Source organism: Tamandua tetradactyla, chromosome 16 (assembly GCF_023851605.1).
Source record: "Tamandua tetradactyla isolate mTamTet1 chromosome 16, mTamTet1.pri, whole genome shotgun sequence".
Taxonomy (NCBI): Eukaryota; Metazoa; Chordata; class Mammalia; order Pilosa; family Myrmecophagidae; genus Tamandua; species Tamandua tetradactyla.
The window spans coordinates 450,999-523,087 of NC_135342.1; the positions used below are offsets into that span (position 1 = coordinate 450,999).

The 72,089-nt window shown below is 44.8% G+C and overlaps 1 protein-coding gene across 10 annotated transcripts; it reads right to left on the reverse strand.

Moving 5' to 3' along the window:
* Positions 1-3,319: 3,319 nt before the first annotated feature.
* ZNF274 (zinc finger protein 274) lies at positions 3,320-26,779 on the reverse strand. 10 transcript variants are annotated; one of them, XM_077130516.1, is made up of 9 exons: positions 26,656-26,779; positions 25,905-25,983; positions 25,061-25,187; positions 24,829-24,903; positions 24,225-24,320; positions 10,251-10,745; positions 6,997-7,097; positions 5,726-5,852; positions 3,321-4,679 (listed from the first exon to the last, which is right to left on the reverse strand). In XM_077130516.1, the coding sequence occupies exons 2-9, from the start codon at positions 25,935-25,937 to the stop codon at positions 3,763-3,765; spliced, it is 1,971 nt and encodes a 656-aa protein (XP_076986631.1). In that variant the 5' UTR covers positions 25,938-25,983; positions 26,656-26,779; the 3' UTR covers positions 3,321-3,762. The 10 variants fall into 10 exon arrangements, with proteins under 10 accessions (XP_076986636.1, XP_076986637.1, XP_076986631.1 ...); XM_077130517.1 differs by lacking the exon at positions 26,656-26,779 and adding an exon at positions 26,381-26,430; XM_077130518.1 differs by lacking the exon at positions 26,656-26,779 and adding an exon at positions 26,342-26,419 and having other exon boundaries at positions 3,321-4,652.
* Between the last annotated feature and the right edge of the window lie 45,310 nt (positions 26,780-72,089).

Consider the following 72,089-nt stretch of genomic DNA (forward strand, 5'->3'; position numbering starts at 1 on the left):
CCGTGGAGACTCGCCTCTCAGGGGAACTTCGGAGGGCCGCAAGCACTCACTTGTAGCTGGAGGGTCGGCCAGGCCTGCGCCTCCTCCGGGCTGCACTCCTGGGCAGCCCCGTAACGCCCAACTCGGCCCCAGAGCCCTCCCACGCCCGGAGCAGCAGCGCCCTGGGCGGGACCTCCAGGCGGCCCCTGAGGATGCTCCCCAGCTCGGAACGGGACCCCCCGGCAAATCCGAGGACGCCCCCCAGCCCAGGGCCGGACCCCCAAGCTGCTCCGGTCTGTCCGGACTCGCCCTCCTCGTGAAGACCGCAGCCCAGACCACTTCCCTCCCCGGGAGGCCCTCAGCCCTCCGCACATGTCTCCCGCACGCGCCTCGCCAACGCCTTCACCACGCGCAGCCGACCACGCAGAAGCACGCGGCGCCTCAGGCAGCCCGGAAGCCCGTCGGGAGGAGCCAAAGCTGATTGGGTAGCGAGGCGACGGCGGGAGACAGCGCCGATTGGGCGACGCGAGGCGCTGATTGGGCGGAGCGGGCCTTTGATTGGGTAACAGAAGAAGCCGTTCGAGCAGAGGGCGCGCTGATTGGGCAGCTCCAGGCGCGCTTCTTTTCCGGCCGCGGGGCCTCCTGGGGGTTGGAGGCCGCCGCTTCCTGCCGGGCCCGGGTCTGGCGTTCTCCCGGCAGCCTTCCCTGGCGCCCGGATCCCTGAGCCCGGGTAGGGCTGACTCCCTGGCTTCTCCCCTGACGGATGCCCGCCCGCCGTCCTCACCGGGCGGTCCTACCCGCTCGGACCCTCCTGGGCCACCGCTACTGGGCCGCAGCGCGCAGGGGGAAGCACCCGTGGCCGCTGGAGAACCCGGGTCGGAGCCCTGCAAAGCAGCTCCTCCACACGGCGGTTAACAGACCCCGGACCCTCCCGGCGGGAAGCGCGAGGCCGGGGCGCATTAACGGCCAGGTGAGGCCCACAGCTCGGAGGGACAGCTGAGTCCTCAAGGGGAGGCCCTGAGACCAGTTCACCTCCCAGTAGCGAAAATGTGTGTGGTTCTTGCTCTCAGGGAAGATTTTGAAGCCAAATGTAGAAGGATAACAGTCTCTTTGCCTGGAGGGAGTCCGTGTAATTTTTTTTTTCTTCAATCAAATCTATTACTTTGTTTTTATATATTCAAGAAGAAAAGTATATAAAGATTAGAAACGTTATAAAATTAACTGGCAATCCGAAAAAGCTTAGCAAAATCTACTAGAACTCATCACACAATTTAATCAATTGGTTGGGCCCAATAAATAAAAGATAATCTCAGTAGCAAAAATCAGCCATGTTTGGACAAAGAAATGACTTTTGAATCCTTGGCAAATTATAAGATATGCTCGTTAAATACGTGAATGCAGCAGAATCCACCCACCGCTTGACTGGTGTGCTGGACCTGGGGAAACTGGCCCTTGGGGGTATTCCAGGATCACTTTCTTAACATCACTGGGCTCAGTGAGGGGCAGAGCCAGGTTGGAGGCCTGCGTCTGACCCTCTTGCCCGGTGTTTGAGCTTCCTGCCCGCAGCCTCTCCCTGCATGGAGTGCACAGGTGGGTCTAACAGCAGACTTTCCTCACTAGAGACAGTCCCCACTCTACTTCTTGCCTTCCCTGACTTTGCCACCTCCCACTTCAAGAGGTGGAGACCAGCTCCTCCCTCAATCTGGGCTGCCATAGTGAGTGGCTGGTAACAGGTGCACGGTGTGTGGAACTTAGTAACACCTTGGAACTTATGACCAGATCAAAAAAAGACCATGCTGCCTCCACCCACTTCTCTTGTCACGCTGACTCTAGACAGTCCTTCTTGAAACCCAGCCACCATGCTGTGAGAAAGCCCAAGGTTCATAGAGGGGGCTGTTGGATAGTCCCAACTAAGCCCAGCCTTGGAACCACTTCGATCCAGGTGCCAGCCATGAGATGAAGAGACCATTTTGGAATGGATCCTTTGACTCCAGCCATTCAAGTCTTCCTAGCTGAACTGGACATCATGGAGCAGAGACAGATCATCTCTCTGCATGTTCTGTCTGAATTTCTTACCTACAGAATACAACAGCCTATTAAGATAGCTGTTGTTCTCTGCCACTAACTTTTGGGGCTCTTGTTACACAGCAGGGATATTAGGCACATCCAGCCAAACTACATTCCTAAGCTGGCCTTGTACTTGCCCATATTCTAGAATGTTCTTTCCCTCTCTGCCTGCTCCCATACACATTTTCCCAGAGCTAGTTCAAATCACCACCTCTGTTACTGCAACCATCATGACATTTTTGGACTGGCCTCTTGGTCTAGAATCTGAGATCTGGGAATGAGAGGTTACTGACCTCCAAACCCAATTCTTGGTTCATCTCTGAGAGGCGATGCTGGAGACCTCTGAATAACTAGGGGGGCTGTTATTTACTTGCCACTGGCCCCTGGGCAAGTTCTTTAACCCCACATACTCACATCTCTAACGTGCTGCATGAGGTTGAAATGATAAAATATGATGTGGTGGCCACAAACCCTGTGCCTGACACATGAAAAGCAATCAGGGCTGCTGATGCCCCATCCTCATACTCCAGACACCTGCCCTCACTGCTTCTCCAATGATCTTGTCTCCAAGAGAAAAGACTCGAACACTTTTACCCCAGAAGGTACAACTTGCCTCACTGCAAGGGCTCTGTGGAGGCCATACAAAGCAGCACACAACAAATACTGATGAACCTAAATGTTGCTGATCCAAGGTTTGAAAACATATTTGGAGATTTTAGGCAGGACTCGAGACATTTCCCATCTTGAACTTTCTACCGAGGACAAGAGTGAGGGATGGAATGGATCTGGGGCTGGATCCATGGCTTACAGGCTGTGACCTGAACAAATAATTTTAATCTGTCATCTTGTAAAATTTGGGCATCAGAGACATACATGGCGTAGTACTGCAAGTGCATTGCCTAAGTCAGTCGCGGGCACCTGGCTGGGGCAGCTCCCTTCCTCTCAGGAGTCCTTAAAGTGAAAAGGTTAACCAAATGGATATTCCCAAGCCCTCGCACTTGCCAGAGGTTTCCATTTATCTGGATCTCCAGTGATTCCTCAAGGTCCCTATTCCTCACACCAAATATATCACAGTAATGCTGTAAGGAACAGAATGACCCACTCATCTCCACTCACATGAAATTCCCACGCCCAGTCACTGCAGTTTTGCGTAGAAGCTGCTAGGACTGGTAAAGAATTCAATCTGACAATTTCATTTCTTTTGTTTTAGTATGCCCTATTTTAAATATCAAATCATTATTGTAAAGATATTCAATAGGACGGAAAAAGGAAAAAACACAGATGCTACCATAGAAATATATAAATAGGTCATTTATCTATGTTCTTTTAGTTCTTCCATATGTGTAACATTTACTATAGATATAATTATCTGTACAAATTATTTGGTATATGGCTTTTTAAACTCAATATTATAAGGATTTTCAGGCTTCATTAAAATTTATAATAACCAAATGAATGAATGAACAAATTATAATAGAAAATCAACTGGAAAATTAATCTTTTTTTCCCAACCACTACATTCATTAGCAATGAGTCCCCACCAGTTTTGCTTGCCTGTTGGTTCATGAAGTGCAGCCACCTCCCTGGCTGTCCTTTGGTCTTGGGAACTTCCTCATTCAAAACTTCCTTTTCACATTCAGTTCCAAAACCCAGGCAGGCCTGTGAGAGTACCCTAAAGAATCACATAAAAAGCAGAGGGTACAGCCGGCTCAGCAGCTACAAGGGAAGGTACTTTTTCTTGCATATGCCCCCGTTGTGCGTTTTCTGGTGCCCGATAAGGTGTGAGCTCTGGCTGAAAGCCTTTCCACATTTCTTGCACACGTAGGGCCGCTCCCCGGTATGAGTCCTCTGGTGCCTGATGAGGTGGGAGCTCTGGCGGAAGGCCTTCCCGCAGTCCTGACACTGGTAGGGCTTGGCTCCAGTGTGCGTCCTCAGGTGCTGGGAGATGGCCGAGCGGTCATTGAAGGCCCTCCCACACTCGTGACATTCAAACGGCTTCTCTCCAGTGTGAATCCTCTGATGCTGTGTGAGGGAGGAACTCTGAATAAATGCTTTCCCACAGACCAGGCACACATAGGGCCTCTCTCCCGTGTGGATTTTTTTATGTACAGAAAAGTATCTTGGATTCCGGAAAGTTTTACCACATTCACTGCATCGGCAAACTTGGCTGCCCTTGTGAATCCTCGTAAATGTAATCTGATGAGTGGTCTGGTTGAAGGCTTTCTTTTTCCCACAAGCACTGTTTTCCCTGTTTTTTTCCCCCTCACAGCTCTTCTGATAAATTTTTATGTGTGAGCTATGCTTCATACGTTTAATCCGTGTGCTACGTTTGCGCAAACATTTCCGAGTAGGAGTTTTTCGGGGTGAAAGGAGGCTGGGGTGGAGACCAGGATTTGCCCCAGATTCACAACTTTCACAGTCCTTCTCTGGAGGGTTTGTTTTATCCTGAGAAAACTCTACTTGTGTCAATCCTGTGTCCAGGGCTTCTGGGACCTCACCTTGTACGTCTCCCAAGCTGAAATCACCCCTTGAGAATTCTTCTACTTTCAGGCCATGAGCTAATTCTTCCTCAGTTAACTGTTTGCTCTCCAGGGTAGTTTCCCAACCTGAAAGAAACCCCAAAGGTGTGGATACTGTAGAGAGAAAAATGCCAGAATGGGCTTGATGATATGACACACACAATTAAGTATGTAAAAGCTGGGTGATAATGGGTATGGGGTATCCTTTTAGGGAGATGAAAAATTCTAGAAATAGACAGTAGTGATGGCTGCCCCACAATGTGGACGTACTTAATGCCACCAAACCACCCGCTATAAAATGTCAAGTTTTATGTGTACTTTACCACAATAAAAACCGTCACAAACACCCAGTTGCCAAAAAAAAAAGTTGACTGATTTTCTTTAGTACTCTGAGCAAGACTGTAAAAAGCAGTAAAGGGGAACAGTGAGCTTGCTCAATGGACAGGGGAGGGCACTCAGCAGGAGTATCACAGAGAGGACTGGGTCAGTGTTCACGCACCAAACTCAGACTTTGATCCCCTCAAGCCTAGACACCCTGAGGAATATTCTAATGTGGCTGCATCCCTGCTTTTTCATCTTACACCCCTAAGGGTGGATGGCACATTAAGTCCTTCGGTGGACCTGAGGCTGCCTCTATCCCTCTAGCAATCCTAACCCTCCGCTGGCTCTGCTAATAACAGCTCCCCAGCCCTGGACATGCCACACAACCTCTCTGAGCTGACTCTTCCTGTGTATAAACTGAGAATGAGACGCTGAGCTGGCAGGGCTGTTTGGAGAAATGAAGGCTAATGAGGTTTGCAGGTTATACTGGGCGTGGATTGGAATACTGTACAATAAAAAAAGTCATGAGCCTAAGAAACACTTGGACGTGGCCCTGGTTCAGATGCCATCATCTCCTTCCTATCTGCATACAGGCCAGGGCACATGGCCTCCCTGCTGCCTGGCTCCATGAATGTGACTACCTTAACCGGAGAATGGAGCAGACAAGGTGGGAGAGGATGACCTTGCTGACAGCCTTCGAGCCTAGGAGCAGACGCACACACGTGGGCAGCGCCAGCCCTCAATTGTCCAGCCTCAGGATCAGGAAGAGATTCTTGAGGGCAGCCTGCAATGGCTCTGGGCCTGGGGAGACCAGAGTGGCCCACACGACAAGGACTCACCCACGGATAGCAGGTGCCCAAAGGTCTCCAGCATCACATCGTGGTACTCGGTCCTCTGCATCGGGCCCAGCAGCCCCCACTCCTCCCGGCTGAAGTCCACTGCCACGTCCTGGAAGGTCACTGGCTCCTGCAACAGCACCCATGTATCCCCAACTATTTCATATGCTCGGCTGGACACGGCAGGAGAGCAGGGCTACAACGTGAACCTTTGGAGTGTGGCGATGGTGATGGGGTAAATGCACCCCTCCAAATCTCAAGGCAGTTCATTCTCTAAGCGTCCAGTAGAGTGGACTTCAGCATCGGAGCAGGAAATGCCCACCCCTTCACCCCTCCACCGCTCCATCCCTCTACCCCTCTACCCCTCCACTGCTCCTTCCACCTCTTCACCAGTCACTGCTCACACCCTCTACAGCACGAGCCACCCTCAGGGTGGCTCCCCACTAATACCCTCCACACCCTTGTCAGACCCTCAGACAAGCCCTACACCGCCCTAAGCACTCCCCTTCCCTTCTGGGACATGTCCCCCAAGCCTTAGCAGACGCTAGGGCTGACCTGGGATGAGAGGTCAGCCAGGACAGGCCATGATCCATCCTTGTCGGGGAGCTGATAGGACATGGAGAAGACCCCCCCCACCTCACATGGGGAACTGGGGGGCCCACCCAGGCAAAGGCTGCCTGAGAGTAACTGATACATGGGAAAGCAGAGTCAGGAGATGGGACGTGGGACAGGCTCCCCCGTTACCCAGAAGCACTTGGATGACTCGGTCACAAGGCTGATAAATTCGCTTGTGTGCTAGAGCCAGCACAGGCCACTCACAACAGAAGCCACTGCCGAGTCCACCCCACCACCGTCGCCAGTGTCAGGCCCACACTCTTCCTCATATTGTGTTATGGAAATTTTCAAGTGAATAGAAAAGGAGCTTGTAGAGGACAATGACCCCAAGTTGGTCAAAACTCTCCCCCGCCATCACTTCCCGCCTCACTGGTCAGCAACACCATGCTCTGTCCCAGTCTCTGTGAAGCTAATCCCATGTCCCTCAAAAACACTCATGTGTGCAGCTGGACCGGGGCCTACACGTGGCCTGCGTGGCCCAGCCGCTGGCCATTCCACCGCTCAGTGCCCCTCCCTCCTTGCCTTGGTGCTTCTCAACCGCAGGACTGCCAGGCCCTTCTTCCAGAGAGTCCAGAGGCCAGGTGGGGGCACAGGAAGAGGGGAAGCCTCGAGAGGGGGGGTGCCCACCTCAGAGGAATTCTGAAATGCCCGCTACTCACCTTAGGCAAAGCTGCCACTGACCAGATGGCGGCCTCCACCTCCTCCTCCTGCTGCTGAGCAGTGATCTCTAGAGACGAGGCAGGGCCCTGGGCAGGCTGAGCTGAGGAGCAAGAAGGGATCCAATGGGGTGTGGTGCTGGCCACCCACTCTGGGAAACGCCACCTCTCAGCCCCTCCCATAGGCCCCACGCTGCCCCGGCAGGAGCCAAGGCTAAGACTCCTCTGTCAGGGTGAGGGACACGTCCTACACTGGCCCTGTGACTGTCTCCCCTGCTGCCCTCACCAGCTCCCCTCCCAGCCTCTGCCTAAATCCCCAGAGCTGGATGCTTCAGGGCAGCTTAGATGCTTCAGGGCACCGGCCTCCCCACTGTCAAGAGCCCTGGCCCCTTCTCTCCATCTCCTGGGAGCCACTTCAGACCCCGGTCTGCCTCTACAGCCCAATGCCTCATATCCCTGCTGCCCTGGTGGCTTGCCTTGGGCCCTTGTAGGGGCAGAGCCCTGTGTTTCCTGCCTCCAAGGCCTCTGTGCTGCCTGTGTGGGCACCCCCTTCCTCCCGTCACCCCAAGGAGGTGGGATATGGGGCCCCCTGGCCCATCCTGCATACTCCTGCCCCTGCAGCTGTTTCCATCTCTATGTGCACTGCACCAAGCTGCTACCACCCAGAAAACAAAAGCCCTGCCCCAGCCCCAAGTCCTTTTCCAACCACAGTTCCCTCAACCCCAGCCTTCCTCATGACCTCACAGGGTCCACCGGCTTCTCGTAAGGCTGACCCCACCCTGCCATGTGGTACCAGTCAGGCTATCCAGCCTCCCGCCAAAGCCACTTGATTCAGAACGAAAAGGGGCTGCAGCCAACCAACAAGAGCCAAAGGTGGGAGAAACACCAAGAGGGAGGCCACACATGCAGACTGTGATCATGGAGACCCCCACGGACAGGAGCTGAGGACAGATGGGGTGCCGGGATCTGGCCCTGTCCGGAGCTAAATCACCTGGACCTGAGCCCCACTACTGTCTCATGTTCGTTTCCCACTTGCTGCTGGCTTAAAACAGCACACGTGCATTCTCTTTCAGAGCTAGCAATCAGAAGTCTAAATGAACCTCACAGAGCTCAGGCCCAGGTGCTTGCAGGTCTAGCTCCTCCAGAAGGCTGCGGCAGAATCTGTTCCTGGCCCTTTCTAGCTTCTCAGGACTGCCTGCATTTCTTGGCTAATTGCCTCACGCAACTCCGAACTCCGACCTCTGCTGCCCTCCTGACCTGAGCCCAACGACCCTTCTGCCTCCCACTTAGGAGGACCCTGTGATCACATTGGACCCATCCGATAACCTGGGATGGTCTCCCTGTCTCAACACCCTTAACTTAATCACCCACACAGCACCTTCTGCCACGTAAGTGAACGTATTCAAAGGCCCTGGAAATGAGGATGTGAGCATCACCGGGACCCATTATTTTGCTGACCACGGTGCCCCAAACTCGGTGCCTCTGACCCAGGGGATGCATGGCTGCTGTCTGCCTCGCTCTCTGCGAATCCCACCAGCCACCCACTGGACTTCTCCCTCACCCTCCTCAGTCACATCCTCAGTCAAGTGCCTGGGCACCCCCCACTGCCGGGCAGTTATGAACGTGGAAAGGTGCAGCGGCTGTTACAGAAGTGTCCCTGCCCCATGGAACGCAGCCTGACAAGAGACCACGCCCCACAGAGAATCACTCCCAAATATGTTTCTGATCAGTACTCTGTCCTCAGCCCTGCAGCCAAGGGAGCTGTGGCTCTACCATCTCACTAGTCATGACAAGACTTCTAGTCTTGCCCAAATTCACTGTCCAGCACACGCTCAGTCAGATGAGACTCTAAAGCTCAGACGAGATCATGCCATGTTTGCCTAAGACCACAGGGAAGGACTGCTCCCACTGCTTTACAGGCAGCATGAAAACCCCGCCAAGGTGCCCATGGGCTTCCCACCCTGTTCCTCATTCCCTCCCACCACAGACCTGTCCAGTTTCTCTCCATTTTTTGACTGGCTGCTCCCACGTTGGGGCTGGAACAAGCACTGCTCCTCTGGATGGCACCTCCTTCCCTGCCCCCTTCCTCACCTGATGAATTTCCACTTTTACCCTCCGCCACCGTCACCCTCACGGCTCCCCTCAAGCCCAGCACTTGTCCCATGTGTCCTTATCTCTCAAATGCTGGCTTGCCTGGGTCACGAGTCCCAATCATTGCACCTGCTGCAGTCACCACTTTATCATACCCCCGACAGAGTGCCTGCTGCTAGCAGGAAGACTCCTGTGGAACTGAAACCAGGTTTTCTGTTTGGTCGTGGTGAGGCAGGGTTCCCAAAGGGCTGAACACAAAGCACTTTACACATGAGCTTCCCCCCGCTGCCTGAGGGCTTGCTAAAGAACACAACCCCAGGCTTTCTGTGTCAGTAAGTGCGCTGCTTTGAAGCTATTATGTACCCCCCAAAAGCCATGTATTAATCCTGATTCGATACTGTAGGTTGGAATCTTTTGATTAGATGATCTCCATGGGGATGTGACACCTGATTGTAGGTGTGGCCTTTTGATTAGATGAAGATGTGACCCCATCCATTCCAGGTCAATCTTGATTAGTTTACTGGAGTCCTTTAACAGGGGAAGCATTTTGGAGAGCTCAGAGCAGAGCCAATGAAGACGCTTGGAGAACAAAAGTGACACAGCCCACACAGCCAGAAACTTCTGGAGCTGAAGAAAGAAAATGCCCCCGGGGGAGGTGTTTGAAACCAGAAACCAAAAACCCCAGCAGATGCCGCCATGTACCTTCCTAGCTGACAGAGGTGTTCCAGACCCACCAGCCTTCCTTGAATCAAGGTATCTTTCCCTGGATGCCTTAATTTGGACATTTTTATAGGCTTGGAACTGTAACTTGTAACTTATTATATCCCCTTTGTAAAAGCCATTCTGGTATATTGCATTCTGGCAGCTTTTGCAAACTGGACAGTAGGTGTGGGGCAGGGCCGAGAATTTGCATTTCCAACAAACTGTTACAGACATGAGGCCATTCTCAGAGTCCTAGAGAGAGGGCAATGGTAGGCACCATAGCAGGGATGCGTCCAGAGCTCGGATGGGGAAACGTCTAGGGGGTACAGACACTGTAGTTGCACGGAGTAGGTGTGACCCTCCCGCCACCCCTCCAGAGAAGACTGCAGCTCTTCCTCACCAGGCATCCCACAGCAAGTCCCCATGGGAGTGCACCCTTCTCTTGGCCCTTGCACCACGCTCACCTTCCTCTCCAGATACCCAGGTCATGTCCTCCACCAGGGCTACCACCTCCTGGCAGTCCTCTGGGTGCTGTGACTCCACCCATGCCCGGAACTTGCCAGGCAACACACTCAGGAACTGCTCAAGCACCAGCAGCTCCAGCATCTGCTCCTTGGAGCGAACCTCGGGCCGCAGCCACTGGTGGCACAGCTCACGCAGCCGGGCCAGGGCCTCACGGGGACCTGCTGCCTCCTGGTAGCGGAACTGCCGGAACCTCTGGTGAGCAGCCTCAGGGTCAGCTGGATGCTTGCCCAGCTGTCCAGTTTGCATTCTGGGGGTTTCTGGGCTTAGGCCTCCCTCTTCAGCATAGAGGGCGCGGATCTGGGCATTCCGGGGTCGGGCCACCTCCTGATTCAGTGTGAGGATCTCCACGAGCTCAATCTTCGTCAAGGGGCTAGAGTCACTCTCCTCAGCAGAGAGAGGATCCACTTCACAGTCCAGTAAAGCCCCAGGATACCCTAAGCCAAAGCAGAGCAAAATGTGAAATAACTTTAAAATAAAAAGTTAATGCCTGAAAATGTAGAGCTGTGTTCCAATAGCCATTATAATGATATAGCTTTCGTAAATGTGACTGTGTGATTGTGAAAACCTCGTGTCTGATGCTCCTTTTATCTACTTTATTGACAGATGAGTAAAACATATGGATTAAAAATAAATAATAGGGGGAACAAATGTTAAAATAAATTTAGTAGATTGAAATGCTGGTGATTGGTAAGGGAGAAGGGGACGGGGTACTGTATGTACGAAATTTTTTTCTTTTTTCTCTTTATTTCTTTTTCTGGGTTGTTGCAAATGTTCTGAGAGGTGATCGTGATGATGAATATATAACTATGTGATGATACTGTGAGTTATTGATTTATACCAAGAATGGCATGATCATATAGTAAGAATGTCCATGTGTGCATGTTGTTATGTTTAGAAAAAAATAAAAAATAAAAAGTTAAAAGTTTTAAAAAAGTGATACAAAAAAACTAATGGTAAGTAAATATTTGATATTGAGTTTAAAAAATTGAAAAGCATTATATGTAGATTCCCAAAAAAAAAAGTATGAGTCTCTGTTCACAGAATGAGCTCTGCAATAGAGCACCCCTAAAAGGTGGTTATTTTAGCATCATAAAATCAGACCTTAGAAATTTTTTTCTACTTTGTGCCCCTTTACATTCTCTAAATTCTCTACGCTAGACATATTTTGCTTTTAAAGCAGGTAAGTTATTAGATATGTCAATATGTTAACAAAAAAGGGCAGAACAAGACAATGGCCAATAGGCACATGAGAACAGGCACAACATCATTAGCTACAAAAAAAAAAATGCAAATGCAAAGAGATACCACTTCACACCCATTAGGATGTGATAGCATGTGTTGATGAGGATGTGGAAAAACTGGAAACCTCTTATGCTGTTAAGAATGTAAAATGCAGCTACTTTTAGATAACACTAGGGCAGTTCCTCAACAGGTGAAACACAGAGTCAATATATGATCTAGCAAATCTCACTCCTACAAATATACCCAATAAAAATGAAAGCATGTTTAAACAAATATTTGCACACAAGCATGCACAGAACTATTATCCATTAATAGTGAAGAAGTATACCCAAACAAATGCACATCAACTGAAGAGTGGATAAATAAAACGTGGTTTATTTGTACACTGGAATGTTATCTGACCACTGAAAACGAAAGAAATTCTGCTACAAACTACAACACAGATGAACCTTAAAAACGTAGGCTAAGTGAAAGAAGCCAGTCACAAAACACCACGTACTGTATGATCCAATTTATATGAAATGTACAAAAAGAATAAAGAAATCCATTGAGACAAAGTACACTAGTGGTTGTCTGTGGCTGGCTGGTGAGGATGACTGCTAAGGAGTACTGAGTTTCTTTTGTTAGGAATGAGATGCCCTAAAATTGACTGTGGTGACGGATGCCCAACTCTTTGAATGTACCAAAAGCCATGAACTGTTTATTTAAAACAGGTGAATTGTGTGGTAGGTGAATTATATCCCAATACAACTGTGGGGGAAAAAAACAAAACACAACAGAGGCATCGGGATGAGAAGACACGGTGGCGGGTGCCCCTGCCACTCGGGGACATAAGAACGCGGAGGCCTAGGGAATGGAGTGGCCTCAGGGCTGGCAGGCAGAGCCCACATCCGTACAACTGCTGAACCAAAAGGACCGTCCAGAAATGCTAATGGGGAGCACAAAACAGAAAGGAAACCTTAAAAGCTTTCTAAAATCCCAAGCAATTCTAAAAAGCTTAACAAAGGCTTTAAAAAATAAATTTTAAAAATGTGAATAACCACAGATTGACATATTTCTGATAAGATTCACAACGTTTAATAAAAACAGGAACTGCGTGGCTGACCTCAAGAGCAAGCCTCCACTTCCACCCGTGCAGGTCTGAGTACCAACAGGCACAACAGGCCTGGACAGAAGCTGCACAGCCTGAACTCGGGGCTAGCCACAGCCCAGCAGGGGTGCGAGCAGTGAGATGCGGGCGGGGAGGTCCTCACCGCACCCCGGTGGGGACCCTGTCGGCACCCGCCAGCCACCCTGCTCTCGCCGACCCGTCTTTCCAGCCCAACACCAACTAGAGACAGACGAACACGCCGCCTAGGCTCACGGCCCTCGGCCCTCGGCCCGAGCAGCCGCCCCCGCCTCGGGGAGCTTCCCAGTCCCTGCGGCCTCCGCGCGCCGGTCAGCGTGCCCTTTAACCCCGCAGCTCGTGCCGGACGCGGCCAAACTGCAGTGTCAGGACACGTTCCAAAAAACCGAGACTCCGCATGAACGTTAGAAAACGACACTGACGCTGCCGTCACAAAAAGTGGAGATAAGAGAGCGTGAGATAACGAGTAAAACCACCGGAGCTGTGCCCGAAGGGGAGGAAACCGGCGCGGCGGAAGAAAAGGCGGGAGAGGAGGGCCGACCCGAGCCCAAGGCGCACCTGCTCCGAGACCGGAAGTACGGACCTCCGCTTCCTGCCGCGCCGGAAACGCGCCGCACTACAACTCCCAGGAGCTCCCCGCGGCCCCACTTCCGGGCCGCCATCTTGAGATGGCGGCTCGGCGCGCAGGATGACCCTCCGGTACGTTGCAGCCCCGCGGATTTCCACTGCGTCCCGTCTCTCCGCTAGAAAGCTCTGGAGCGGGGCTTTGCTTACCGGGGACGTCCCGCAGCTTCCTCGGCGCCCCGCCCTAGGGCGCCCGAGGCCCGGCATCCTTCGCACAGCTGGAGGTTGTCCTCACCTTCCCCAAGTACCTTTTCCCCTCGGGTAACGCGGGCCGGGGGAGAGCGCGACCGCTTTCCCCTGCGGTGACAAGCAACCATGTTCCTAGTCCATTTTCCTTCCCTTGCTCAGAGTTCCTCCACCGTCCCCACAGATCTCCCTCCCCGGTTCCAGACAACCCGGGCTCTTCGTGGCCTCCACACTTACTCATTTCTAACAGGCCTGCCAGAAACCGGAATTTGCTGGCTGGCAATCCGACTGAGACAGCTCGGTCAGGAGTCGCCCAGGACGTGTGGGGTCGCGTTCCTGCGAGCTTTTAGGGTTGCGAAATAGACAAGCGCTGTGGCAAGCTTTTCTTAGTCATGGCTCGCAACTTTTTCCCTACTTAAAAGTGATTTTTCTATTTCGATAAGCGCACTTGGGGGCGTTTGATTTATTTTTACCCACCTTCCCCAAGTGAGCTTTTGAATTATTTTCATTCTTCTGGGCTTGCCTTTAATTCCCTTCTTGTTCTTTACGATTTTGGAGTACAGTTACCCCCGCCCCCCGAAGTTCCTGATTTCCCGAGGGTAACTCGTAAAGCCAGGGAAAGGAATTCACCAGAGGCTCCAGCAGCCAGCAGTGCTGGCTGGACACGTTTCAGGCACCAATTGAACCTATATTTCTTGAGGGGGGGGGCGCTCCCTGTCAGATGCATAACTTTGAGCAATAATTATGCATGACACTTAAACAGAATCCTATTTCTCAGTCTTACCTGATAACTTTGTAATATTTAACACTTCTCTCTTTGGTTAATCATAGCGATTTTAGTTGTGTCCCTCACCCCGGAAAGTAGCTGTTGGATTCTTTTTATTCTATTTCCCTCCCACTTCCTTTCTTTTGTCTTTTATTCTTCCTCTTCATAGGGCTCTGGGAATGCTTTTCAGAATCTTGTTTTGATACTCATAAAATGTTGACTCAGCCTTTGAAGGTGTCTGACTTTGGATGTCAGGGACTCTGCAGCTTATTCATGAATGGTTCTGGGGCCCAGTGGATCTGCAGCCCAGCTGTGCCTGCTGCAGAAGAGCTCTGACCCACATGCTTTCCTGACATGGCTTTCATAAAGCACTTACTGGGTACCAGAAAGGGAGGATGCCACAGTGAATCAGAACAGCCACAAACGTGGAAGTTAGAGAGGATATGACAACACACATTCTGCTGCTTCCATTCCAGAATAATAAATAGGCCTGAGTCCATTATCTGAGTACTCAGAGAATGCTGAAAAAAGCAGGTGTCCTAAGCGATAACACTATATTCCACAATTATATTGATAACTATTAATACTGACCTTCCAACAGCTTGTTTGGGTGCAGGGTCAGGAATGCTTAATTCAGCTCTCCTTGGTTCTCTGTACACTCCCATCTTTTCCTTTTGCTTCCTCCCTTCCAGTGCTGGATGCCCCAAACTCACTTCTTCCCACCTTTTCTGCCACTATTCCCTTCTTGACTCTGCCTAGCACACTGGTGCATCACCTCTTAAGTCTGCCTCACACACTGGGCTGCTGAGGAAGCCACCTGGGACTTGTACATGCTGAAAAGCATCGGAACACTGGGCCCAAGTAGGATCTGCCAAAGGCTGTTCATGATCATCTTTAAATTAGTCTGCAAATCAATGAGTAGCTATAGTTTAATGAAGGTCTATACACCAGGTGCTAATATTATTTTACTGTGATCCCAGGGGTCAGTGGTGTCCACTTCTTACATGCTGGAGAGGCGAGAAACATGCCCAAGGCCACAACACTGGGGAACAAATGCGCTGGAATCCAAACACTGTTCTTTCACGCTCTTTACACCAAAGGGTGCTGCCTCCCATAACTGCCATCTTCCTTTTCCTCAAATGTGCCCAAATGTGTTTCACCAAGGTCTTTTATTTGCTGTACCCCTCCCTGACAGTCTCCCCAACTTCACCTGGTTCACCTTCTTCATCTGTCAGCTCAAATGTCATCTCCTCTCAGCTGCCTTCCTGACCAATTCTAAACTCATGCTGCTCAAAAATGCCTCCCCATTCGCCCTAGCATATCTCATTGTTTTACTTTCTTGGCAGTAGTGATTGCCAAGTATCTGGTTCATTAATTTACTATACCTCTCTGGCTTGCACTAGAGCAGTACTGGACAATGGAACTTTCTATTTTGAAGGAAATGTTATAGATCTGCACCATCCGCATAGCAGCCACTCCCTAAAGATGGCCAATGTAACTAAGGAGTTGCATTGGTGAGCTCAGTTCAGGCAACTTAGATTTAACAAGCCACACGGGCTGACCTGGAATGATTATAAGCCCCACGAGCTAGGTACCTTGGCAGCCCTGTTCATTGCTGTGATCTAGCCTGTAGCCCATCAAAGCAGGTGCTAAAGCAATATTTCCTCACTCAGTGCAATTCCTAAGTGTTCTGGTGGAGGAAAATTCCATTGAGAAAAATATATTTGGGCCTTTCTAGCCTTTTGTCTGGATTTTGCCATATTTCTTCAAATTCCAGGAAAACTCACTGGCGTTATAATTTGACTCATATCAAGTGTTGGAGGCTACTGGGTGAGATGGTTAGATGACTACTTAAAAAAAACAGGGCACCACACTTCTGGTCTTGGTTAGTAAGCCCCCAAGAGGTCAAACCTTCTACTTATTCCATGCCCCCATGGCTTTTAACTTTTTTCAAAATAGAGCTCATTCCTTAGTAGTTTTTTTTAGCCACCAATTAAAATATATATGTAGTTAAAAAAAATGTTAATAAGAAGCCTTCTAGCCTCATATTCTGGAGCAGCTAGAAGGAAAATCTGAGAGGAGCATGTGGTGGCCCATAAACTCTGGGATCTGTACTGTAACTTTTCGTTGAGGAGTGCTTTGAAAACTTTTTTTTTTCATTTCTTTGCTTTGTTTATATGTTATACAATAAAAAAGTTAAAAAAAAACATTACTAAGATCTTTTCCTCATGATGGATCTAAACTGGTATTACTAGTATAAGGTAATGCTACTACTTCTGCAAATTTATTGTGCAATATATCACCTGGCTGAACTCTTATTTTTGTAGCAGTATTTCAGAGAATGTTTCTTTAAAGGTGATTAATTGTTGAAAGCTGCAAATTATTTTTCAATATTTTACTCATTTTGTCCTTTGGTGGGAACAGTGTTACATATACTTTGAAGAAAGAACTTGTTAATGCTCCATCTAATGTCATATCATTGAGTCATTCATATATCATGGGAATTATCTTTTAATACAAATTCAGAAAAACTCTGCCTACATCAGTACTGAGATGCAATTGGTTAAATTGTTTTACTATGAGGTTTTTTTTTTTTTTTTCATGGGCAGGAGTAGGGAATCGAACCTGGGTCTCTGGCATGGCAGGTGAGAACTCTGAACCACCATGGTGGGTTAATTTGTTTTAGACAAAATTGGTTAATTTTAACATTTCTCTGGAACCAATTTTGGCTACTTTACACTTACCCAAAAGTCTTTCCATTTTATTGTTCCTTCATTGCTATACCCAATAAGTAATTACTGAGCAGCTACACTGCATCAGGAACTGGACCAGGAACCAGAGATAATAGCATGAAGATGGCCATTTCCATTTCAGAAGCAGTTATGGGTAGCACCTTTAAAAATTAATGTAGATTTCCAAAGGTACAGAAAGGAGATGCTCTGAAAAGTCACCCTTCCAACTAGTTTCCCTCTCAGGAGGCAACTATGACTATATATCCTTCCAGAGATATATCTTGCAAGTTTCTCTAGAAGATGATGATCTGCAATCACCCAAACATGGTCATGCATCTTCACATGTGAATGTACTTTTTTGGGTGGTGGTGGTGTGTACATGGTCTGGGAATCGAACCCAGATCTCCCACATGGAAGTCAAGCATTCTACCACTGAACTACATGTGAATGTGCTTTAAAAAAATTATAAATATCAGACAGTGCTTCATATTAGTATGTGAAGAGCTGAAGCATTCATTTAAATGGCCATGCAAAGTACTATAATTAAAACAATTGTATGCATTGCTGGATATCTGTACAGGCTTTTAGATGATCTTTTATTTGTTCTTGATTAATCAAAGTTGGCTTGGTGTTGTTTGCCTCAAAAAATTAACCCTTGAATTTTTATCTCCTCCATCTCTGCAGCACTTACGCTTGCTTTTATCTTTATTCTCCTTCCTTCAGTGGGATTCAGAAGATATTTCTTTCCCAAGATTTTTGAGTCAAAGCTTAGTTCATTTGTTTTCATTCTTAACAGTGAAGGTGTTTCAGGTTTAGAAATCACCCCTGGGTAATTACACCACAGAGAGCAGCACCCAACTGCTGGTGTCCCGAATAACGAAATCAAGGAAGGCTACACAGGTGTGCTAGAGAGCAAACGTGGAAGGTGAGACAAAGAATGTAAAGTGTTCGTAAATAAAAGTTCATATAGCATGTGACCATACTTCACTAAACTGGATTCTAGCCACACCTTTGAGAAAATCACTCAGGATTCGGGATCCTTGACCCAATCTCCAGTGTGTGCCCCTGAGTTGTTCCCAGTGCTATGCCTCTCCAGAATTCTCTTTACCATCCATTATGAACTCTTCCTGTCTCAAAGACATGCCTTGTCTTCAAAGTCTCCAGTGCTGATTCTTATTTCCTCTCGCCTCTTCAAATTTCTTCAGCCATTTATACACTCAATGATAATTGAGTTCCTAATAATTTATTGTGCTAGGAACTAGGGGTATACAGGGGTAACAGAGTAATGATGCTTGTTCTCACCTATATTATTTTTCTCTAGATGTTAAGTCAGATAATGGAGCCGGACCTGTATTATGTTTGACTACATTTATATCTTACAGGATCAAAAGTTTTATGTATGGTTTGCCTTATGATTATCTGTAATAAAAATAGGCAAGATGTTTTACCTTTATTATTTACTGGGGTTCTCTCCAGTTTGTTTCATTCTGTCACGTGAGGCAAGAGCTAACTGTAATGTGTGGCCTGCATAGATTTCATTTAGAAGTATTTACAACTCCCATAGGAGTTCTCTGATGCTAAACATAATGAGGACTCCTACTGAAGTGTTTCCCATTATTTCTGTGTTTATGGTGCTAGTTGCCAGTGTGTTCTGTGACACCCAAAGCCTTTACCACACCGACTGCAGTCACAGGTTCTCTAGTATAACCCATGATGCAGAATAAGGGAGCTTAGCATGAAACCCTTTCAGAGCAACCACATTCTCAGTCTCAGAGCGCTCAGATAAAATTACTTGGTCTAAGAACTTTACCAAATATCCTACAACTGAAGTTTTTTCTCCAGTATGAATTCTCTTAAGACTGAGTTGGGCCCAAAGCCTTTCCTGTTGTGACTGAATTCCTGGGATATTCCCTCTGTGAGTTCTCAGATGTTGAAAGAATCATGAAAAAGATTTCTTACATTCAAGATCTTTGTAGGTTTGTCTCCATATGGGATCCTTCTCTTGGTAAAAACTGAAGCTGAAAGCAGGCTTCCTTACACTAAACACATTTATTTTATCTTGTTCCTATAGAATTATCTTTTGCATAAGATGAATGCAGTCTACTGATTTCCTACATTTCCTATACATGTGCATTTTATAACCTATTTGAGTCCTGTCAGGTCACACAAAGGAAGAAATCTAGAATTTCCCTCTATTCCTTGTAAAAATATGCTCTATTTCTTATATTAAATATTTTCTACTACTGTTTGATTTACATTTGAAAGCATTTTACATTCATATTTGCAAGGTTCATCTCCTGCTTCACTTCTTGACAATCTAGAGGTTCTGCAGGCTTTCCTACAATCATGACCTTCATAAAAGTCTCTCCCTGAGTCACTTTCCTAATGACTAAATCTACTTTATGTTTCAAGCTCTCAACCTGACACACATGTGTGGCAATGTTCTCTTGAAAGGACAACAAATGATGGCTTAGTTTGAGCTCCATCTAATACTTGCACCCATTCCATATTTCACAGCATCATTCCCGAATCAGTGCTCTTGAGGATGAATGACATCTGCCTTGAGCAGTTACGCTAGTTAACATTCTACTTCAACAACTATCCCTACACTGCAGTCCTGTTTGCTGACGGGAGGGGGTACAGTCTTTCCATATGTGAGGTATACTACCTTGGTTGTTTCAGAAACACAGAGCTTTGCATTCAATCCCGGTTCTCCGCATTAAAGAAAGGAACAGTCATGCCAAGCTGGAGGAAAGAGACTGCTGCAAGGAATGACTGACTTACCTAACAGTAAAACATGACGATTCTAAATACCTACACTCCTTCTATTCCACGTTTTTATGAGCTGCCAGAACCTCCTTCCAAACACCAAACTAGTGCATTCACCCAGCTTCAAACTTCCACCGGGATGTCTCTAAGGTTTCCTCATTCATGCTTCATTAACAAAATATTCTAATCAAGATGTGATGATTCAAAAAAAACCCTAGAATCTAGGTGAAAGCTACACAACAGTTCTTAGTAATATTCTTAGAACTTTGAATTTATTTCAAAATAAAAAAGCACAAAAAAACCCCTCTATATTTACACTGCTCAAGAAAGTCTTTCCAGAACTAATGCCAAAATCCAGTAATTTTTCTCCTGTCATAAATTTTAAAAAGAGATATTGATATATATGTGATTAATAGATTTATGTAATAAATGTTACCAAGAATCGTCATAGAAGCCCCTTGAAGCTGACACTTCACTACAAGCTGGAATTCTCTGCAATTTCTTACCCTTCAGTTAATCTGCACCTAGCTCCACCAGAGCTACTTCTGAATTGTACACCAGCTTCTTCTCATCCTTTTCTACTGTACTACACCGAAGCACTAATGCCTCATTCCCAGATGCTGAAGTAGCTCCCTGCCTGCTTCCACTGTGCCCTGCCAGTTCTGTCTCCACAAGCGCCCAGAGTGGGCCCTGAAAAGTCATGTCAGACCCCTGCTCAAAAATTGGTTTCCTACTGAGTACCCAGAATGAAAATCAAAGCTTTCTTACATATTATCAGGCTTTATGCAGTATGTCTGCGCACTTCTCCAAACTTAACTTACACTCCCCTCAATTTCCTCCTTCCAATCCATCAGCTGACTCTCTGTTCCTCCTATGCGCCACACCTGCTCTTATCTCAATCACCCAAGTGGTGTTTCCCATGCCTGAAAGCTCCTCCCACCACCCTTACATGTCTGCAGGCTTCTTTCCTTCAGAAACCCCTGCAGTGTCCCCTGACTACCTCTTGAAGAGTAATTCTTCCCTGCTCCCCTTATTTGGTCCTTGTTCCTTTCCTTCTTAGTACGCACCATAATTTTTGTTATTACATCGGTGTATCCTGCTTGTAAAAGGCTATTATTATGCATTCTGTAACAGTAGGGATTATGTTAGGGCTTTGGTTTATCATCAGATACCCAGTATTTAGTACACTGCACAGGACAGAGGCCTTGTAAATGTTGTGAGATGAATGAAGGGGATGGAAAGGAACCATCGTCAAAAGGGCTGCTTTTGTGACTAGGCAGGTATGAGTCTGGCACCCCTCACCTCATGCCTATGCCTGCAGTCACTGCATCCTGAGCTCTTGCATGAAGCTCTGAGACCTGCAGAGCCATAGCCCAACCACAGAAGCCGGATTCAAGGAACTCCTAGATCATCCAGACAACGTGCATGGCAGAGGCACCAGGTTTGCCTGCACAGGGCTTGAGTCCTTGAGCACTTCAGATCCACTGCAAAAAGGCAAACCACGAAGGCAGGAAGGCATGCCACAAGACCAGGTGAGGGGAGTGAAGGAACTGGGGGGGGGGGGGGGGTACAACATGCTCACATTACTGTGCAAGGTCACCATTTAGTGACCTAACAGTCAACAAGGAAGTTTTCACTGTTGGTTTTCAATAAAGAGAATGAAAGAAATAACTCTGAGTATGGAAAAGAAAAGCAGAAATTGTCAATGCTGAGACTTCAAGCTGAAAAATGGAAAATAGTCCAGAAAAGGGGACAGATTGCCATGGAGACCACAGTCCTATGCTGTGACCAGAAAGCCTGCACCAAAGGTGGGGGAGGGGTTGGTGCTGATGTCACAGCTGAATACTGCCAAAACCGGTAATTCCAATCCTACCTGCATCAGAGCAGATGGAAGGGACACATCCAGTTATCTCTACAAAGCCAGCACATGCTGATACAAATGTTGACAAAGATGACATTCATACAAACAAGAAAACCACCCTACAAGCTTGTTTATGAATACTGACGCAAAAATTCCAAAAAAAATCAATGGACTTAGCAGCACATTATAATGGTATTTCTGTGTCTATCATGTTACTGTGCTGACTGGCCAAAGGAGAAAATCCCCATGAACCTTGGGAGGCACTGGAGTTGAAGCTGGGACTATTAGCGACTTAAATTCATTAGAAAGAGATAGATGATTATTTCTTCATTCAAGTACAAATTGATTTGAATCAGAGCAACATCCACCATCACGCTTGTTCCAAACCAGAAACTTCCCCACTGAAACAGATACCAGACATTCACTCCCCATACACTCAACTTCAAAATATTTTGGGAGTATGAGCCGTGATGAACAATTACATAACTGCTTCAAAGATTTAAGAATTATTAATACATTCGTCTCCTCCATTATACTTGTTGGCAAAATGACTTCATGCTGGAAAACGGTGAAAATCTACCAACACTATTACAAATGATAAAAAGAATTAAGTTGCACTGACTGGTTTACCTGGAACAAATATACAAGACTATTAAGGAGAAGAACTAACACAATCAGATAACAACAACAACGAAAGCCAAGATGCTGGGAAGGTCCAACAGAGCCTGGGAAGTCAGTGGGCAGAGTACATCACTTACTGCACATCAGTGCCAAAACCAGGCTAAATTTACCAACAGGCCAATTCTCCACCAAGTAACTTCCAAATCCAATCAGAGGGAATACACATCCTAATAAGATTTTTTCAACAAACGTTTACAAGTTGCTGGAAACTAGATGGCTGAAAAGAGCCAAGAATGCTTTCTTAAAGAATGAAGGAAACTTCCATTTATCCAAGTTTGTGGTAAAGCAACAACAATTAAAGCAGCCCAGCATTTACTCAGACGCAGACATGATCAAGGGAACAGAACTGAGAGGCCTGAAAGAGACCTTGACAAGATGACTGAGAATTTAGTCCACAACAAAGATGGCATTTGCAACAAAGAGGAAGAGGATCTAGTCAGAAAATGATATCAAAACAGCTCATGACTGTACAAATACAAGAATATTCTCACATAAACTAGAACAAATGTATGCCATAATTACAAAGCATTAATAATAGGATGGTATACGGGAAAAATACAAAAAATGAAAACTATGGGCTATGGGTAACAGTAATATTGTAATCTTCTTTCATCAACTGTAGCAGAGTCTCAATAACAGGGATATAAAAGGGGCATGGGAGTTTTCTTTTTGAAGCAATGAGAAAGTTCTCAAATTGATGGCGGTAATGCATGCACAACCCTATGATTATACAAGCCATCAATTATACATTTTGGATGGATTGTATGGTGTGTGAATGAAATTGTTTTAAAAAAAGATTTCCATGTCCCACACTGCATAAAGGATAAATTCTAGACAACCAACTAAATAAAAAAAAATTGAACCAAAATACAGGAAAATATTTGTACAGTCTGCCCACATAGGATATGAACTCTAGCATCCACAAAGGAATAAGGACAGAATCGAAAGAAAAAAATGCCTAAAATTATAAAACTTTTGAATAATCAGAGATCATGTCTGGAATATAATATTTAAAATATTAAATCCAGAATATACAGAGTCCACAAGAATCAAAAAAGAAAAACAAACCAGTAAGAAAAGAATTAAGAACATGAATATATAAAAGAAAAAAATACAATCCACAAATTTATGAAAACAAATGCAACTTCATCAGTAATGTGAGAAAAATGAAATCAAAAGGTGGGTGAACATATTAGCTTTTGCCCATCAGATCTGTAAACCTTAAAAAAATCCATTATGAGTCCCTGGTGATAAAGGGGGAAAGGAGGCCTCATGCACTTGAGCAGCTATAAATGCTTTAAAGAACAGAAGCAGCAGCTTCTTGCTACCAGATTTTCAACCTTACATGCTGGTGGATCCTGCAGTTCCATTTCTAGAAATCCACCCTACAAAAAGTCAGCTGGTGTGTGCAATGGTGCAATGAAGTATGTGCAAGGAAATTCATTGAACCCTGATGCAAAAACAAGTTGGCAACGTGAACGTCCATCAAGAGAGAAAATATTTAAATCAAATGTGAAATATACTGCAGCCATTAAAAGGAATGAAGCAGACCTATATGTACTATGCACATGCAAAATGTAAACTTAAGTTCACATACACACACATAAATAGGCATAGAAAAACCGCAGGAGACACAAACCACAAAGTTAACAGCGATTATTTGGGGATTTGGGGGAAGAGAATGGGCTCAGAGGTGGAACAGGGTGAGGGGCCCCACGTTACCTCACATACCATCTGCTGTAGGCACCAGCTTCACGCGCAAGTGGGACATGCCTGTCTCTGAGGCCAGAGGAAAATAGAGCTTGACTCTGCATGTCTGTGTTGCTCAAAGAAGTTTCTCCCTATCCACCTTCTTTTCCAAGACACCAGTCCCTTACTGACCAGCTGGTTGTTACCTTTAGGGACTCCCTTTAGCCTGGTTCTCACCTGGAAAGGTGTCTTGAGGAATTCCTCTCTCCACCGGCCATAGTTCTTCTGCCTCCTCTAACTGAGACACCACATCTGGCTTGGAAAGCTGATGTTCTGCTCAAGGGAAAAGAGATAGGGCTTGGGGGTCTGTGTTCGGGAGAAAATGCCACCCCACTGCAGCAGGCACTGTCCCTCAACTCCTCCTCCACTTGGGGATGATTTCTGTTCTAGGGCAGTGATATAATTCCATCCCTCTGCTTGCTCCTCTGGACTCCTTTGTACTTAGGGGCAGATGTGTGACCCATGAGACACAATGGGAGTCTGGCTAACTGGGGGCCGTTGGGGAAAATTTGTTATCTTGCTAAATGTGTGAAAGGAGAGCTGGCCAGGGTTGTCCCCTCCCCTCACTTCTTGCTTCGTGGAACATGGACATGGTACCTGGAGCCACAGCCATGTGGGAAGCGACCTGAGAACAAAAACAGACATGCTAACCATAGAGACAAAGAAGCCAGGGTCTCTGATGCTCTCCTGGGCTGCTGGACACTGACACCACCTCCTGTAGACTTGTCACAAAGCCCATAAATGTCATCATTGTGCCCAAATACATCCCCAATAGACCCACCTGCCTGGTCTTCGGGGGCTCCAAGGGATGGACTATGTGAAGCTTCAGAATTAGTACCAGGAAACTGCCCATTTCCTACAGGTGCAAAGGAAAGCCCTCTCTCTCAGGCTCCAGGGCCCAAATATTTCCACTCTGACCCCTGCAGCATGACCACAAGCAGACACACACCTCAGAAGCACCACGTTCATGCTGCAAATGCAGATCTTTATTGACACGAGGAGGACAGCCTTACCCACTGAGACCAGGTTCCTGTAGTTCTCCAGCATCACCTCCCTGTACAAGGACTTCTGCATGGAATCCATGAGCTCCCACTCCTCTGGTGTAAAACCCAAGTTCACGTCTTCAAACGTCACTGGTTCCTAAAACCCAAGGTTCTTGTTTAGCCAGCCCTCTCCCTCACCCCTGTGGGCAGGAGGAGGGAGCCTAACTGAGCTTGGGAAGGCACAGGATGGTCTGCAAGGTGCCTTTAGAGAACTCTGGTTTTAAAAAATCTAATCCCCATCTCTGTTCCTGCCTTTGCTTTAAACTGAGCCACGCCAGGCTTGACCCTGTTCGGATCACAGCAAGGGGAACTACACAGAAGAATGGAGCGAGGTTCTTCCTTCTTTGAAAACCTATTTCTCAATAGACTTTAGAGTCGGGCTTTGGGATTAGTGTGCGCACCTCTGAACAGGGAAGTCCTTGAGCTGAATCATCATGCCCACACTTCAGAATTCCCAGACTTATACACACTTCAGACTTCAATTTCCATCCATAGCCCCTGCTGCTTCTGTTAAGAATCCATCCCCACCTGATCTTTGTTTAAGCCCAGCTCACTCCACCTCTCAGTTGATACCACAGAAACTACTGAAACCTAAAGGAGGGAGACCCCTGCTTAGCCCTCTCATAAACTGAAGAGCCCCAATCTGGCCCTCTGCGTCCTCCAGAACTCGGCCCCTGCTCTAACCGCCCTCCTGGAAAGCTAAGTCCTCAGGGTTCTTCCACCGAGGTAGGACCTGTCATGCCCAGCCAGTCCCACCCAGTCCCCGTGGATGGGCCCACGCGGGGGCGGGGGCAGACTCCGTTCCCCTACTCACTCGGGACCAGGCCGTCGGGAGCGCGGAGGCCATGCCTTCTTCCTTCTCGCGGCAGGGGCAGAATCTGAGAAGGCCGACCCTTGGTGAGGAGAGCGGGAGAGAGGCGTGAGGCTGCGCCGGGCTGGGCCTCCCCGTGTAAACCACGAGTCCACCCCGACCTTGGAAAGCGCCCGGAAGTGCTGGGCTCCCCACGACACTAACTGCGGGAGGTCGCTCCCCGCCCACATCCCTGCATTCGGCGGAGAGCAGCTCCTCTCCCACCGCGCCGCCACCGAGGGCTCCCTCCAGCCGCCCGCCCCGGAGGACCGCTCCCCTCCCCCGGCAACACGCCCCGCCAGCCCTGCGGAAGGGAACAGGAAGGCGAGGCCGGCCCGAAGGGATAAGCACCGGGGGTGGACGCGGCCCGGCGGTTGGCCCGGGCCCCGAGGAGCGCCTACCGGGCGGCCCCGACGGGCGTGGCTCCTCGCGGGACTCACCCGCGCGCCCCGCAATGGCGCCCGGCGGCCCCGACGAGGTGCGTCAGCGCGCGCCCGGACTACAACTCCCAGACGCCCCCGCGCGCGCCCGGCCCCGCCGGCCCGCCGCCATCTTGGCCTGCCCGCGGGGCGACGGGCGAAGCCGGCGGTGGGACGACTGTCCTCGCTGCCCAGGGCCGGGGAGGCGCGGGTGGGCCACGCCAGAGAGCGCTGCCCCGCAGCTGCGTAGGTAGGCGACCCAGCAGGAAAGGCCGCGCCCCGCCAGGAGGGCTCACCGGACGGTGGAGAAGGGGGAGGACGAGGCGGGAGTGAAGGTGGCCGGAAGCGCGGGGCCCGGGGTTCGTTGCGGGGAGGGAGTTAATTGTTACACCCTTCCGGGCCGAGGACCAGCAGTGGGCGGGTCCGGGGGTGGAGCTACTGTCCGCCCACAACCAATGGCGAGTGGGGGGCGGGGACTGGGCGGGGCCGACTGTGCAGGCACCGGAGGGAAGTCGTGGTCGTCCCCTCCCCCCACCCCCGAGTTCCCGCGGAGGAAAGAGACCCGGTGCGCTGGGGCCCACCTGCGGAGAGGGAGGGGGGCGGGGCAAGGAGGGCGGGGCGAGGGCCAGTCCAAATTAGAGGGAAGTTTGCAGAGAGGTGTGCTGCAGGCGCAGGGCGGCGGGGACCAACGGGGCCCGCAGATAGGCAGGGGGCCCAGAGTTGGGGCCTGGAGATGGATGAGGGGCCAGAGGTGTTCCAAGGGGCCTGGAGGTGGACGAGGAGGCCCGGAGGTGGACGAGGGGCCCGGAGGTGGGCGAGGGGCCCGGAGGTGGACCAGGGGCCCGGAGGTGGACGAGGAGGCCCGGAGGTGGTCAAGGGGCCCCGGAGGTGGGCGAGGGGGACTGGAGGTGGTCAAGGGGCCCCGGAGGTGGGCCAGGTGGCCTGGAGATGGCCAGGGGTCACAGAGGCGGGCGAGGGGCGCACTTAGGGGCTGCCCCAGCAGGGCCGGCCTGGGGTGGGTGGTGTGGCAGTCAGAGGCCAGCTCTCAGCATCCCCACTTCTCTGGTCCTGGCATGCTCTCTCCTCCTGGGGTCCCAGGCCTGCTGCCCACCCTCCCCAGGGCCCCCCACAGGAGCTCTCGCTTTCCTCTGGGGCTCCACCCCGCGTGCCTCCTTGGGCCTTCCTGCCCAGGCCTCTGCCTGGTTCCAGGGGTTCTTAATTTTATGGCCATTGCAGAGGGGACCACCCGCAGCCCAGACCACCAGCAGCCCACACGTGGTTTACCTTAATTGTTGCAATTGCAGAGCAAGTCTGTTGGTCTTTGATATCACTAGTTACTCAGTGACCTTATCCATAGATTTTAATAGTATTTCCCTGAATTTTTCTTGGTTATTCTGGAGAGATCATCACCCCCACCCCGTAAATAATTGAGTTTCTTACTTTTCCATATTCCGATGTTTAAAAGTATTGATGGCGGTGCCAACTGTGGCAGACTCCCTTCCGCTGGCTCAGACTGTCCCCCATGCGGGCAAGACCATGAGCGGAAGGCCGCGTGGCACTGAGGGCCACCCAGCCCAGCCAGCGCCCGGAGGCCTTGGGCCGAGCTGCAGCTCCTGGGCAAGGGGCCTGGCTGGATGGGCGCTGAGCCCAGGGGCCGCCTCTGCGGGATGCATTCCGCGAAGCTGCCCTGTTGTGAGCACCTGTGCGTGCTACAGGTCTGGAGGTGCTGCTGCCGCCGTGGTGTGGACCAGGGCCCCCCAGCACCCTCACTGCCCGCCTCCGTGGCATGGACCAGGGGCCCCCCCCCGAGCACCCTCACAGTGAATGAGGATCTGCCTCTGTTCCCCGTAAAGAGCTACTCCAGCTGTGGTTTGGAGAAACAGGCCCTGAGCCTGTGCCATGCCCACTCCCACCCTCGGCTGACGGGTGATTCCTCTGTCCTGCCTGAAGTCGCCACCAGGTCATCTTCACAGGCTGAGAAGAAGAACCCTGGGTGGTGGTGGATTTGCCAAGTTCATCCTGACCTCCGTCTGTGAACCTGTCCACTTGAGAAGTGAAAGGCAGCACTAGGTTTAGCTGAAGCTGACCCCGACCTCAAAGCCCAGCCCCTGGGAAACTCCAACCTCAGCCTGTGCAGGGCACAGACAGGGCACACTCCCCCATTACAGAAAACAGTGGCATTCTTTGAAGGCCAAATATTGATTGCAAAAAGCAGAATTCATATTCATCTGAAGCTGTGCTTCTACAAGTACTACTGGATTAGCTGAAGTTGGAAGGAAACATTTCTTTGGGCTAAATGTTCTCATTGGAAGGGGTTGAAGGAGCCTTGTATGGTTGGCAGTGAAGTGCTGTCTCTGAAGGAGACGGGGTGCCCTGAAGTTCCTCGCACTTCGGTGTGTCCTGACACAGTCCCCGGAGCCTGGAAGGAGGATGTCTTGGCCACATTCATTAATTGTGGGATTCAGGATTTCCCTGTAATCTCCGCCTCTCACCTGACTCTCTCTGCCTAGAAAATTCAGCCTCCAGAGCCACATTAAGGGTACAGGGACGTCTGAGGAGGGAATCTGCTGGCACCTGCATTGTCCTCCTGCCCAAGCGTACGTAGCCTCGTTTTCTGCAGGTGGAAGTTTTCTCTGCTCCGTTCCCCATCCTGAGGAGCCGCTGTCAGAGAAGGACCTTTTCAGGGGCATCTGGCCTTTTTCTCCCATGAGTGAGCAGTCAGCAGGACTCTCCAGGGAGGGACTAAATATTTGGTCATCATCTGATCTCTCTGAAGTACCTTAGGGTTTCTTTTAAGAGAATTGGCAGCGTCAGCTGTGGAGACAGCACAGGTAATATGGGTGACTGAGGAGGGAAAGGCAGGTGGGAGCCCATCTCTATGTGAAGTGTTCTGTGGAAAGTTAAAGCACACGATGGGTAGATCGTCTTTATTTCCCATGCAGTACTAGGTAAGATGGGCCTGGAGTGTCTGTTGAGGGTCTGGGATGAGAAAGGAAACGTCCTGAGAGTGATTCAAGTCATTTTCTTCCAAAGGCTCCAGATGTTTGCTTTCCACTTGGGTAGGGGGTCTTCCAGAAGAGACCAGTGTGGAGTGGGCAGCAGGCCACAAACAGCACCTACAGAGCACATGTCTCCCGTGGCTGACCTGTCTCTGGTACGTGGCCCCAAGGCTAGGTCAGTGCTGGAGACCCCGAGCCTGTGTCTGGGCCCCACTGCCTTGGTGGGAAGTGGTGCCCCAGTGGCTCCCCACACCTCCTGCTGGTTGTGAGATATCCAGGAGGGGTCGGGATCGGGGCACGGGCCTAGGAGCGAGGCTGTTCCAGGGAAGGAGGGAGTGGGACTGCTCATGGATGTCTAAGATACTTGAACTATGGGGTGTAAACTGCACACTTCCTAGCTAGTTTTGGTAACAGGCACTGTATGGGGGTCCGTTTCCTTCAGGCTGGTGGTGTAGACAACAGGTCACCCAGCCCCGGGGGGGCACTGTGCAGGCCCTGGTCTGTGCTGGAGAAGGAGCTGGAGGATGACAGTGAGGGTGGAAGCTGACCCGGGCTGAGGCCGGGTCAGGCGCAGGGTATGGTGGGCAGCTCGGCCCAGAGCTGGGTGAGGCTGGGAGTGAGGCAGTGCCGGGACGGGAGGGTGGGGGTCCCTCAGCCGGCCTAGGGACTGAGGGGAAATAGGATGTCCCCTAAGCAAGACAGAGGGTGGCTTGAGTGGGGAAGAGCTAGCAGAGGCAAGGACAGCCACTGCCTGGAGCTCTGTGGAGACAGGTGACCCCGGAGGAGCTGCATGTGTGCCTCATGGCCCCGGGATCTGCCGCCCTCGCCACCTCGGTGCTCCTGAAGGATTGGGGGCTCCTACTTGTCTGTCTGTGAATGGGGAAAGAGTGCAAGAAGAGGCATCGTTTCCGAAACTCCTGTCTCTAGGTGCTCCTGGAGGAAGGAAGGGGCCTGGCGGCCCGCGGCCTGCTTGCAGGGCCCCCTGAGAGGAGTCTCTGGTGAAGGGGGAGAACGGAGGAGGAGGGGTGGCCGGGGTGCAAGAGTGGTGCCGCCTCCTGGAGGAGCTGGCCCAGCGGGCGGGGGCCCTGCCTGAGAGCGCAGGCCCTGCAGGGCCATCAGCAGGCCCGCCGGGGCTGGGTTCCCTGGGACAGGGCGCAGTGGGGCTGGAACGGAGTCACACGGAGTCAGCGGTCCAAGCTGGCATGGGGAGGGCAGGCAGGGGAAGTGACAGTCCAGTGAGGCAGTGGACTTCTTGGGGTGGGTCAGACAGGTGAGAGATTGACATCCTGGTGAGCAGGGTCAGGTGAGGTGTCCAGTCTGGGCACCAGTGTGGTTTGCTGGGCGTCAGAGCCCATGTTTGGGTGTCCCTGTGCCAGGGCAGGTGGGGAGGCAGAGGGGGGAGTGTGATATCATCGGGTGAAAGTGGGCTGAAGAAAATGAGGTTTACTGGTAAAATATGCAGTGCTGGCTCGTGAGCAGGAAGAAAAAGCAGGTGTGCAGAGGGGGTCCCGTGGGGGGGGGTCCCAAGAGAGGGTGGCATAGGGGTCCTGTGAGAGGGTGGAGGCCGAGGTTAGAGGAGATGGAGGGGGGAGAGCTGGAGTGGCACGGGGGGCTGGGAGCAGCATCCTGCAGTGGCGCCCACCGCAGGTGCCTGGTTGCCTCTGGTCGCACTCTGCACCGTTGTCTGCAGCGATCTCAATGAAAAGTTTGCAGAAAGTGGCACACGTTCAAGGGTAGCTTCTTCAGGTAGCTTAAGAGACAGGACTCCACGCTGTGGCCGGGAGCGAGCAGGACAGGAGGCCCAGCATCCCCGACTTCAGGGTATCCCTTTACCCCAAAGCTTCCTTTCTCTTCCCTCCCTGTGGTTCCTCTCCCCTTTGTATCCAGATTGTACTGGATTATATCTGGCCCTGGGGTTGCAAAGTCATGTTATAGAGAAGGATTCAAGGGAAGGGAGCAGATTAATCACCACTTCCAGGGAGAGGTTCCTGGCACAGCCCAGCTCTTCATGGGCAGATGTTCCAAGCTGGGGAAATAGAAGTGAAGGGGTATTTGTTGAAGGCAGGATTGGTAGAATCTTATAAGAGGCTCTTTGGGAAAAGATTCTGTAAGATTAGACTAAGAGCCCCAGAAATTACGATACATAGTGAGTTGATGAATGATTGTGGTAGACTGAAGCTGTTTGTACTACCCCCCCCCCCCCGATTGTGCTCTTTTAATCCGTCCCTGAGGGTGCAGACCTACTGGACGTGCCCTTCTGATTAGTTACTTCAGTTGAGATGTGGCCCACCTCATTCTAGGTGGAGTCCTTTATCAGAGGAGAAAAGACATGGGCACAGAGAGAGAAACACAGAAGTGCTGAGACAGGAGGCTGCTAAAGCCAGAAGCTGAAAGCAGTGAAACCTTGGAAGGAGGCCAGCACATGGGCCGTCCACACTCGCTGTGTGACAGGGAAACCAGGAGCACTGGCGGCCTTTCTTCTGAGTGGGTTTCAGCCTGTCAGTGCCTTAATTTCGACGTTTTCACAGCCTTAGAATTGTAATTTGTGTGCTGAGAAATCCCCATTGTAAAAACAAACGCAGGGACTTCCGGGTCAAGATGGCGGCTTAACAACGTGCGCATTTTAGTTCGTCCTCTAGAACAACTACTAAATAACCAGAAACAGTACAGAACAGCTCCTGGGGCCACGTCAGTGACCAGACACACAGCGTACCCCAGTCTGGACCAGCTGGACCAGCTGCGAGCACCCCCCCCAAACCGTGAGTTCCCAAAGCTGCGGCGGCCAGCACCCCTCCCCCACAGGCCGCTTCCCAGAGGGGAAAGGAAAGGACTTTACCAGCAGCAGGGACTGGGCACAATCAAATGCCAATTGTGGAACTAATTAACAAATTCTGACTACTAAAAATAGGCCCCCAGCTTAGGTGAACCTGATCAAAGCGGAGGTTGCTCATTTTTGCCCCTGTGCCAAGGGGGCAGGGCTGATTTTTCCAAGGGGGAAAAAAAAGAGAAGGAAATAGAGGTTTTTGTGGCTGTGTATCTACAAAGGCTTGACTGCCTCTGGATAAAGTGGCAGGACTTTTCAGGCTGCAACTGCCCCAGACATAGGCAGAAGTGAGCTCTTTTGGGGGCTTATCTGGAGCTTGTGCCTTCTCCAGGGTAGGGGTGAAGCCCCACCCAGGTGGAATCCCTCCATCAAGGAATTCAGACACCAGGGCTTGGTAATTTGAAGCTATTAAAACCAGCCTACAACCTCTCCTCTGTCTCCACCACGCCTCCAGCAGGGAGAGTCTGCCAAAGTTAAAGGTAACACATCATCTTATGCTGGTGGAACCTGCAGTCAGACAAGTGCCACATACTGGGCAGGATAAGAAAAACAGAGTCCAGAGACTTCACAGGAAAGTCTTTCAACCTGCTGGGTCTCACCCTCAGGGAAAACCGACGCAGGTGACTCTTTCCTCCTGATAGGAGGCCAGTTTGGTCTGGGAAAATCTGGCTGGGGTCTATAATATCTAAGTAGACCCTCTTAAATGTGTGTGTGTGGGGAGAAGGCACCACACAAGCAGGGCAAGAAACAACTGAAAAATTCTCCTCTGTTAAACAAAACTTAAGCTAAAGGTCCAGATAAAGCCGAACGGAATATCAAAGAACAGATAGACAACAAATTCATCCAGCAAGAAAACCCTAGATAAAAGAAGTGAAAGCAATCTCCAGAATAAACTAATTAAGGTAATTAAATGTCTAGATACCAGCAAAAAATAACAAATCACACTAGGAAAATTGAAGAGATGGCCCAGTCAAAGGAACAAACCAACAATTCAAATGACATACAGGAGCTGAAACAATTAATTCAGAATGTATGAACAGAGATGGAAAATCTCATCAAAAACCAAATCAGTGAATTGAGGGAAGATATAAAGAAGGCAAGGAAAGAACAAAAAGAAGAAACTGAAAGTCTGAAAAAACAAATCACAGAACTTATGGGAATGAAAGACACAGTAGAAGAGATTAAAAAAACAATGGAAACCTACAATGGTAGGTTTTGAGAAAAGCAAACCCATTTCTGGTATATTGAGTCTTGGCGGCTTTACCAGGCCTGCACAGTGACGGTAATGGTGAGGCTCGCGTGCGGGCACAGGAGCCTCGCAGCAGCCCTGCGGTTATGCAGCCCAGGGGATCTGGGACTTGAGAGATCGCACCGCTTGTCCAAAGATGCTACACAGAGTTCTGTCTCCGAAACCAGTTGGCCATCCTTCTGCCTCGTCTCTCACAGCCACCTTTTATGCAGCCAGGCCCATGCGAGTTTCCATGGACGGGCAGAGCCCGGAGCCTGCTTCCAGGTGCTGATTCCCTTCTACGGCCTTCCTGAGAGGGCCTTGCTGTGCTTCTTTTTTTGAGAGAGACTTGTTCTAGCAATGTCTGCTTCTGATGCTGTGGACATGAGTCTTCACCCATGGAGAGTGCAGGGATGAACAGGCCAATGCTGGCCTCAGTAATTAGCCGTTGTGCAGCTTTCTGCCTCTGCCCTGATTCCAAAAGCTGGAAGAGATGGAGGGGCTGGGCCAGACCTGCTCCCACTGGACAGGTGCATACACATTTCTCCACTCATGACTTCTGCATGGATTAATGGAACTATGTGCTCCTGAGCTGTGTTCATTTATAAAAGGAATGAATGCATCTTTCAATTAAAAAAAATGATGTTACATGGCCCTGCAGCAGAGCCATTAAAAAAAAGTCTTTTTTTGCAGCAGAGCCATTTTAATCGGTCATGTTTACTAATAAGCAGTATTGTTTGTTTCTGATATAAATAGGGAGGCTTCAAGGGGGTCACCATCAGCTCTGAGCTAGTTCTTTAAAAATCTCAAGGAAGCAACAGCCCTCCTGGAGGTTCTTAAGTTATTTCTTTCTGTTTTATATGCTGTGGGATAAAAACATGATTTCTGGTCAAAAAGTGATATTAAATAATAGATAATGAGGGTTGATTATATTAAAGCCACTTTAATACAACTTTTAATATAGTAATTGAATATTAAGTTTCTTTTTCCCTTTAAGCAAGTTAAGCATGTGTTTAATTTGCTGTCATTTAATTATGTGAAGAAAAAGCATGATTTCTGAAAATATGTCAGCTTTGCATGTGTAAAAAGTAAACAATGATATGAATCCTGTATGGTTTGGGGCCCCAGTCCCTTGTCCAAACCCATTGGACCTGAAGTATTTTACGATTCAGAAGTGTCTGTATTTTAGCAGGAGGTAAGGGGCCTCCCCTCAGGTCTGTGCCCAGCAAACAGCTGGGGTACCTCTGCGCAGCCCACCTGAGGAGTCACACTAGACTAGACAAAGGCAAAGTATAAATAGTCTTTGTTCAGGCACATTTTTCAGATGCATAAAAAAATGTCTTTTCATTAGAAAAGAACTGCAGGGAAGTTACTGTAAATCCATAAATGAAAATGACTGGCTCTGTAACAGTATTGTTTCATTCAGTCGCAAAGTTCAATTCATACTCCGCCTATAGGCGGAGTGCAGGATGTCACTCTGCATGCAGGGCCACCAGTGAGCCAGGTTTGGAATAATTCTGTTTCACATCTGTTCTAGTTTGCTAGCTGCCAGAATGCAATATGCCAGAAATGGAATGGCTTTTAAAAAGGGGAGTTTAATAAGTTGCAAGTTCTAAGGCCAAGAAAATGTCCCAATTAAAGCAAGTCTATAGAAATATCCAATCTCAGGCATCCAGGGAAAGATACCTTAGTTCCAGAAGGCCAATGACATTCAGGGTTTCTCTCAATTGGAAAGGTACGTGGCAAACATGGTAGTCTGAGGCTGTTTGTACCCCCCAAAAGACTGTGTTCTGTTAATGCATTCCTGAGGGTGCTATTGTACATGGACGTCAGCTAGCTTCCTCTCCAGGCTTCTTTCATGAAGCTCCCCCGTGGGTATTTTCCTTCTTCATCTGCAAAGGTCTCTGGTTGCAAGGGCTCTGCAATTCTGGCTCTGTTGCTCTCTCCAAAATCCTTCCTCTTTTAAAAGATTACAGTGAACTAATCAAGATGCACCTGGAATAGGTGGGGTCATATCTCCTTCTCATCAAAGCTTAGTACCCACAATTGGATGAGTCACATCTCTGTGGAGATAATTTAATCAAAATATTCCAACCTATGGTGCTGAATAGGGATTAAAAGAAATGGCTGCTTCTACATGATAGATCAGGATTAAAACTTGTTCTAATTTGCTAGCTGCCAGAATGCAATATACCAGAAACAGAATGGCTTTTAAAAAGGGGAATTTAAAGTTGCTAGTTTACAGTTTTAAGTCCAAGAAAATGTCCCAATTAAAACAAGTCTATAGAAATGTTCAATCAAAGGCATCCATCCAGGGAGAGATCCCTTGGTTCAAGAAGGCTGATGAAGTTCAGGGTTTCTCTCTCAAGTATGAAGGCAGATGGCGAACACAGGGCTTCTCTCTCAGCTGGAAGGGCATGTGGCAAACACAGCATCTTCTGCTAGCTTTCTCTCCTGGCTTCTGGTTTCATGAAGCTCCCTGGGAGGCGTTTTCCTTCTTCATCTCTAAAGGTCACTTGTGGACTCTCTGCTTCATGGTGCTGCAGCATTCTCTGCTCTCTCCGGATCTCCTTCATTCTCCAAAATATTTCCTCTTTTACAGGATTCCAGAAATTTTTCAAGACCCACAGAAATGGGTGGAGACATGTCATCACCTAATCCAGTTTAACAACCACTCTTGATTAAATCACATCTCCAGGGAGATGATCTGATTACAGTTTCAAACATACAGTATTGAATAGAGATTATTCTGCCTTTACAAAATGGGATTTAGACTAAAACATGTCTTTTCTAGGGGACATACTTCCTTTCAAACCAGCACACATGGCTTTTCTAGGATGCACAATCCTTTCAAACCAGTACAACGTCTTTGCACCGTATTAGCATTTGGGGTATGTTTAGATTTCAGTTAACTGAAAACTACCCCCAAATAGCAAACATTGTCTCCTTGCAGATCCAAGAGTCTAAACGGTGGTGCCTCTTGCTGGTTCAGCGCCCCCCAGTGTCACTCTCTCTCCCTCCTGCTCCACGATATGGCGGGCAAGGGACAAGCCACACACTTGAACTGGTCCCACAATCCGGCGTAACATTTCTCTGCTTTAGAAAATGTACTCTGACTTCCTGATAAAAGATCTGACCCCGTCTTTCTTCTTGAGTCTTTCTTGTTTCCTGTTCCAGTCAACAGCCATGCTCAGGTATTGTAGGCTGCCGGTCACTGTAATTTTAACAAAAGCAGAAAATTTGCTCTCAACAATCTTAATTTTAAAAATTGTTGCTTTTGGTTACTGCAAATGAGATATGAAACAGACATACACACTAAAACTATTGGAAGAGAAAATACAAAATTGTAGTAACAGATATTAGCATATTGAAAAGATAATTGGAAAAAAATTGAAAGCAATGAGATTGCAATAAACCAGTCAGAATAAGAAATATAAGAAATATCCATGAATCAACATATATATATGCATGACTAAAAATTCCCTATAACATTAAACATACAGAAAAAGAAATTCTTTTTATGGTAGAAATATAAAATGCTTCATTAACTTGCTGGGAAATGCAAGGTAGGTTTTCAGAAATAACTCAAAGTTAACTTCAATAAATGAAAATGCTTACCATGTTTCAGGATGGGAAGGCTGTTGTGTACAGCATCATTTCTAAAAATCATTAGTAGGCTCAATTCGAGAGCAGATGGGACTGTAACAGGGTCTCTTCTGGGCATGATCTCCGGGTTTTACCTGTATGTCCCTCTTTCTCAAATGTAAGAAAATCAACTGACTGCTTTTCTTTACCAAATCAATCAGGTTGGGTTTCAGCACATTATATTAAAAAGAGGGCGGGCCGCGGTGGCTCAGCGGGCAAAGTGCTTGCCTGCTATGCCGGAGGACCTCGGTTCGATTCCCGGCCCCAGCCCATGTAACAAAAACGGAGAAACAGAATACAATAAAACAAGAAAATGTTTAAAGATGTTTCCCTTTCTTCCTTCCTTCCTTCCTTCTATCCTTCCTTCCTTCTCTCTGTCTTTCCTTTAAAAAAAAAAAAAAAAAAAAAAAAAAAAAAGAAATGCCCCCAGAAATGACTACTTCAAAAGTATCATTTTGATTTTTTTTTGTCAGTAAATTTTGAAATCAAAGCCATCGGTAGCATAGAGTTAAAATCACAGAATTATATATATATTTTGCAATGGCTCATTTTGTGGTTTAACAAGTTGGCACAATTTATTTTGTGTTGAGGTGTGTGGTTGTTTTTTAGCACGCTTTTTCACCCAGGGAAGACGTGAGGGAGAAACAGTGCCCCGTGCGCACATGGAACTGGACTGTTCTGCCAAGTCCTGCAGCTTCTCTGACATGTTTCCTTACCAGCTCGGTGGCGCCTTTGCTGTGCCTGAGGCTGTGAATGAGGCTGCAGGGCCCTGCTGGTGAGCATGTGGGCCTCTGCCACCCCTAGGACCGACGGGGTCCGATGAACAGGATTTTGCTGAGCCTGCAGAGCCCAGGTGGTTGGGGGTGCCTGCTTCCAGGAAACTCCCAATTCCAGGACAGAAGCTGGTAAAAAGCAAGAAAATGTTATCACTTAAGATGTTTTGGGTCACAAATAAGAATAGATCACCACTTGTGCTGGTTTGAAACTACTAATTACCCCCCAGAAAAGGTACACTTTAAACCTGATCCAACCTCACTGGGGTCAGACCTGTTGTTTCGGGTGAGAAACTGTGGATTGTTTCCATGGAGATGTGACACACCCAGTTTTGGGTGTGGCCCTTTGATTAGATGGAGATTGACTCCACCCATTTGAGGTGGGTCTTGATTAGTTTACTAGAGTCCTTTAAAAGGATAAATATTTTGGAGAAACCTCAGGTTCAGACACTTAGAGAACAGTTGCTTCAGAGCTGACAGGGACAGCTGTTTGGAGGTGCTTGGGGTGCTGACAGAATGCAGATGCCTAGACATGGGCAGAGACCAGCAGACATCACCTGTGCCTTCCCATGAGATGCTAAGCAAGCAGAATCCAGAGTTGTGTCTGGAGGAGCTGAGGGAGAGAAAACCACTGGGATCAGAAGCTCAGAGAGAAAACCACTGGGATCAGAAGCTGGAAGCAACAGAACCAGGAACAAGGACCAGCAGACACCAGCCACGTGCCTTCCCATGTGACAGACATGAGCCTTTCTTGAGTCATCTTCCTGGATGCCTTAGTTTGGACATTTTCAGCCCTGATACTGTCATTTTTCACCCCCAGTACCCCTGATACTGTCATTTTCCACCGCTGGTACCCCTGATACTGTCTCAAACTTTAGGGACTCCCAAGTCAATAGGCCAAGCCCTTTATCTTGAGGCTTGCTCTTGTGAAGTTTATTTCTGTAGTGAAAAACCTAAGTCTGCCTATAGTTATGCCTAAACAGTTACTTCCAGAAAATCTTTTTTTGCGTGGCATCTCTCTCTCTAAATCCAACCCTGCAAGTTCATTACCCTCCCCCACCTATGTGGGACATGACATCCAGGGTGTGAAAGTCTTCCTGGCGAGTGGGACATGACTTCCAGGGATGAGCCTGGCTCTGGCACTGGATTGACAGCACCTTCCTGATCAAAAAGGGGGAAGAAAGTGTAATAAAATAAGGCATCAGTGGCCAAGAGAATTCAAATGGAGTCAAGAGGCTATTCTGGAGGCTGCTCTTATGCAAGGTTCAGTTAGTGCGAATTGCCATGGTTTGCTGAACCCCAACCAACATCACTCCTGTTGACTTTGGGGAGCACCTAGGGCTCGAATTGAGACTCTGTAGGGGTTTCATGCACTAGGTCTGCCTTCCTGGAACATGCTTCCCGGAGGGTTGCTGAGTCAGATGGGTCCTGGGGCTCTAAGGGCCCAGCCTCTCCAGGATTATCAATTAATTGCATCCCCCTACCCTTTAGTGTGGACACCCCTTCTCAACATGAAAATGTCAGAACAGGCATTGCCCAAAGATCCCTACAGATTGGGAGAAAGAGTAAAGGAGACGGAGGAGGTATGACAGAGAAAATGAGATTAACAAATAAGTATGGCTGCTGAATCAGTGTATTAATATTCCTTCTAAACACCCAGTGTTTTAGAGCAGCTAGAAGGAAAAATCTAAAATGATGGAACTGTCCCATGACAAACTCTGGGATATGTTCTGTACTTGTTGAAGTGTGCTTTAAAAATTATTGCTTTTTTCCTTCTTTGCTTTGTATATATTATATTTTACAATAAAAATGTTTTTAAAAATTACTGCGAACTTAATGGGCTTAAAACAACACAAATTATCTTACAGTAATGGAGGTCAGAAATCTGAAATTGATAATCCTGGGCTAAATCCAAGTGTAGTAGGACTGTGGACCTTCTGGAGGCCCTGGGGGGAATTCATTTCCTTGCTTTTTCCAGTTTTTAGAGGCTGCCAGCATTCCTTGGTTCATGTGCCTTTCTTCCATCTTCAAAGCCAGCAACATAGCACCTTCAGATCTTCCTCCTACTTTCTGTCATATATTGCCTTCTCTGGCCCTAACCCTGCCACTTTTTTAAAGATCCTTGTGATCACATCAGGCCCACTTTATAATCCAAGATAATTTCCTTATCTCTAGATCCTTAGCTTAATATCTGCCAAGTCCCCTTTGCCATGTAAGGTAATATATTCACAGGTTGCAGGGAGTAGGATGTGGACATCTTTGGGGTCCATTATTATGCCTGCCATAGGGAGCAGGAGAAAGGCCAGAAGTCCTTTCTCATTTGTAGATCTCAGAGTCTACTGGCCAGGATTGAGTTACGAGCCTGTGTCCTGGCTGTGAAAAGGCTAGAAAAGTGAGTAATGATCATTTTGGCAACTGTAGAGGTAGCTGGACTCTACCGCAATGAAACAGGTTTGGGCAGCTGCAGCATCTGGCACAGCGTTGGGTAGGGCTCATCTACCCCGAAGGCCTCTACTTGAGTTATAGAGCAACAAGCTGACTTCAGGAGGTGCTGGTGCTGGAAGTTTCGGGACTTGCTGCCATCTAAGACAAAATCCAGGATCGAATGAGGTCTCTCCGGGAGCAGCAAGGAAACGGCGACCCTGGGAAAGGGTTTGATGGGAGTGCTGGGAGGGAAAGGTGGCATTTCTTGGACTTTAAGGAAATCCAGGGTTTCAGAGAATTCTTATCAAGGGAAAGGGAGAGGAAGGTCTTCTGGGTTCAAGAATGGGAGCTTACCTCTCGCCCCTTCCCCAGACTATCCCAGAGACTTTCTGTGCAGCTGTGGGTGAATTGACCCTGTCCCAGCACCCGAGGATGGCCTTTGATGGGCTGTAGCCACATTCCATTCCTGTTGCCAAGTCCAGGGACAGATGCACACCCTGTCCAAGCCATCAGCACGAGGCTTTGTCCTGTCCTTGGTGCCTGGGCTGAAGAATAAGCATAGCCTGGAAGGAAATCCCAGGGCTTTGATGAAAGATTGAAAGTATATTGTAGGCTGAAAAATGGCCCAGAGATATCTGGTCCTTATCCCTAGAACCTGTAAATGCTATCTTACATGGAAACAAGGGACTTGTGGTGTGATCTGTTAGAGATCCTTGAATTAAGAGCTGTTCCTGGGTTAGAGTGAATTCTAAATGCAATTTCATGCACTTTTTTTTATCACTTTAATTTTTGTTTGTTTGTTTTGCATGGGCAGGCAACGGGAATTGAACCCAGGTCTCTGGCATGGCAGGCAAGAACTCGACCTGCTGAGCCACTGTGGTTCAATTCCATGCACTTTTGAGAAAAAAGGTAGAAATAGATTTGCCACAGAAGAAAGAAATGTGACCACAGAAACAGAGATCTTGGATACAGCCACAATCCAGAGAATGCTGGCAGCACAGAAGCTGGAGGAGGAAAGGAACAAACTGTGCTGAAGCACTTTCAGTGGGAACGTGCCCCTGCCTACACCTTGATCAGGGCCCATTGACTCTGATTTTGAACTTCTGGCTTCAGCGATGAGGGAATACATTTCTATTTTAAGCCATCAAGTTTGTAGTGATTTGTTACAGCATCCATAGGGATCCAATACAAAGAACAAAATCTCTAGAGGGAGGCTGAGGAGATATATTCAAAGAGGCTGAACCTCTTTGATAGCCACATCATTGTCCAAGTGGAGCCAGCTTAGGAAAACCACCGTTGCAGATGGCCAAGCAGAGAGATGAGAAGAAACTGCACACTTGGACACACTGCTGAACTATCAGAGCAAACTGAACCTGAAGCTGGACCGATTTGTTAACTCTATGCCTGTGAGTAAGAACATTCTCTGACATTGTTGGTTAGTTTGAAGTGGGATTACTGAAAGCATCCTGACTTTTACAAGGGCAGTAGCAGATCCATTTGTTTTGTCTTTGTTTTTGTATAGGCATAAAATGCCCTAATTTTAATCATACAGCTCAATGGAGTTTTATATATGTTCACCTTTGTATCCATTAAACATTTTAAGGCATAATATTGTTCCAGAACCTCATACCCTTTCCTGGACAATATTATGCCCCACCCCCTCACCCCAGAAGTAACCACTATCCTGATTATTACTATTAACTCGTTTTGCCTGTTCTTAAACTTCATATGAATGAAATTATACAGTCTGGTTTTTTAGTGTCTGTCTTCCTTCACTCAGTATAATGTTTCTGAGATTCATCCAAGTTGTTGCATATATCAGTAGGTTCTAATTTTTTGTTTTGTTCTCTGATTTCTTCAAAATGACATCTGGATTATGCAGAAAAATGGAAGGCATACCTTCCAGTCCTCTCCTATAAATATTATAAAATATTACATACATGGATCCCCATGGTGTTGAAAGATGGATGAGCTTGGCACAAAACTTCAATGTTGGTGGTTTCCTAATTCATACTTAGCATTGAAAGATTGATATGTTCTTGTCATTGGTAGCATTCAAATTTGGTTATTTATAACAATCATATTCTAGTTTGCTAGCTGCCAGAATGCAACACACCGGAGATGGATTGGCTTTTAATAAAAGGGGATTTATTTTGTTGGTTCTTCAGAGGAAAGGCAGCTAACTTTCCACTGAGGTTCTTTCTTACGTGGAAGGCACAGGATGGTTTCTGCTGGTCTTCTCTCCAGGCCCCTGGGTTCCAACAACTTTCCCCGGGGTGACTTCTTTCTGCATCTCCAAAGGCCTGGGCTGAGCTGCAAGTGCCGAGATGAGGAATGCCGAGCTGCTTCGCTGTGCTACATTGCGTTCTCTCATTTAAGCACCAGCCAATTAAGTCAAACGTCACTCATTGCAGCAGACATGCCTCCTAGCTGACTGCAGATGTAATTAGCAACAGATGAGGTTCACGTACCATTGGCTTATGTCCGCAGCAACAAGACTAGGTATGCTCACCTGGCCAAGTTGACAACTGAATCTAAGTAACACAATCATTTCTATAAAATGTTGTCCCTCAGGCCTAGAACTTGACTTCCATTACATGGCATTTCTATGGGAGATCAAGGGCATATGTAGAACATAACTGCTCATACTAGCTCATCTGTGACTGCATGGAGCCACAAGTGCAAAGTCTTATTACAGTGGTGTGCTGGTTTGAATCTGTTGTAGACCCTGGAAAAGTCGTGTCCTGTGATCCTCATTCAGTATGGCTGGTTGGGAGCTTTTTGATTGTTCTCATGGAATGAGACTCTCTAATTATGGGTATTAATTTTTGATTAGAGGGAGATGTGACTCCACCCATTCCAAGAGGGTCTTGATTGGTTTAGTGGAGTCCTTTAAAAGAGGAAACATTTTGAAGGGAGTCCCTTTTTAGAGCAACGAAGCAGAGCCCCTGCAGCCCGAGATCTTTGGAGATGAAGAAGGAAAACACTCCCAGGGAGAGATAGCTTGCAGATGCCACCATGTTCACCATGTGCCTTTCCAGTTGAGAGAGAAACCCTGAACATCATTCCCCTTCTTGAACCAAGGCATCTTTCCCTGGATGCCTTAGATTGGACATTTCTATAGACTTGCTTTAATTGGGACAATTTCATGGCCTTAGAACTGTAAATTTGCAATTTAATACATTCCTTTTCTAAAAGCCATTCTGTTTCTGGTGTATTGCTTTCCAGCAGCTAGCAAACTAGAACAATGGATACTTGTTTTGGGTCAAAAGTAATTTGCAGCTTTTGCCTACCTTATGATTTATCTCTCATGTCAAATAAAATGGAATCTCAACTGATAGCTTCTCCATATTGATTAACTGTATGAGTGTCCTTGTGTCAAGCAAGATGAGAGCCATGGCTGAAAGCTTAGCAACATTGACTTGATTCAAAGTGTTCTTCAGTATGAGTCCTCTTATGGTGACTAAGGTGAGAACACCTGCTGAAGTTTCTTCCACAGTGATTTTTTTTCTCAGTCTGAGTTATATTGTCTCATTATAAGAGCTGATATGTCTGATGCTTTTCCCACAATGACTATAGCCACAGGATTCTTTCCAATGTGTGTTATGTGATATTGAGTGAGAAAGGAGTGATCCCTCAAGGATCACATTAAAAGGGTTTCTCTCCTTCATGAGTTCTTCGATACGGAATAAAGCAGCCAGTCCTTGAAAAGAATTTCCTGAATTTACTGCATATATAGGTTTTCTCACCAGTATAAATTTTTTGTGCTAGGTTAGAGGTCATTTGTGCCTGCAGCCTTTTTCATAGTGATTGCATTTATTGGGTTTTCTTGAAGTAGGAGTTCTTAAATATACAAAAAGGCAGTGTGATGGTTAGTTTTTGGTGTCAACTTGGCAAAGAGATTATGCCCCTGTCTGGTCAGGCAAGCACTGGCCTGACTATTGCTGCAAGGATATTTCATGGCTGGATGCTCAGCTGGAAGGCTGGAGTATTAAATCAAGAGTCAGTTGGTTTCATCTTTGGCTGATTACATCTGTGATCAACTAAGGTGTGTCTCCAACAATGATATAATCCAATCAGCTGAAACTTTTAAGGAAGAAAACTTTCTTTCACTGCTCCTTCAGCCAGCGAGCCTCTCCTGTGGAGTTCGTCCAGACCCCTCATCAGAACCGCTATCTTCACAGCCTGCCCTGTGGATTTTTTAAAAAATATTTTTACTGACAAATCTTCACAAAACACAGTCCATACATGGTTTACAATTAATGGCTCACAATATCATTACATAGTGTGTATTCTTCACCATAACAATTTTATTTTATGAAACATAACCACATACAAACACAAACATTTTTACCATATGGTCATTATATGGTTATATTCTTGTTATATAATCAATAACTCACAAAATCATCACATAGTTTTATATTCATCATCATGATCATTTCTTAGAACATTTGCATCAATTCAGAAACACAAATAAAAAGAAAACAGAAAAAAGTCATTCATACCATACCTCTTACTCCTCCCTTTCATTGATCACTAGCATTTCAATCTACTAAATTTATTTTGACATTTGTTCCCCCATTATTTATTTTAAACCCATATGTTCTACTCATCTGTTGATAAGGTAGACAAAAAGGAACATCAGACACAAGGTTTTCAGAACCACACAGTCACATCGCAAAAGCTATATCATTATACAATCATCTTCAAGAAATATGGCTACTGGAGCACAGCTCTGTATTTTCAGGCAGTTCCCTCCAACCTCTCCATTACACCTTAACTAAATAAGTAATAGCTATTTAATGCATAAGAATAACCTCCAGAATAACCTCTCCATACTGTTTGAAATTTCTCAGCCATTGACACTTTATTTTGTCTCATTTCTCTCTTCCCCCTTTTGGTCGAGAAGGTTTTCTCAATCCCTTGATGTTGAGTTCCAGCTCATTCTAGGATTTCTGTCCCACGTTGCCAGGTAGTGGGAGTCATGTCCCATGTAGAGGGGGGAAGGTAGTGAGTTTACTTGTCATGTTGACTGAGAGAGAGAGGGCACATCGGAGCAACAAAAGAGATTCTCTTGGGGGTGACCCTTAGGCCTAATTTTTAAAAAATTTTTTATTAATTAAAAAAAAATTACAAGAAATACAAACATTCCCAACACATACACCCAGCAATTCACAATATCATCACATAGTTGCATATTCATCATCATGATCATTTCCCAGAACAATAGCATCAGTTCAGAAAAATAAATAAAAAGACAACAGAAAGACAAAACAAAAACAGAAAAAAAATTTTACATAACCATACCGCTTACCACTCCCTTTCATTGCTCACTTGTATTTCAAACTAAATTTATTTTAACATTTGTTCCCCCTATTATTTATTTGTATTCCATATGTTCTCATCTGTTGACAAGGTAGATAAAAGGAGCATCAGACACAAGGTTTTCACAATCACAGTCTCATTGTGAAAGCTATATCATTATACAATCATCATCAAGAAACATGGCTACTGGAACACAGCTCTACATTTTCAGGTAGTTCCCTCCAGCCTCTCCATTACATCTTTTTTTTCTTATTAATTAAAGAAAAAAAAAGAAATTAACACAACATTCAGAAATCATTCCATTCTACATATGCAATCAGTAATTCTTAACATCATCACATAGATGAATGATCATCATTTCTTAGTACATTTGCATCGATTTAGGAAAAGAACTAGCAAAACAACAGAAAAAGATATAGAATGTTAATATAGAGAAAAAATAAAAAAATAATAATAGTAAAAAAAATTTAAAAAAGACACAAACAAACAAACAAACAACAAAAAAAACCCTATAGCTCAGATGCAGCTTCATTCAGTGTTTTAACATGATTACTTTACAATTAGGTATTATTGTGCCTATTTTTGAGTTTTTGTATCTAGTCCTGTTGCACAGTCTGTATCCCTTCAGCTCCAATTACCCATTATCTTACCCTGTTTCTAAGTCCTGTTGGTCTCTGTTACCAATGACATATTCCAAGTTTATTCTCGAATGTCGGTTCACATCAGTGGGACCATACAGTATTTGTCCTTTAGTTTTTGGCTAGACTCACTCAGGATAATGTTCTCTAGGTCCATCCATGTTATTACATGCTTCATAAGTTTATTTTGTCTTAAAGCTGCATAATATTCCATCGTATGTATATACCACAGTTTGTTTAGCCACTCGTCTGTTGATGGACATTTTGGCTGTTTCAATCTCTTTGCAATTGTAAATAACGCTGCTATAAACATTGGTGTGCAAATGCCCGTTTGTGTATTTGCCCTTAAATCCTTTGAGTAGATACCTAGCAATGGTATTGCTGGGGCGTATGGCAATTCTACATTCAGTTTTTTGAGGAACCGCCAAACTGCCTTCCACAGTGGTTGCACCATTTGACATTCCCACCAACAGTGGATAAGTGTGCCTCTTTCTCCGCATCCTCTCCAGCACTTGTCATTTTCTGTTTTGTTGATAATGGCCATTCTGGTGGGTGTGAGGTGATATCTCATTGTGGTTTTGATTTGCATTTCTCTAATGGCCAGGGACGTTGAGCATCTCTTCCTGTGCCTTTTGGCCATTTGTATTTCCTCTTCTGAGAAGTGTCTGTTCAAGTCTTTTTCCCATTTTGTAATTGGATTGGCTGTCTTTTTGTTGTTGAGTTGAACAATCTCTTTATAAATTCTGGATACTAGACCTTTATCTGATATGTCATTTCCAAATATTGTCTCCCATTATGTAGGCTGTCTTTTTACTTTCTTGATGAAGTTGTTTGATGCGCAAAAGTGTTTAATTTTGAGGAGTTCCCATTCATTTATTTCTTCAGTGTTCTTGCTTTGAATGTAAGGTTTATAAAACTGCCCCCAATTATAAGATTTATAAGATATTTCCCTACATCTTCCTCTAACTGTTTTATGGTCTTAGACCTAGTGTTGAGATATTTGATCCATTTTGAGTTAACTTTTGTATAGGGTGTGAGATACGGGTCCTCTTTCATTCTTTTACATATGGATATCCAGTTCTCTACGCACCATTTATTGAAGAGACTGTTCTGTCCCAGGTGAGTTGGCTTGACTGCCTTATCAAAGATCAAATGTCCATAGATGAGAGGGTCTATATCTGAACACTCTATTCGATTCCATTGGTCAATATATCTATCTTTATGCCAGTACCATGCTGTTTTGACCACTGTGGCTTCATAATATGCCTTAAAGTCAGGCAGCATGAGACCTCCAGCTTCGTTTTTTTTCCTCAAGATACTTTTAACAATTTGGGGCACCCTGCCCTTCCAGATAAATTTGCTTATTGGTTTTTCTATTTCTGAAAAGTAAGTTGTTGGGATTTTGATTGGTATTGCATTGAATCTGTAAATCAATTTAGGTAGAATTGACATCTTAACTATATTTAGTCTTCCAATCCATGAACACGGTATGCCCTTCCATCTGTTTAGGTCTTCTGTGATTTCTTTTAACAATTTCTTATAGTTTTCTTTGTATAGGTCTTTTGTCTCTTTAGTTAAATTTATTCCTAAATATTTTATTCTTTTGGTTGCAATTGTAAATGGTATTCCTTTCTTGATTTCCCCCTCAGATTGTTCATTACTAGTGTATAGAAACACTACAGATTTTTGAATGTTGATCTTGTAACCTGCCACTTTGCTGTACTCATTTATTAGCCCTAGTAGTTTTGCTGTGGATTTTTTAGGGTTTTCAACATATAGTATCATATCATCTGCAAACAGTGAGAGGTTTACTTCTTCCTTTTCAATTCTGATGCCTTGTATTTCTTTTTCTTATCTAATTGCTCTGGCTAGAACTTCCAACACAATGTTGAATAACAGTGGTGCTAGTGGACATCCTTGTCTTGTTCCTGATCTTAGGGGGAAAGTTTTCAGTTTTTCCCCATTGAGGATGATATTAGCTGTGGGCTTTTCATATATTCCCTTTATCATTTTAAGGAAGTTCCCTTGTATTCCTATCCTTCGAAGTATTTTCAACAGGAAAGGATGTTGAATTTTGTCAAATGCCTTCTCTGCATCAATTGAGATGATCATGTGATTTTTCTGCTTTGATTTGTTGATATGGTGTATTACATTAATTGATTTTCTTATGTTGAACTATCCTTGCATACCTGGGATGAATCCTACTTGGTCATGATGTATAATTCTTTTAATGTGTTGCTGGATTTGATTTGCTAGAATTTTGTTGAGGATTTTTGCATCTATATTCATTAGAGAGACTGGTCTGTAGTTTTCTTTTTTTGTAATATCTTTGTCTGGTTTTGGTATGAGGGTGATGTTGGCTACATAGAATGAATTATGTAGCTTTCCCTCCTCTTCAATTTTTTTTGAAGAGTTTGAGCAGGATTGGTACTAATTCTTTATGGAATGTTTGGTAGAATTCACATGTGAACCGTCTGGTCCTGGACTTTTCTTTTTGGGAAGCTTTTTAATGACTGATTCAATTTATTTACTTGTGATTGGTTTGTTGAGGTCATCTATTTCTTCTCGAGTCAAAGCTGGTTGTTCATGCCTTTCTAGGAAGTTGCCCATTTCATCTACATTGTTGTATTTATTATCATAAAGTTGTTCACAGTATCCTGTTATTACCTCCTTTATTTCTGTGGGGTCAGTGGTTATGTCTCCTCTTCCATTTCTGATCTTACTTATTTGCATCCTCTCTCTTCTTCTTTTTGTCAGTCTTGCTAAGGGCTCATCAATCTTATTGATTTTCTCATAGAACCAGCTTGTGGTTTTACTGATTTTCTCAATTGTTTTCATGTTCTCAATTTCATTTATTTCTGCTCTAATCTTTGTCATTTCTTTCCTTTTGCTTGCCTTGGGGTTACTTTGCTGTTCTTTCTCCAGTTCTTACAAGTAGACACTTAATTCCTGCATTTTTGCCCTTTCTTCTTTTTTATATAGGCATTTAGGGCAATAAATTTCCCTCTTAGCACTGCCTTTGCTGCATCTCATAAGTTTTGATGTGTTGTGTTTTCATTTTCTTTTCCCTTGAGATATTTACTGATTTCTCTTGTAATTTCTTCCTTGACCCACTGGTTGTTTAAGAGTGTGTTGTTGAGCCTCCACATATATGTGCATTTTCTGGCACTCTGCCTATTATTGATTTCCAACTTCATTCCTTTATGATCTGAGAAAGTGTTGTGTATGATTTCAATCTTTTTAAATTTGTTGAGACTTGCTTTGTGACCCAGGATATGGTCTTATCTTTGAGAATGACCCATGAGCACTTGAGAAAAAGGTATATCCTGCTCTTGTGGGGTGTAATGTCCTATAAATGTCTGTTAAGTCTAGCTCATTTATTGTAATAATCAAATTCTCTGTTTCTTTATTGATCCTCTGTCTAGATGTTCTGTCCATTGATGAGAGTGGGGAATTGAAGTCTCCAACTATTATGGTAGATGTGTCTGTTTCCATTTTCAGTGTTTACAGTGTTTGCCTCATGTATCTATGGTTCGGTGCATAGATATTTATGATTGTTATGTCTTCATGCTGAATCGTTCCTTTTATTAGTACATAGTATCCTTCTTTGTCTCTTTTAATTGTTTTACATTTGAAGTCTAATTTGTTGGATATTAGTATAGCTACTCCTGCTCTTTTCTGGTTGTTATTTGCATGAAATATCTTTTCCCAACCTTTCACTTTCAACCTATGTTTATCTTTGTGTCTAAGATGTGTTTCCTGTAGACAGCATAAAGAAGGATCCTGTTTTTTAATCCATTCTGCCAGTCTATGTCTTTTGATTGGGGAGTTCAATCCATTAACATTTAGTGTTATTACTATACGGGTAGTACTGTCTTCTACCATTTTGCCTTTTGGATTTTATATGTCATATCTAATTTTCTTTCTTTCTACACTCCTCTCCACACCTCTTTCTTTTGTGTTTTCATATCTGTCTCTAGTGCTCCCTTTAGTATTTCTTGCAGAGCTGTTCTCTTGGTCACAAATTCTCTCAGTGATTTTCTGTCTGAAAATGTTCTAATTTCTCCCACATTTTTGAAGGACAATTTTGATGGATATATAATTCTTGGTTGGCAATTTTTCTCTTTTAGTAATTTAAATATATCATCCCACTGTCTTCTTGCCTCCATGGTTTCTGCTGAGAAATCTACACATAGTCTGCTTGGGTTTCCCTTGTATGTGATGGATTGCTTTTCTCTTGCTGCTTTCAAGATTCTCTCTTTCTTTTTGACCTCTGCCATTCTGGTTAGTAAGTGTCTTGGCGAACATCTATTTGGATCTATTCTCTTTGGGGTATGCTACAGTTCTTGGATGTGTAATTTTGAGTCTTTCATAAGAGTTGGGAAATTTTCAGTGATAATTTCCTCCATTAGTTTTTCTCCTCCTTTTCCCTTCTCTTCTCCTTCTGGGATACCCACAACATATATTCATTCACTTCATATTGTCTTTCAGTTCCCTGAGTCCCTGCTCATATTTTTCCATTTTCCCCCTATATTTTCGTTTTCTTGCCATATTTCAGATGTTCCATCCTCCAGTTCAGTGATCCTATGTTCTGTCCCTTGAAATCTACCATTGTAGGTTTCCATTGTTTTTTTCATCTCTTCTACCTTGCCTTTCATTCCCATAAGTTCTGTGATTTGTTTTTTCAGACTTTAGATTTCTTCTTTTTGTCCATTCCTTGCCTTCTTTATATCCTCCCTCAATTCATTGATTTGGTTTTTGATGAGGTTTTCCATGTCTGTTCGTATATTCTGAATTAATTGTTTCAGCTTTTGTGTCTCATTTGAACTACTGGTTTGTTCCTTTGACTGGGCCATATCTTCAATTTTCTTGGTGTGATCTGCTATTTTTTGCGGATGTCTAGACATTTAATTACCTTAATTTAGTTTATTCTTGAGAATGCTTTCACTTCTCTTACCTAAGGTTTTCTTGCTGGAGAATGTGTTGTCTATCTGTTCTTTGACATTCAGTTCAGCTTTTTCAGGACCTCTAGCTTAGGTTTTCTTTAACAGAGGAGAATTTTTCAGTTCTTGTTTTCTTGTTTCTTGCCCAGTTTGTATGGTGCCTTCCCACCCACACCCCTTAGGAGGGTCTATGTAGGTATTATAGACTCTAGCCGGGTTTTCCCAGAGTAAACTGGCCTCCTATCAGGGGGAAGCAGTCACCTGCATCAGTTTTCCCTGAGGGTGAGACCCAGCAGGTTAAAAGACATTCCTGTGAAGTCTCTGGGCTCTGTTTTTCTTATCCTGCCCAGTATGTGGTGCTTGTCTGCCTGTGGGTCCCACCAGCATAAGATGATGCGGTGTCTTTAACTTTGGCAGACTCTCCCTGCTTGGCAGATGGTGGAGACAGATGAGAGGTTGTAGGCTGGTTTTAATGGCTTCAAATTACCAAGCCCCGGTGTCTGAATTCCTTGAGGGAGAGATTCCACCTGAGTTGGGCTTCGCCCCTCCCCTGGGGAAGGCACAGGCGGGAGACAAGCCCTGAAAGTAGCTTGTTTCTGCCTATGCCTGGGGCAATTGCAGCCTGAGAAGTCCTGCTGCTTAATCCGTAGGCAGTCAAGCCTTTGTAGAAACACAGCCACAAAAACCTCTGTTTCTTTTCTTTTTTTGCTTTTCTGGTAGCCCAGTGAGTGACCTCCGTTTTGACCAGGTTCACCTGAGCTGGGGGCCTATTTTTAGTAGTCAGAATTTGTTAATTAATGCCAGAATTGGTGTTTGGTTGCACTCAGCCCCTGCTGCTGTTAAAGTCTCTTTCCTTTCCCCTCTGGGAAGCAGCCTGTGGGGGCGGGGTACCGGCCACCGTGGCTTGGGGAACTCACTGTTCTGGGGATGCTCGCAGCTGGTTCAGCTGGTCCAGACTGGGTACGCTGTGTGTCCGGTCACTGACATGGCTCCGGGAGCTGTTCTATACTGTTTCTGGTTATTTAGTAGTTGTTCTGGAGGATGAACTAAAATGCACACGTTGCTAAGCCGCCAGCTTGGCCACCCTTGCAAACGCTTTTTTATTCACTGTTTAAATCACTCTGCTATTTATTGTGCCCTGTGAATTTTGAACTCTTCTATTCCCACAGTTGCGTGAGACACCTTTATAAATCTCATATTTACAGATCTCTCCAGTTGGTTCTGTTTCTCTAGAGAACCCTGACTAATACAGCAGTCTTTCTGAGTAAATAATTTCTCACAATTCAATATATTTATACAGTTTGTCTCCTGAGCAACATTGTTCATTATTGAAAAGGACTGAGATCTGTTAAAATATTTCTACACACACACCAAATTTTATGGTCTGCTCCCAATATGACTTCTCAGATGTCAGAAAATGCATACAGTTGAGTTTCTCGCTTTCATTACACCTGTAAGGTTAGTCACATGTGTACGTTCTCTCAAACCAAAGACAAGAGAAATGCTGGACAGACTTTCCCAAAATCTTTACATTTAAATGAGCTCTCAGTATGAATTATCTTACATCTACAGTGGTTTATACCACATTTAAAGATCTGCTGCATACCTATCTGTAGGGTTTTCTCCTTTGGACTTGAAAGTGTTTTGGATGAAAACACTTCTATAATCATTAACAGGGTATCTTTCTCAGTCTCATTCTGTGACAACTGATTCAACTTGAGCAGTTTTTACACTGCATCATGTTTGTGGTGATGTTTGCTAGTAGGAAAATTGTGTGGTGGAAGAATGTTTAAGCTCAAATTATCTTTTCCCCAAATACATTTTTATTATAGAAGTTGTAGGTTCACAGTACAGTCATGTAAAAAATAGTTTCCATATACCTGCCCCAACTCTTAACATTTTGCAGTTGTGTGATAACTTTGTTACAACTGATGAGAGAAATATTATTATAATTGTAATATTAAGTATGGTCCATATTTTACACTAGGTTTAACTGTATTATACAGTCCTATGTGTTTTTTTAAATTTGTAAACCACCTTAAATTTCCCCTTTTAAGCACATTCAGATATATAATTTAGCAGTGCTAATTACATTCACAACGTTGTGTTACCATCACCACTACCTATTACCAAAACTCTTCATGACCCCATCAGAAACTGAACCAGCTGGCTATTCATTCCCCGTTCCCAACCCCACACTGACCGCTTGTGACCTGGACTCTAGTTTCTGACTATCAGTTTGCATATTGTAATTATTTCATAGAAGTGGGATCAAGCCATATTTGTCCTTCTGTGTCTGGCTTATTTGTGGCCCTTGACTTCAGAGTTCACCCATGCTGTCACCTCTATCAGAACATCTTTCCTTTTCCCAGCTAGACAGGGTTCCACTGCATACATGCACCACATTTTGTTTATCCATTCTCTGTTGATGGACACTTGGTTTGCTTCTTCTATTAATCGTGAAAAATGCCACTATAAACATTGGTGGCAGATGTCTGAGTCCCAGTTTTAAATTTGTTTGGGCATATACTTAGAAATGATATTGCCAGGTCATGTGGTGACTTACATTTAGCTTTCTGAGGACCTGCCACATTTCTCCACAGTGGATGCTTGGTTCACCTTCCCACCAGCAGTGCGTGAGGGTTCCAATTTCCCTGCATCCAACACTGGTTATTCTGTGATTTTAATTTTGATGAAGTCCATTGATCTATCTTCTCTTCTGTTGTTTGTGCTTTTGGCATAATGTCTAAGAAACCATTACCCAAGACAAAGTCTTGCAGGTGTTTCCCTATGTTTTCCTCCAGGAGTTTGATAGTTTTGGTTTGTACATTTAGTCTTTAATCCATGTTTTAGTTTTCTGGCTGCTAAAGCAAATACCATATGATGAGTTGACTTAAACATTTATTTGGGTCTTCTTTGATTTCTTATAGAAATGTATATAAGTCCTTTCCATACTTGGCTAAACGTATTTGCTTTTTTTGGTTCTATTGTAAGTGGACTTTTTTCTTAATTTCCTCTCAGATTGTTCATTACTAGTGTATAGAAACACTACTGGGTTTTGTGTGTTGATCTTATACCCTACCACTTTACAGAATTCATTTATTAGTGCAAGTAGTTTTGTTGTAGATTTTTTTGGGATTTTCTATCTACAGGATCATGTCACCTGGAAAATAGGAAAAGTTTTACTTCTTTATTTACAATTTAGATAGCTTTTATTTTTTTCTTTACCTATTTGCTCTGGCCGAACATCCAGTACAATGTGGAATAGCAGTGGTGACAGTGGGCATCCTTGTCTTGTTCCCCGTCTTAGAGGGAAAGCTTTAAACATTTCAGCATTTAGGATGATGTTGAGGAATTTTCCTTCTATTCCTAGCTTTCTAAGTGTTTTTATCAGAAAGAGGTACTGGATTTTGTACAATGCCTTTTCTGCATCAATTGAGATGACTGTGTTCTTTTTCTCTTCATTCTGTTAATGTGGTGTATTGCATTAATTGATTTTCTTAGGTTGAACCATCCTTGCATACCTAGGATAAATCCCACTCAATCATGGTGTACAATTATTTTAATGTGCTGTTGGATTTAGTTTGTTACTGTCTTGTTAAGTAGTTTTCCATCTCGAGTCATAAGGGATATTGATCTGTAATTTTCTCTTCTTGTGATATCTTTATCTGGCTTTGGTATTAGGGTGATGTTGGCCTCATAGAATGAGTTGAAAAGTGTTCCCTTCTATTTTCTGTGGAAGAGTTTGAGCAGTATTGGTGTTAATTCTTCTTGGAATGTTTGGTAAAATTCCTCAGTGGATCCTTCTGGTCCTGGGCTTTTCTTTGTTGGGAAGTTTGTTTTTTATTACTGATTCAATCTCTTTACTTGTTACTGGTCTGTTGAAGTCTCCTATTTGTGTTCTTGAGCCAGTGTAGATAATTTGTGTTTTTCTAGGAAGTTATCCATTTCATTTAAGTTATCTAATTTTGGGGCATACAGTTGTTGACAGCATATTTTTATGATCCTTTTCCATTTCTATGGGGTCATTGGTAATATCCCTCTTTCATTTCTGATTATAGTTATTTTTTATTTAGTTAGTCCTCTCTCTCTTCTTTTTTTGTCTAGCTGAGTATTTGTCAATTCTATTGATCTTTTCAAAGAACCAATTTTGGTTTTGTTGATTCTATTTTTTTCTCTATTTCATTTATCTCCACTCTAACCTTTGTAAATTCCTTCCTTCTGCTATTTATTTAGTTTATGCTTCCTTTTCTAGATCCCCCAGTTTTTTCGTTGTCTTTGACTTGAGATCTTTTTTCTTCTTTAATGTAAGCATTTAGATCTATAAATTTCCCTCTCAACACTGCCTTTGCTGCATCCCATAAATTCTGCTGTGTTGTGTTTTCATTTTCATTCACCTCAAGATATTCCTTATTTCCCTTGTGATTTCTTCTTTGAAACATTGGCTGTTTGAATGCATTGTGTATTTACATATATTTGTGAATTTTCCACCTCTCTGTCTGTTATTTATAACTAGCTTCACACCACTATGGTTGGAGAAGATACATTTTATATTTTTAAATGTATCAAGACTTGTTTTATGACCTAACATATGGTGTATCCTGGAGATTGATCCATGTGCACTAGAGAACAATGTGTATTCCATTCTGCTGCTGGGTGAAGTGTTCACTCTATATCTATTATAACTAGTTGATTTTATCGTTCAAATCTTCTGCTTCCTACTGATCCTCTACCTAGATGTCCTATTATTGAAAGCATTACATTGAATTCTCCTATTAATGTAGAACCTTCTGTTTCTCTTTTCTAATTTGACAATATTTGCTTCATATATTTAGTGGCTCTGCCATTAGGTGCATATATATTTATAAATATTATGTCTTCTCGTAGAATTTATTCCTTTAGCAGTATATAGTGACATTCTTTGTCCCTCATAACTGTTTTTTTGTCATTGTTTGATTTTATTTTGTTTTATATATCCCATTAACGTTTTGATTGATTACATATCGATAAGTTAATATTTTCAATTAGGTTAAAGAAAATATATTATTGAAATGAATTTCACCTGTTTCTCCCTACCTTTTACCAACTATTATCTTTTTTTTTTTTTAACATGGGCACGCACCGGGAATTGAAGCCAGGTCTCTGGCATGGCAGGCGAGAACTCTGCCTGCTGAGTCACCGTGGCCTGCCTCTCCCTACCTTTTTAAAAATATTTTCATTGACAGATAGATCTTCACACACATACAGTCCATACATGGTGTACAATCAGTAATTCACAATATCATCACATAGTTGTATTCATCACCATGATCATTTTTAGAACATGTGCATCACTTCGGAAAAGGAAATAAAAAGAAAAACTCATACATCCCACACCCCTTACCCCTCCCTCTCATTGAACACTAGTATTTCAATATACCCAATATATTTTTACTCCTTATCCTATCTATTATTTATTTATTTTTTAATCCATATTTTTTATTCATATGTCCATACCCTGGATAAAAGGAGCATCAGATACAAGGTTTTCACAATCACACAGTCATACTGTAAAAGCTATATCATTACACAATCATCTTCAAGAATCAAGCTACTGGAACACAGTTCTACAGTTTCAGGTACTTCCCTCTAGCCACTCTGGTATAACATAAACTAAAAAGGGATCTCTATGTAATGCATAAGAATAACTCCTGGGATAATCTCTGGACTGTTTGAAATCTCTCAGCCACTAAGACTTAATTTTGTCTCATTTCTCTCTTCACCCTTTCGGTCAAAAAGGCTTTTTCAATCCCATAATGCCGGGTCCTAGCAAATCCTGGGAGTTCTGGCCCACATTGCTAGGGAGATTTAAGCCCTTGGGAGTCATGTCTGACATAGTGGGGAGGGCAGTGAGTTCACCGGCCAAGTTGGCTTAGAGGGAGAGAGCCCACAACTGAGCAACAAAAGAGGTTCTCTAGGAGTGATTCCTCAGCATAATTTTAAGTAGGCTTAACCTGTCATTTGCATAAATAAGTTTCATAAGCGTAAACCCCCAGATCAAGGGCTCAGCCTATTGATTTGGTTGTCCCCACTGCTTGTGAGAATATCAGAAAATCTCCAAATGGGGAAGTTGAATATTTCCTCCTTTCTCCCCAGTCCCCCAAGAAGACTTTCCAAATACTTCTTTATTTACTGCCCAAATTACTCTGGGATATAATGGGGCATCACATTAACCTAGACCAACCAACAAGATCTCACTTCCTATTCAAGATTCCATGCGCTTATAGTGATCAACTAAACCTACCATACAAGTTAAATTAGGTAATGTGCTACCCAAAATATAAATTTTGCAACAACTAAACATCTCTCCTTTTGGTCTTACACAGAAGTTGAAGTTTTAAAATATGGACTGTATCCTCCTTTACCCCTCATAACTCCTTTTTTTTAATTTTTAAAATTTTATTTATTAAATGTACCAACATACAAACACAAGCATTCTTACTGTATGATCATTTCATTCTACATATATAATCAGTAATTCACAATATCATCACACAGTTGTATATTAATCATCATGATCATTTCTTAGAATATTTGCATCAATTCAGAAAAATAAAAAGAAAACAGAAAAAAATTCATACATATCATACCCCTTACCCCTCCCTTTCACTGATCACTAGCATTTCAATTTATTAAATTTATTTTAACATTTGTTCCCCCATTATTTATTTATTTTTAATCCATATGTTTTAGTCGTCTGTCCATATGGTAGATAAAAGAAGCATCAGACACAAGGTTTTCACAATCACACAGCCACATTGCGAAAGCTATATCATTATACCATCATATTCAAGAAACATAGCTAGAACGGGCCACGGTGGCTCAGCAGGCAGAGTTTTCGCCTGCCATGCTAGACACCCAGGTTCGATTCCTGGTGCCTGCCCATGTAAAGAAAAAAAAAAGAAAGAAAGAAACATAGCTACTGGAACATAGCTCTACATTTTCAGGCAGTTCCCTCCAGCCTCTCTGTTATGCCTTAACTAAAAAGGTGATATCTGTTCAATGCGTAAGAATAACCTCTAGGATAACCTCTCAACTCTGTTTGAAATCTCTCAGCCATTGATACTTTATTTTGTCTCATTTCTCTCTTCCCCCTTGCGGTCAAGGTTTTCTCAATCCCTTGGTGCTCAGTCCTAGCTCATTCTAGGATTTCAGTCCCACGTTGCCTGGAAGATTTACACCCCTGGGAGTCATGTCCCACGTAGAGGGGGAGGGCAGTGAGTTTGCTTGTTGTGTTGGCTGAGAGAGAGAGAGGCCACATCTGAGCAACAAAAGAAGTTCTCTTGGGGGTGACTCGTAGGCCTAATTTTAAGTAGGCTTAGCCTATCCTTTGCAGGGTTAAGTTTCATATGAAAAACCCCAAGATTGGGGGCTCAGCCTATTGCTTTGGCTGTCCCCACTGCTTGTGAGAATATCAAGAATTCTCCAGTTGGGGAAGTTGAATTTTCCCCCTTTCTCTCATAACTCTTTGACTTCAGTCTCTTTTATCTGATATAAGTATAGCTACTCTAGCACTCTTTTGGTTGCTATTTGCATGGTATATTTCTTCACACCCTTTCACTTTCATCCTTCCTATGTCTCTGAGTTTAAGGTGAGTCTCTTGTAAGCAACATATAGTTGGATAAGAATTTTTAATCCATTCTGCTAAGCAGTGTTTTTATTTTTTGAGTGGAGAGTTTAATCCACAAATCCATTATTTTTGCAGATGCTTCCCCGAATCAGTGTTTCCTCAGGGCCCTTTGTTCCACCCCTCTCCATTGGTCCTCCCCTGCTGCTGTAAATGGGCCCCACAGTCTTAAACTTTTCTGAATGTGGAGAGATGGAGACTGTCCCTGGTGAAGCTTTCCATTTTCAGAACTGTATGGCTATAAAGCAGAAATACCCTGCCATCTGGTTAACTCTCTTGTATTGTCAGGGTTCTCTAAGGAAACAAAACTAACAGGAGATAATGTAAATATGATGAGATTTTTATATGAATTGTCCCACATGGCTGTGGTCATGGGCAGGTCCATATTCAGCAGGGCAGGTGCAAGCCAGACACTCCAATGAAGGTTTTGATGAATTCCCCAAGATATGGTGGCTGGCTGAAGTAGAGATGGAAAATATCTTCTGACTGCTGAAATCATCTCTCTTCTAACTACCTGCAGGTCATCTCCATTCACTCATTCAACAACCATAACCTGTCAGAATTGAATACTACCCTCAGCCCAGCTGCCCGCTCCCCCGCTTTGCCCATCAGGGACAGCATCGCCAACAACCTAGTTGCTTATGCCAGATGCCAAGGACTCTCCGCCTCCATGATGAATCATTCACCAAGTTTTTGTCTACCTTAAATATGCACCAAATCTGTCTCTTTTTGCTTCCATTTCCCCATGCTAGTTGTGCCAGTTTGAAAGGATGTATGTACACTAGAAAAGCCATGCTTTAATCATAATCCCATTTTGTAAAGGCAACTGTTTCTTCTAATCCCCATTCAGTACTGTATGTTTGAAACTGTAATTAGATCATCTCCCTGGAGATGTGACTTAGGGAGTCACATCTTGATGTGATCTTGATGGGATCTTGAGTGATCAAGAGTGGTTGTTAAAATAGAGTAGGTGGAGACGTGTCTCCACCCATTTGGGTGGGTCTTGATTAGTTTATTGGAATCCTATAAAAAGAGGAAACATTTTGACATAATTACATTACAGTTAGGTAGTATTGTGCTGTCCATTTCTGAGTTTTTATACTCAGTCCTGTTGCACAATCTGTATCCCTTCAGCTCCAATTACCCAATATCTCACCCTATTTCTATCTCCTGATGGTCTCTGTTACCAAGGAAATATTCCAAGTTTATTCACTAATGTCAGTTCATATCAGTGAGACCATACAGTATTTGTCCTTTTGTTTCTGGCTAATCACACTCAGCATAATGTCCTTAAGGTCCATTCATGTTGTTACATATTTCATAACTTTATTCTGTCTTACAGCTGCATAATATTCCATCTTATGTAAATGTCACAGTTTGTTTAGTCAACGGTCTGTTGATGGACATTTTGGCTGTTTCCATCTCTTGGTAATTGTTAATAATGCTGCTATAAACATTGGTGTGTAAATGTCCATTTGTGTCCTTGGCCTCGTGTCCTTTGAGTAGAGACAGCATATACATGGGTCCTGTTTTTTAATCCATTCTGCCAGACTATGTCTTTTGATTGGAGAGTTTAATCCATTAACATTCCGTGTTATTACTGCATGGGTAGTACTTTCTTCTACTATTTTGCCTTCTGGATTTTATATGTCATATCTAATTTTCCTTCTTTTTACCTTTACTCATAGTCTTCCTTTCTACACTCTTCTCCACATCTCTCTCTTCTGTCTTCGTATCTGTCTCTAGTGTTCCCTTTAGTATTTCTTGCAGAGCTGGTCTCTTGGTCACAAATTCTCTCAGTGATTTTTTGTCTGAAAATGTTTTAATTTCTCCCTCATTTTTGGAGGACAATTTTGCTGGATATAGAATTCTTGGTTGGCAGTTTTTCTCTTTTAATAATTTAAATATATTATCCCACTGTCTTCTCGCCTCCATGGTTTCTGCTGAGAGATCTGCACATAGTCGTATTGGGTTTCCCTTGTATGTGATGGATTGCTTTTCTCTTGCTGCTTTCAAGATCCTCTATTTCTCTTTGACCTCTGACATTCTGAGTATTAAATGTCTTGGAGTATGTCTATTTGGATCTATTCTCTTTGGGGTACACTACACTTCTTGGATCTGTAATTTTAAATCTTTCATAAGAGTTGGGAAATTTTCAGTGATAATTTCCTCCATTAGTTTTTCTCCTTTCCCTTCTCTTCTCCTTCTGGGACACCCACAACATGTATATGCATGCGCTTCATATTGTCTTTCAATTCCCTGAGTCTCTGCTCATATTTTTCCATTTTTTTCCCTATAGTTTCTGTTTCTTGTCGGATTTCAGATGTCTGTCCTCCAGTTTTGAAATCCTATGTTCTGTCTCTCGAAATCTACCATTGTAGGTTTCCATTGTTTTGTTCATCTCTTCTACCTTGCCTTTCATTCCCATAAGTTCTGTGATTTGTTTTTTCAGACTTCCCATTTCTTCTTTTTGTTCTTTCCTTGCCTTCTTTATATCCTCCCTCAATTCACTGATTTGGTTTTTGATGAGGTTTTCCATCTCTGTTCGTACATTCTGAATTAATTGTTTCAACTCCTGTATGTCATTTGAATTGTTGGTTTGTTCCTTTGACTGGGCCATCTCTCCAATTTTCCTAGTGTGATTTGTTATTTTTGCTGGTGTCTAGGCATTTAATTACCTTAAATAGTTTATTCTGGAGATTGCTTTCACTTCTTTTATCTAGGGTTTTCTTGCTGGATGAATTTGTTGTCTGTCTGTTCTTTGACATTCCGTTCAGCTTTATCTGGACCTTTAGCTTAAGTTTTGTTTAACAGAGGAGAATTTTTCAGTTCTTGTTTTCTTGTTTCTTGCCCTGCTTGTGCCGTGCCTTCCCCCTCCCCCCACACTTAGGAGGGTCTACTTAGACATTATAGACCCCAGCCAGATTTTCCCAGACCAAACTGGCCTCCTATCAGGAGGAAAGAGTCACCTGTGTTGGTTTTCCCTGAGGGTGAGACCCAGCAGGTTGAAAGACTTTCCTGTGAAGTCTCTGCGCTCTGTTTTTCTTATCCTGCCCAGTATGTGGCGCTTGTCTGACTGCAGGTCCCACCAGCATAAGATGATGCAGTACCTTTAACTTTGGCAGACTCTCCCTGCTGGGGGCATGGTGGAGACAGAGGAGAGGTTGTAGGCTGGTTTTAATGGCTTCAAATTACCAAGCCCTGGTGTCTGAATTCCTTGATGGAGGGATTCCACCTGAGTTGGGCTTCACCCCTCCCCTGGGGAAGGCACAGGCTCCAGACAAAACCCCAAAAGAGCTCACTTCTGCCCATGCCTGGGGCAGCTGCAGCCTGAAAAGTCCTGCCGCTGTATCCAGAGGCAGTCAAGCCTTTGTAGATACACAGCCACAAAAATCTCTGTTTCCTTCTTTTTTTTTCCCCCTTTTTCGGTCAGTCCTGCCCCCTTGGCACCGGGGCAAAAATGAGCAACTTCTGCTTTGATCAGGTTCACCTAAGCTGGGGGCCTATTTTTAGTAGTCAGAATTTGTTAATTAGTTCCACAATTGGCGTTTGATTGTGCCCAGTCCCTGCTGCTGGTAAAGTCCTTTCCTTTCCCCCCCTGGGAAGCAGCCTGTGGAGGAGGGGTGCTGGCCGCCGCAGCTTTGGGAACTCACGGTTCGGGGGGGTGCTTGCAGCCGGTCCAGCTGGTCCAGACTGGGGTACACTGTGTGTCTGGTCACTGACGTGGCCCCAGGAACTGTTCTGTACTTTTTCTGGTTATTTAGTAGTTGTTCTGGAGGACAAACTAAAACGCGCACGTTGTTAAGCTGCCATCTTGACCTGGGCAAAGAGGAAACATTTTGAAGAAAAGAAGAGATTTCTGAGAGAGCAGAGAATGACATCGCCACGAGAAGCAGAGAGTCCACCATCCAGTGACCTTTGGAGATGAAGAAGGAAAACACCTCCCTGGAGCTTTATGAAACAGGAAGCCAGGAGAGAAAGCTAGCAGATGACACCATGTTCAACATTTGCCTTCTCACTTGAGAGAGAAATGCTGAATGTCATCGGCCTTCTTGAATCAAAGCATCTTTCCCTGGATGCCTTAGATTGGACATTTCTATAGACTTGCTTTAATTGGGACATTTTCTCGGCCTTAGAACTGTAAACTAGCAACTTATTAAATTCCCCTTTTTAAAAGGTGTTCCATTTCTGGTATATTGCATTCCGGCAGCTAGCAAACTAGAACACTAGTCCAAATCATTTCACCTCTCAGGTGATTTGCTGCAGTAACGCTTTAATTCTAGTCCCCTCTTCTGTTCATACCCCTGTGCCACACTCATCCAGATCAGTCTTTCAAAATGTAAGCCAGGGGGTGCATAGGTAGTTCAGTGGTTAGAATGCCCACCTTTCATGCAGAAGACCTGGGTTCGATTCCCAGACCATGCACCCCCCCCCCAAAAAAAAGAAAGCCAGATCATGTCATTCGCCTGACTAAACTCAATTAGTGTCCAAAAAACACAAATAAGTTGAAAGAGAAAGCATGAAAAAACATCCCATGCAAATAGTAATCTTCAGAAGAGTACTGGGGTGGCTATAGTAATATAAGACAAAATAGGCTTTAAATCAAAAGCTATTACAAGAGACAAAGTAGGACATTATAGTAGATAAAATTCTTCATTCAACAAGAAGGTATAGCAAGCATAAACATATCAAACAGGTCCCCAAAATGTAAGAATCAAATACTAATAGAATTGAAGGGAGAAATAGTTCTACAATAATAGTTGGAGACTTTAGTACACCACTTTCAACACTGGATAGAACATCTAGCCAGAAGATCAATAAGGAAAGATAGGATTTGAACACAACATATAGCTACTATATGTCACAGAGATATAAACACTTCAGTCAACAACAGCAGAACACACATTCTTCTCAAGTGCACGTGCATCATTCTCTATAATAGGCCATATGTTAAGCCACAAATCTTAATATTATTTCAGAAGATTGAAATCATACAATGTTCCTTCTCCGACCACAATAGAATGACTCTAGAAGTCAATAACAGAAAAAAATCAGGAAATTTTACAAATGTATGGAACAACACACTCTTAAACAACCAACAGGTTAAAGAAAAGATCCTAAAAGAAGTGAAAAAATACTTAGAGATGAATGAGAGTGAAAATAAAGCATACCAAAACTTATGGGATGTGGTGAAGTCAATGCTCAGAGGGAAATTTATAGCTTTTGATATGCCTATATCAAAAGATGAAATATCTCAAATCAATACCTTAGCTCACATCTTAAGGAGCTAGAAAATTCCAGTGTAAACTCAAACTTAGCAGAGGGAAGGAAATAATTAAGATCTGAGTATTAATAATATCAATAAAATTAAGATTTATTAGATAAATAGATAATAGGAAACAATTGAGAGAATCAACAAAACTAAAAATTGATTCTTTGAAAAGATCAATAAAATTAAGGACCTTTTAGCTAAACTGAGAAAAAAAAAAGGAAAGATAGAAATAATGAAAATGGTGACACTGTTGCACGGAACCAGGTACCAGGCTGCAAGCTTCCAGGAACGTTACACGAAAACAGCACAAACCAGAACAAACCGGGGTGGAGACTCTGAAGTTTCAGGAAGTAGGTTTCATTTATTATGGCCATATGGCTCAGCTGAGTACCCTCAGGAAGCCTGAGTCCCCAACAAGCGTTGTCACAGGGTTCTATGGGAAGCGCCTGGCTAAGCCCCGAGGTACAAGAGGGAAGGGGAATTTTTCTTATCCTGCCCATGTGCACTTTTAAATGTTCTGGGGTGAGGGAGACTTCTCAAAGGGGAAATGACCTGAGTAAACAGGGGCCTGCCTGCTGTGGGAGGAAATGGCTTGGGCAAGCAGGCTGCCTGCTACAACACCACTTACCTTACTGAATTAAAAAAAGGATTATAAGAGAATATGAAGAACAGTTGTAAGACAACAAATTAGGTAATCTTGATGAAATAGGTAAATTCCTAGAAACATGCTTATTACCTACTCTGCCTCAAAAAGAAATAGAAAACCTCAACAGACCTATAATAAATACAGAGATTTAATCAATAACTAAAAACCTCCAAACAAAATAAACTGCAGAACCAGAAGGCTTCACTGGTAAATACAACCAAACATTTAAAGAAAAAGGAACATCAATCCTTCTCACTCTTAAAAAATTCCTAATCCATTCTATAAGGCCACCCTAATAACAAACCCAGATAAGGCATCACAAGAAATGAAAATTACAGATCAATTTCACTTATGAATTTGTGATACAAAAATCCTTAACAAAACATTAGCAACTAAAATCCTACAGTACGTTAAAAAGGTATACTCCATAACCAAGTGGGCTTCATCCCAAGCATGACAGGGTGGTTAAACATGAAAATCAACCATTATAATATATGACATAAAATCAAACATTGTCAGGTGGTGTGACAGTGGCTCAGCAGGCAGAGTTCTTGCCTGCCATTCTGGAGACCTGAGTTTGATTCCTGGTGCCTGCCCATGCAAAAAAAAAAAATCAACCATTGAAATACATGACATAAAAATAACACATGAAAAAATCCTACTTGATTATCACAGTAGGTGCAGAAAAGGCTTTTGATAAAATTTAAAACCCTTTTGTTCTAGTTTGCTAGCTGCCGGAATGCAACACACCAGCGACGGATTGGCTTTTAATAAAAGGGGATTTATTTTGTTAGTTCTTCAGAGGAAAGGCAGCTTACTTTCCACTGAGGTTCTTTCTTACATAGGAAGGCACAGGATGGTCTCTGCTGGCCTTCTCTCTGGGCCTCTGGGTTCCAACATCTTTCCCCGGGGAGAATTTCTTTCTGCATCTCCAAAGGCCTGGGCTGAGCTGTGAGTGCTGAGATGAGGTATGCTGAGCTGCTTGGGCTGTGCTACATTGCATTTTCTCATTTAAGCAACAGCCAATTAAGTCAAACGTCATTCATTGCAGCAGGCACGCCTCCTAGTCGACTGGAGATGTAATTAGCAACAGATGAGGTTCACATACCATTGGCTCATGTCTGCAGCAACAAAACTAGGTGCCTTCACCTGGCCAAGCTGACAACTGAATCTAACTACCACATCTTTCATAATTAAAACACTTAGAAAACTGGAGTAGAAGGAAACTTCCTCAACATGCTAAAAGCCTTTTATGAAAAACCTACAGCTAAGGTTAGACTCAATTGTAGAAGACAAAGTTTCCTCCTACAATCAGGAAGAATACAAGGAGGCCCACTTTCACCATTCGTACTTAAAATTCTACTAGAAGTTCCAGCTAGAGCAATTAGGCAAGAAAAAGAAATAAAAGGTATCCATATACTATCTCTATTTGCATACAACATGATCCTAGATATGGAAAAGCCAAAGGAATCAATGAGAAAAATACTATAGGCATTACACAAATTGAGAAAAGTTTCAAACTGCAACATCAGTATACAAAGATCAATTGTGTTTCTTTACAATAGCAATCAAACAGAAGAGAAAATTAATAAAACAACTAATTTACAGCAGGATCTGAAATAATAATCCAGGAACAATTTAACCAACAAAGACTTGTATGTTGAAAACCACAAACACAGCTAAAAGAAATTAAAGACCTAAATAAATGGTCAAACATCCTATTTTCATTGATTGGAAGGCTGAATGTTGTTCAGGTGTCAATAGTGATCAAAGTGATCTACAGATTCAAATGTTCCCTTCCAAAATTCTAGCAGACTTTTGCCAAAATGGAAAAATTTATATATAACCATGATAGATCCTGAATAACCAGAAGAATTTTGAATAAGAAAAACAAAGTTGAGGACTCACACTCCCCAATTTCAAAACTTACTTCAAAACTACACTAATCAAAATAGTGTGATACTGGCATAAAGATAGATATATAGATCAATGGAGTAGAATTTAAAGTCTGGAAATATACCCACACTTCTGTGGTCAATTTATATTTGACAAGGGTACCAAGTACACTCAGTAGGGAAAGGATAGTCTCTTCAACATACAGTGCAGGGGGAATGGATATCTACATGCAAATGAATGACATCAGACCCCTATTTCACACCATGTACAAGAATTAACCCAAAATGTATCAAGGGCCTAAATAGAAGAGCTAAAACCATAACATTCTTAGGAGATAGCACATGAGCAAATCTTTGTGACCTTGGATTCAGCAATGGATTCTTAGATATGACACCAAAAGCACGTGCAACAAAAGCAACTGTAGATAAATTCAATCTCATCAAACTGGAAGACTTTTGAGCACCAAAGGACATTACCAAGAAGTCAAGACAACGTATAGAACGGGAGAAAACAGTTGCAAATCATGCACCTGATTAAGGGCTTAATATCCAGGATACATAAAGAACTCTTGCAGCTCAACAACAGAAAGTCTAAACCCCATTGTAAAAATGGGCAAAGACCATAGACATTTTTACCGAAGAGGATATACACATTTCCAATAAGCATATGAAAAGATGCTCAACATCATTAGCCATGGGAAGTGGAAATCAAAACCACAATGAGATAACACCTCATGCCCATAAGGATGGCTATTACTATGAAAACACAAAATAACAAGTATTGGACAGGATGGGGGGAAATGGGAACCTCATGCATTGTTGGTGGGAATGTAAAATAGTACAGGTACTGTTGAAAATAGTTTGGCAGTTTCTCAGAAAGTTAAATGTAGGATTACCATATGATATGGAAACTTCACTCCTAGGTATAAGCCCAAAGAAATTAAAATAAGGACTCAAGCAGATTCTTCGACACCAGTGTTCTTGGTATCGCAGTAGCATTATTCACAACAGCCAAAAGGTGGAAACAACTCAAGTGTCTATCAAGAGTTGAATGGATACCCAAGCACAGTGCATATGTACAAAGGAATGCTATTTGGCTCTTAGAAGGAATGAAATTCTGAGACACACTGTTACAGGGATGAACCCTGAATATATTATGCTGAGTGAAATAAGCAAGGCAATAGGACAAAACTTGGATGATTTCACTTGTACAAAATTGATGAAGCTGGGAGATAGGCATACAGAGGCTTGTGATACTCTGCTCCATACTTTGTGTGTTTGAAAATTTCATAATAAAAAAGTTTTAAAAGTTAAATGAAAATACATATAGATTGAGTAAATTATATCACAGATTGTTGTCCCATCATCAAATGGTACTTACACTGCTGCCCAGGTAACAAGCAGGGAGTATAAATATGATCTTTAATGTTGTACGAAGTGTGACGTGAAAAATGAAGGCTCCGTTCTCATGGCATGATCGCTATGGGGCTGCTGTCAAAGATGGGGACTAGATCAGTAAGCAGGTATAGGACGGCAGAGTAGTTCCACCTTGATGTCCAAAGCACAGTCCAAAGTGTCACAGAAACATTCTTTGGCTTCTAATGCCTAGCTATCAGCTTCCAACCAGCACCCCAACACCTGTGGGGGCAGGAGACCACACAACACTCACCGTTTACACACCCGTAGGGACAGGAGACCCCACTGGGGACAGGAGACTACACCACGTTCACCGTTTGCACACCCGTGGGGACAGGAGAGTCCACAACGCTCACCGTTTACACACCTATGGGGGCAGGAGACCACACACGCTCACCGGTTGCACACTCATGGGGAACAGGAGACTCCACAACGCTCACCGTTTGCACACCCGTGGGGACAGGAGATCACCAACGCTCACCGTTTGCACACCTGTGGCTCTCGTCCTGGCCCGCAGCCCCAAGCACCTGGTGTCCCGTCCCCCCCCGCCGGCTTACGGCTCCGTCCGCGCCCGGGAGCGGGGCCTTCTGGGAAACGTAGGCGGCGGAGGGGTCGGGGGCGGGTACCGGGACTAGGGGGTGAGGCCGAGGGACCCCGCCCGCTCCGGGAGTGTGTCGGGTCTCCGCGCCGCCCGCGTGAGCGTCTCGGCGGCTGTGCATCGGGAGGGCCGGGCCTGGGAACGGCTGTGTTCTCCGGAGCCTGGCGGGGGTGGCCGCGCGGAGGGATGGCCTGAGGAGGGGTCGCGTCCGTAAACCCCGACAGGGGCCCGGGGTGGGGGGCGGGTGAGCGCCCGGGTGGGGCCAGGGGGACGCACCCTCGAGGGGCAGCGCCCGGGGTGCGGTGGAGCCTCAAGGCCCTGAGGGCAGCGCCTTGGCATGGTGCGGCCTCAGCTGGAGGCGAGGCCCAGTGTTAAAAGTCCCTGCGCGCCGCCACCCCTGCCGCACACCCCGAGGGCCCTCGCCCCCCACCTGGCCCCCCCACCTGGCCCCCACCTGCCCACCCCACCTGGCCCCTCGCCAAAACCCCACCTGACTCCTCACCTGGTCGGTAGGGTGAGACCCCTGGCAGCCTTGGTGTGCTATCCTCCGCGCGACCGTGAGCGGTATTGCTTTGCCTGGTCATGCTCGGACCCGCCAGCGCCCCTGTCCTTTCAGCTTCGGGGTCCGGAGCGCCCTGTGGTGTCCACTGGTCTGTGACACGTCTCCTTGCACCTTCGCACGGAGCTGTTACAGTCTCCACTCTAAATGGTTTGGGGGCTGCTGCTTGGTCTGGAAAGTCCTACTCTAAGGTTGAGTGGACAGTCCTCCTCCTGCAGTGCCCGGGCGCGCTGGCCTGGTGTCCCCTGCGCTGCTGCGGGCGCGGGGCGGCCACTGCCCACGGGGCGGCCCGTGTAACACGCGAGGCGTCCTGCAGCAATATCACACCGTGTCCTGCATTGAGTCCTGCTCAGCATTTCCTGCTTGGTGCTATTGTGTTTTTTCTTTGTGTGTGTGTGTGTGTGTGTGTTTTGCGGGTTGTGTGCTTGTTTCTTCCTCTGATAATCAGCATCTGTTTTAGTACCTATTTAGTCTACTTACACCCCTGCTTAACTTGCTATATTTCGGTATCTGATAAAGCAAGAGATGCCTCACTATCTTTTTTGTAATCTTATTTTGGTGCTTTTTCCCCATATGAATTCGAAAATTATTTTATTTAGTAAGAGCAAAACAGCAACAATATTAAAAGATGTTAGAATTGAAATCACCTAAATTTATATAGGGATGTTGTGAAGATTGACATTTTTACATTGGAAATTCAGGAATATTTGATGTCTGTGTTCTGAATTTAACTTTCGGCCTGTTATGTTTTCTTGGTAAGGGCTCTTCACTCTTTCTAACTCATCCATAGGTCCCCAGGGTCACTATTGTGAATTATAATTTCATCACTAGTGTATGAGTTAGGGTTCTCTAGAGAAACATAATCAACAGGAAACACTTGCAAATATAAAATTTATAAAAGTCTGTCTTATGTAACCATGGGAATGTAGAGTCCAAAATCCGCAGGGCAGGCTGTGAAGCTGACGATTCTGATGGAGGGTCTGCACGAACTCCACAGGAGAGGCTTGCCAGCCGAAGCAGGAAGTAAGCCTTTCTCTTCTGAATCCTCCTTTAAAGACTTCCAGTGATTAGGTTACACATCACTCATTGCAGAAGATGCTCCCCTTGGCTGATTACAAATGGAATCAGCTGTGGATACAGCTGACATGCTCATGATTTAATTCTATGAAATGTCCTCATTGCAACAGACAGGCCAGCACTTGCCCAATCACACGAACAGGTACCACCACTTGGCCAAGTTGACACATTAACCTGACCATAACAGTCCACCCCTTGTCAACTTGGCAGCTATACACATCACCTTAAACCATACCTAATTTCTAAATAAAAAACAATAAAATGCACATTTTTTCTTCTTTCACCTAACAATACTCAACTATCCTACATATAACTGGAAACACATTAAATCTCTCCAGAATAGGGTACAAATCCTCGGGTAATATTCATTCTTAAACTTGATATCTTACAACTTAAATAGTATAACATGAACAAAACAGCATTACAGTCCTCGTTTCTATAACTGATCATATGGTCGAAGTTCATATTTATCACTAGCTTCTTCCACTACCCATTCCATGTTCCCTTTACCCTCAGCAAGCACTTCAGTTGGCCGTGGTTCTTTGTCTAGTGGGGTGATCCAAACCTTCATTCCTGAAGTTTCAGAGCCATTGGTAGTCCTGCCTGGATTGGTTGCTGCAGTTTTCCATTGATTTTAATCAAGGGCATGGTAGTACTAAAAGACAACCTAGGGGATCTCCTATATTCCAGGAAAACTCTTCTTTACCCCATTATGTAGTTGCAGTCCTACCTCCTCCTGATAGTCAGGGTCAATTACCCCAGACCATAATGTAATTCCCTTCTTGGATTGTTTATCCAGTGGCATAAGTATCCCAAAGTGACCAGGTGGCAGTCTTAACTTCCATTTCAGTGGAATCATTGTTGTTTCTCCTGGAGGAAGCACTCCCCATTTTGTAACTAAAACCTGTAGACCAGCAGAGCTCAGGGTCGCAGGGACAGGAAGCAAAAATTTTCCTAGTGTGGACCCATGGATCCTGGCTATGGGAGAAATAGCACCATACAGCAGACGCTGATTCAGAGCATATGCAGCTTCCTGGAGAACATTACCCCAGCCTTTCAAGGTATTGCCACCTAGTTGGCACTGTAATTGAGTTTTCAAAAGGCCATTCCACCATTCTGTCAATCCAGCTTTTCTAGATGATGGGGAACATGGTAAGACCAGAGAAGTACATGAGCATGTCCACATTCCCACACTTCATTTCCTGTGAAATATGTACCTTGATCAGAAGCAGTGCTGTGTGGAATACCATGATGATGGATAAGGCATTCTGTAAGCCCATGGATGGCAAATGCATTGTGTGTAGGGAAAGCAAACCCATATCCAGAGTATCCCCAAGAGGCCAAAGCTCTGGTCTGGGAAAGAGAATATAATGTGGCAGGAGTGGAGACCATGGGCATTTGGGCCACTTCTTCATGTAACTTACTTGTGCCTTCAGGAACTGCTCTGGCCCTATCTCATATATACCATTTCCATTTTACAATACAGTGCTGCTGTGCCTGCACAACTTTATGGCTTGGTGGGTCAGACAACACCTAGCTCATGATAGGCAACTCAGGTCTCATGGTAACTTGGTGGCCCAAGGTTAAGCGTTCAGTCTCTACTAAAGCCCAGTAGCAGGCCAAAAGCTGTTTCTCAAAAGAAGAGTAGTTATCTGCAGCAGATAGCAAGGCTTTGCTCTAAATCCTAAGGGCCTGCGTTGTGATTCTCCTATAGGGGCCTGCCAAAGGCTCAAGACAGCATCTCTATTTACCACTGACATTTCCAGCACCATTGGATCTGCTTGATCATATGGCACAAG

Coding starts and splice junctions, on each gene's coding strand:
- ZNF274 (XM_077130516.1), bottom strand. CDS start 25,937: ATGGCCTCCGCGCTCCCGACGGCCTGGTCCCGA. Junction 10,746..24,224: donor TCCTCAAGACACCTTTCCAG/GTGAGAACCAGG, acceptor GCTTTGGCTTAG/GGTATCCTGGGGCTTTACTG. Junction 4,680..5,725: donor TGGGCACCTGCTATCCGTGG/GTGAGTCCTTGT, acceptor TTCTCTCTACAG/TATCCACACCTTTGGGGTTT.